This window comes from Microchirus variegatus, assembly GCF_963457635.1.
Source record: "Microchirus variegatus genome assembly, chromosome: 10".
Classification (NCBI taxonomy): Eukaryota; Metazoa; Chordata; class Actinopteri; order Pleuronectiformes; family Soleidae; genus Microchirus; species Microchirus variegatus.
In genome coordinates this window covers 3,126,505-3,185,242 of record NC_139811.1, presented here as the reverse complement: position 1 = coordinate 3,185,242, position 58,738 = coordinate 3,126,505, and the positions used below count along the sequence as shown (strand labels likewise).

Genomic DNA, 58,738 nt, shown 5'->3' with positions numbered 1-58,738 from the left:
TCTTCTTAAAAACAGCCGTTACATTCCGACACGAGTGCGTTTAAAAAACACCTCAAAACTTCAGCTTCAAAGACGTTTCCGAGAAAACGAGAAGAAACGGCGGAGCGTGAAGGTTAAATGAACGAATTAATACATAAATAAATGAAGTTCCCGCTTCTTCTTTAGTTTAAAAGTAAACAAATGTTAACTTTGTGGGGTAAAAAAAACACACCGGCGGATGTGAGCGCGAAAGGGTCCATGCGCGAGGACGTCGAGACTGAGGAGCACGAGAACCTGCTGCTCACGAGCCACTACAGCTCTGACGTCACTGCAGGATCCACGCGCGAGGAGGCGGGGCATCTCTCTCTCTCTCTCTCTCTCTCCCTCGCTTCCACTCTCTCTCTCTCTCTCTCGTACAAATCATAATAAAAGACAAAAAAGACGGACTGGCGCCCTCCAGTGGACAAACTTACACATAACACGTGAGAATATGAAATAGTATATATATATGTATATACATACATATACATATACATACATTTACACATATATATATATATATGTATATATATATATGTATATGTATATACATACATATATATATATGTACATGCATATATATACACATACATATATATACATACATACATGTATGTATATTCACATATATTTACACATATATGTGAATATATTTATTTATATATTCCTACATATTCTACAACATTCTACATTCTTGTCGAAACTGAACAAAACCTCCGCAACAGGTTTCGTCATGAAACAAGAGCTCCATCTAGTGGCAACAACATTCCATTACAAAAACACCAGGGCTGTCATTTTAATTTAAAAAAAATCAGTTTAATTCATTTAATTTAGAGAAAAGGAAAGGAATTTACATATATATGTATATACGCATGTATATACATATATATGTATATATATATATATATATACATATATATATTTAGTAAAATAATAATGACAAGTAAAATATAAATAAATAAATGAAGGTATCAGCCCTAACTCAAGTCTCAACTCAACTTTATTTAGAGACACAGTGCTGTACGTGACAATAAATAAAACATCGCACATAAAAACATGGGAGATAAAATAAAAACAACAAAAAAAAACCTTTAACCCTTAAATCAAGGACAAAATTGTATTCAAATCCAAAGCGGTTTAAAGGTGTTGGTCCTCACAAAGACACACATACAAGAACACACAGACACACACAGACACACACACACACACACACACACACACACACACACACACACACACACACACACACACACACACACGTTATATTGACTTGCATTTCCTGGAAACTTCCTCTAACTTTGCCCTTACCTACGCCTGACCACATCCTCACCACACAACACGTCTTCACCTTAAAATGTAATAATTACCATGACAGAGACTTGATTTATGTCCTAACGAGGTTCTGCCTCATTAGGACCAGGTTTAGGGCTCAGGTTTAGGACGATTGGTCCTGACAAGGTCAGAGTTTGTGATGTAAGAATGTCCTAAAGAGGAAACACAAACAAGAACACACACACACACACACACACACACACAGAGAGAGTTGTGTAGTTATTGTGTAGTTATTGTGGTGTTGTGACGGATGTGAGCTCCACCTGCAGCTGCAGCTTCTACAGAATCAGGTCAAACACTCGTCTCTCTGACTTGAGCTCAGTTTATTTACTCTTCACTGATGTTGAACTCACTCTCAGCTGATTTCTGTTTTCTGAGGTTTGTTTAAGGGAGAAAAGGAAGAAAAAACAGAGGGAAAAATTAATGAGGTTTAGTTCAGATGTGTTTTTATCTTTTACGGCCAACGATCTGTGTTTATGAAGAACTCAAAGCTGCTTTATATATATATATATTATACAGTTTTCACTCATTCACTCATTCACACATTCACACGCTACAGCACAGAGTCAAGTGTCTTTGCTCAAGGACACACACAGAAAAACAGAGCCAGGAATTGAACCTACAACTCTCTCACTCACTTTCAGACACTCTCTCACTCACTAACACTCTCACTCACTCACTTTCAGACACTCTCTCTCTCACTCACTCACTCACTTACACACTCACTCTCTCACTCACTTACACTCTCACTCACTCACTTTCAGACACTCACTCACTCACTCACTTACAATCTCTCACTCACTCACTTACACACTCACTCTCTCACTCACTTACACTCTCACTCACTCACTTTCAGACACTCTCACCCACTCACTTTCAGACACTCTCTCACTGACTTACACTCTCTCACTCACTCACTTTCAGACACTCACTCACTCACTTTCAGACACTCACTCACTCACTTTCAGACACTCTCTCACTCACTCACTTTCAGACACTCTCTCACTCACTCACTTTCAGACACTCACTCACTCACTCACTTTCAGACACTCACTCACTCACTCACTTTCAGACACTAACTCACTCACTCACTCACTCACTTTCAGACACTCTCTCACTCACTCACTTTCAGACACTCACTCTCTCACTCACTTTCAGACACTCACTCACTCACTTTCAGACACTCACTCACTCACAGACACTCTCTCACTCACTCTCACTACTTACACTCTCACTCACTCACTTTCAGACACTCACTCTCTCTCTCACTTTCAGACACTCACTCACTCACTTTCAGACACTCACTCACTCACTTTCAGACACTCACTCACTCACTTTCAGACACTCACTCACTCACTTCAGACACTCTCTCACTCACTCACTTTCAGACACTCACTCTCTCACTCACTTTCAGACACTCACTCACTCACTTTCAGACACTCACTCACTCACTCACTTTCAGACACTCACTCACTCACTCACTTTCAGACACTCACTCTCACTCACTCACTTTCAGACACTCACTCACTCACTTTCAGACACTCTCTCACTCACTCACTTTCAGACACTCACTCACTCACTCACTTTCAGACACTCACTCTCTCACTCACTTTCAGACACTCACTCACTCACTTTCAGACACTCTCACTCACTCACTTTCAGACACTCACTCACTCACTCACTCACTTTCAGACACTCACTCACTCACTCACTTTCAGACACTCACTCACTCACTTTCAGACACTCACTCACTCACTCACTTTCAGACACTCACTCTCTCACTCACTTTCAGACACTCACTCACTCACTTTCAGACACTCTCTCACTCACTCACTTTCAGACACTCACTCTCTCACTCACTTTCAGACACTCACTCACTCACTTTCAGACACTCTCTCACTCACTCCCTTTCAGACACTCACTCTCTCACTCACTTTCAGACACTCACTCACTCACTCACTTTCAGACACTCTCTCACTCACTTACACTCTCACTCACTCACTTTCAGACACTCTCTCACTCACTCACTTTCAGACACTCACTCACTCACTTACACTCTCTCACTCACTCTCTCACTCACTTACACTCTCACTCACTCACTTTCAGACACTCTCTCACTCACTCACTTTCAGACACTCACTCTCTCTCTCACACCCTGTCTCTCTCAATCACTCACTCTCTCACTCACTCACTCACTCACTTTCTGACACTCTCTCACTCACTTTCTGACACTCGCTCTCTCACTCGCTCGCTCACTCACTCACTCATTAATCAATGACTACATGAACGGTGCGATGCGTGACCTCTGAATATAAACAAATATAGCAGGGTCTGGGTTTCATGTTGCCTAGCAACAGCGCCTAACTCTGTCCGAGGTCGTAGTGTCGTGCGTCGCGTTGACAACACGTAAAGATTGTGTGCGTCACCGTTAAATGTTTGCTTAGTCAAATAACTTATTCAAAGTTAGCGTCGCGTCGCACGGCTCTGCAGCGTCGTCTCTGGACCAGTTCATTTGACTAATTGGTCCGAACTTCAGCCGCTGCACTGTCTGCAGAACCTGTTTCAGCTCAATGAGCAGAGTTAGGGTGTGTAGGTCTGTTAGTGCGAGTATTTTAGTTACAACTTAGAAAACCTGACCTGGGATTTCATCTACCACCGTCTCCTCGTCTGTCTTTTTATAAACAATGAAAAGTGGTGATTTTTCGGATTTTTGAGAAAAACAACAACAACAACAACACCAACACTCTCTGCAAATAACAAGCTGAATCTGCCAACACAGAAATCTGCCCGATTAACAGGCTGCCATTGATTTTGGAATTATAAGTAGATTTTTGGATTATAAATAGAATTTGGAAAAACAATTTTTAATTTGGAAAAACAATTTTAATTTGGAACTAGAAAAGCACTCAAAGAGCGCAGACCTCCGCCAAGGCAGCTCAGCCCCCCACAAAATAGCGATAAAAACAGTGATAGCGGCTACCGATCACGCCCTGGTCCCGTTGCGGACATTTGCTGAAAATTTCATCCAAATCCGTCCACGACTTCTCGAGTTATGTTGCGAACAGACAGACAAACAAACTCCGGCGAGAACATATAGCTTCCTGGGCGGCGGGCAAATTTAAGTAGATTTTGGGATTAGAATTAGAATTTTGAATTATAAATAGAATTTGGAATTATGAGTAGAATTGCAATTATAAATAGATTTTGGAATTATGAATAGATTTTGGAATTATAAGTAGAATTTGGAATTAGTAGAATTAGGAATTATAAGTAGATTTTGAGATTATAAATAGATTTTGAGATTATAAGTAGATTTTTGAAATTTTAAGTAGATTTTGGAATTAGTAGAATTTGGAATTATAAGTAGATTTTGAGATTATAAGTAGATTTTGGAATTATAAATAGAATTTGGAATTATAAGTAGATTTTGGAATTTTAGGTAGAATTTGGAATTATAAGTAGATTTTGGAATTTTAGGTAGAATTTGGAATTATAAGTAGATTTTGGAATTATAAATAGGTTTTAAACTCTCTGAATGAATGAATGAATGTGGTTTCATCTGAATTTTCAATCTTCTCACACGTGAGCAACAAAGGTCACATTTTCTTTTGTTTTAGAACACGGAGACTCAAACTGAAGAGTAAATGAATGAATGAATGAATGAATGAATGAATGATGTTTGCTGTTTGGTTTTATTGTGAAAAACCAGCAGGAAGTGACTCACTTCCCCCTTGTTTGAAGAGAGCTGGTTCGCTCTCTCGTCTCTTCACTGACTCTCTGAGCTTCATCATCCTCACATCGTTGATTCTGCAGTGAAAACGTGGGAGTTTAGTTTTTGCTGCTTTGTGAAACTTTGTTTGTTGTTCTCACAGAAATGTTGTTGTTGTCGTCGTTGTTGTTGTTGTTGCCGCTGCACTGCAGAGAGACAACAAGAGCTCGGCCTTAGAAGAGTCAAGGTGAGCAGGTTTCACTCCTTTCTTTATCTTTTCTTTCCTGTCTCACACGTTTACATTTTCATTCGTTGCCGTTTTAATCTTTCAATTAATAATAAAAAAAAAAGAATTAATTACATTTTTTTTTTTAAATTTAGACCAGTTTTCAAAGAGGTGTTATGTGAATTCACTCAACTGTTAAACCTGTTTTGTTTGTTGCTTCATTTTAAGGAAGTTTATTTAAACGCCGTCACTCATGCGTGAGTGTGTGTGTGCGTGTGTGTTTGTTTGTGTGTCTTTGTGAGGACCGTACAAACCTCTGAGGACATTCTCGTTTGTCTCTGCAAAAACAGCCGTTTGTGGGTTAAGACCTGGTTTTTGTCATAAACCCTGACCTTGTTGGGACCAGTAGTCCTCATGGAGACCAAAACCTGGTCCTAATGAGGCAGAACCAGCTGCTGGATGTAGAAGCTCTTTAACCCAAACTATATTTTTAATATTATAAAAATATTAATAAGAATAAAAACTATAATCAGGACATTATTATTATTTCTCGATATGAGGTCAAATTTAGAGGGTTTTTTTTCCCGCTTAAATGTTGTGTTTGTTATTTCGTAAATAAATAACAACATTTTCAGGTCTTGAAAGATTTCTAAAATATTTCTGTTATTTCTTGTTTTTCGACAGGTGCTGGAACACGTTTGTTAAAGACTGCATATGTAGAACTTTACTGGAGGATTTGGCGGAGACGTGTGAACGGGAGTTGATCATCTGCATAGAAGAGGACTCAAATACCAAAGTTCTGGTTCTTCTCGGTGAGTCCTGTTTTCTGTTATTCTGGTCCTGGTCCTGGTCCTGGTCCTGGTCCTGGTCCTGGTCCTGGTCCTGGTCTTTGGAACAGACTCCCTGAAAACCTGAGGAAATGTTCATATTATCTTTTACCTGAGATTTATTAGATTTAGTTCTTGTTTTATTTAATTCTAGGGTCCGACACAAATTCTTTCACTTTGTCCTTTAATGTCCTTTAACATTCTGACCTCACCGATTCATTTATTCACATTTAACCACTTTTGTCACTACTTGTGTTTTTAATGTCTCTTTCACGTCCAGTTTTACGAGTTCCATGATGGCGTTTCCTCTCTTTAGACTTGAGGAAATCACTGGACTGTAAATCATGATTATGTTGATAAGGGGAAAGTCCTCGTTTTGGACTTGCTCCATAATTATTATGGAGTTAATTATTAACCATAGGGAACAATTTGTACAAATAAACCAATATAAATCTGGATTTATGAATATAATATACGTGGGGGGGGGGGGGGGGGATACCTCAAGGGTCAGTTTTAGAAGCCACAAATGTTTGTTATGTTTATTAATGACATTTACAGACGATCCGATGTGTTAAAAACTCTGTTATTTGCGGACGACACCAAAATATTTTCAGTTTTCCCGTCTTTTTCACTGATCTACAGTTTCGGACATTGTTGGCTTTGATTCTTGCGTCGTACGTCACGCTCACGACACTTCCTGTGACGACACCCTCTGACCAATCAGACGCCGGCAGTCTGTCCACGTCACATTTTCGCTTTGGAACTAAAAAAAACCCAGCATTTTCTTACGATCACTGATGGAGAAGCAAAATAATTTTATTAGAGTCCTTTGGAACAAAAGTTCCATACGATGAAACTCACTCAGTTTGTCCACAGTGACGTCACGTCAGACATTAATCATTAAGACTGGAGTTAGGGATTAATCATTAGATTAGATCAACAGTCGAGCTGGAAAAACTGTCCTTGATTTGTTTTTCCCCTTCTTTAAAGCCACCGTCAGTCGATGAGATTGAGGAAGTTTTATAAATGAATCCATTATTATGAGGTTTAACCTTTCAACGGTTTATTCATTAAACTGGTCTAGTTTAGTTTCCTGTAACTTACAGTAGATCATGTTAACTAATTATATAAAAGCAGCAGATTTGTGACCGTAAATGATTAATTTTTAAATCTCTTTACTAGAAAACAGCCAGAAAATACAGGAAATGTTTACACACAGAATTCATATAACTACATACAAATACCTGTCTTTGGACAGTTATGCAATGTTTCTGTAATAGATATATAATGTATTATAGATATATATATTTATAGATAGGTAATATTGTATTTATACCTATTCTGTTACTAATGTGTACATTTTAGTCCTTAAGGCGACGAACGTAACTATTTATTTTACTCAGTGAATTATAAACCAGAGCACATGTTGAACATTTTAAACATCACAAAAATACAGACCAGTGGCTAATTTTGGTTCCTACCTGCCTGTGTTTTTTTTGGGGGGGGGGGGGGCGTATTGACGGTGACGACTGGAAATTGAGAGAAGAAAGTTGGACCTGTGTATTAGAAATATTCAGTAGAAAATGATTAATTACACTGATGTAGAATATGAGAATTCTCATCACAGAGCTGTTACCAATGTGTACATTTTATGTCCTTAAGGCGACGAATGTAACTATTTATTTTACTCAGTGTATTTTAAACCAGAGCAGATTGTTTTTTTTGTTTTTTTTCACTGTCATATTTTTCTCCATTATATTTATCATTGTTTTTACCAAGATAGAAATAATACTTTACATTAAGTGGTATTACCATAAAAACTACCTGCACATTAAAAACATGACGCCACATCATTACCTATCCTGAAATCGGGAAGTGTTAAATATGTGTAAATATGAAACTATATCATAAATAGTACAGTAATACTAATAGTTTTATCAGGAAAAAACAGGAGCACAGTTTTTTCCACCCTTCATGCACTCAAACTCAGATTAAAGTCGTCATTTTGCAGCGAACGCTGCTCGAGAGCTGCAGGAGCAGAGAGAAGTCACCACATCCGCCTGAAACCACAAACAGTCAAAGGTCTTTACATCGATGAGAAAATGATCAAGTAACAAATCCCCCCCCCCCCCCCACACACACACACACCACCACCGACACCTCCACCCACGCAAAAAAGTGTAATGAAAAGGTTCCTCTCATGTTTTATTGTCTCACGCATATACTGTAAATGAGGAAGTGGCTCGTGTGTCTTTTCCTACTTTGGAAATAGATGCTTTATTATTATTATAATTTATTTTTTTTCCAGTTCCTTTACTGTAAACAGCCTCAGAAACACTGTGTCACACTGATATGACTGTGTCACACATGACTGTGCAACTGTGTGGAAGTAAAGCTGCTTTAACATGGGTTATTCCTTTCACTGGACATTTACACTGGACACATGACTGATATATATATATGTATATATATATATATGTATATATACATATATATATATACACACATATATACATATACATATATATAAATATATATATACACACATATATGTATAAATATATATACATACATACATATATACATATATACACACATATATATACATATACAAATATATATACACACATATATATATATACATATATGTATAAATATATAAATATATATATATACACACATATGTATAAATATATATACATATATACACATATATGTATATATATATACATACATATATACATACATACATACACATATATATATACACACATACATATATATATACATATACATACATACATACGTATGCACATATACATATATACATATATACATACATAAACACATGTATACATATATATATGTATATATATATATTGTCAAGAAAATTAGTTTACAATGGGTTTTAATGGATGCCATTTATGTCCTTAAGGTGATGAATGTAACTATTTGTTTTAAACAGTGTAAAATTTCAAAATAACACAAAACTACAAACTAATGGCAAATTTTATGCGAAAAAAAATAGGATCCTCGAAGTTGCATGAAGGTTTACTTTTGTCAAATTAAGATAATAACATATATATATTTTATAATTTCTCTGCACAGAAACCGTTGGCGTGGACCTCGCCATTGCCGTCCCTGGGTTAGGGTGAGGTTTTTTTTTTTGTTTTTTTTTTTAAACCTCTGACACCGATCAGCGGATCCTGATGGAATCGAGAGGAAAGTACGACTTTACCGCGACGGCGGACGACGAGCTCAGCTTCAGAAAAGGCGACATTCTGAAGGTAGAGTGGATTTAAATCATGCTCATTATATTATATACAATATACACACACACACATATATATATTTCATTCACCACTTCTTGTTTTTCCCCTTTGTGAGCAGATCCTGAGTCCACAGGACGATTGGTTTAAAGCAGAGATGAACGGAGAAGAAGGTTTTGTGCCACAAAACTACCTGGAACTGCAGGCTCCCAGGTCAGAGGTGGTGACGTCACCAATAAGAATCTGAACTCTGATCAGTTTCAATTAACATTTAGTTTATTTTACCCTAGTTCAAATAACTTCAGCTTAAATTCTACACACGGGAACTTTGTTTTTCATAACGGATTCATGTGTCGATTGTTTTCGGTCACTTGTTCCGTCGATGAAACTTCAAAAATGGTGAAACTGTATTAGTTTTTTTATCAACAAAATTGTTCCGTGGAGCAAAGAAACCAGAAGAAAAGTCACGTTTCAGGAGCCGAAACGTCTGTTTTTAATGTTTCAAACGTCAAAATAGTTGACGGTTACCGTGGTCGTCTCTCCAGGTGGTTTCAGGAGAACGCCAGTCGCAACGACGCCGAGGATCTGCTGAGACACAAGGACGTCGGAGACTTCGTGATCCGAGGCTCGCAGAGTTCGCCGGGAGAATTCTCCATCTCTGTCAAGTGAGAAAAAACGGATTTTTATTTACTCCGTAATTTGATTTACTACTCATAGTTTTATCGTCTCGATTAAACTGGTCTATGGCTGGTTTTCACTTATTATTTTTACCATTTATGTTGCCGTTAAAGTTTGCTAAGAATGATCAAATTTCAATGAATTCTTAAAATGATGTCAAATGTCCTTTTTTTTTTGAGATGTAAACATGTTATATAAGTGAGGAGTGAATGTGTGTGAACGGGTGAAAAGTGTTGTGTGTAACGCAGCTTCGTCAACACTAGAAAAGCGCCATAGAAAAACAGACCATAATAGCAAGTCTTCTTCTTCTGATTTTATTTGGAAGTAACGAGTAATAACAAAGATAGTTAGAGCAAATGTGCTGGAGTGAAAAGCGAAAGTTGCTAGAAATATAAATAACAAAGTAAAGTACGAATACGAGAGTTGTTATTCCACGTCCTCATCAAAAAATGTAATAAATACTCATGTTATTGGCGATTTACTGAGAGATAATACCTTACTGTCCTTCCAGCAGTTACAGGAGACATTCAATATTCATAAGCACCATTTTTTGGGGGGGTATTTACAGATTCGGCACTTTGTGTCTTCACAAACCACCTCTTTCCCAACTAACATATCTTACAGTGAAGTTGAGAGATTTCTTCTCGAGCGCAAAAAAAACAGAAAACATTTTATAGCATCATTTTGCTCACTTCTTGGTTCTTCTGCCTCGTGCCATTTACCAGACATCTCTCATAAATGGGGAAAAAGACTTGAACAGTGAATATATTGAGGGTGATTGGCAGGCAACGATACGCCTTATCAAGTCCACATCTACTTGTAACCGGTTGCGAGAAACTCAGTACAAGATACTTCACAGGCTGCATATTACTCCTGTTATTCTAAACAAAATTGACCACTCCATTTCTCTCCTCTGTGTAACAAGTGCACCCTGGAAAGGGGGACACACTTCCATTACTTTTTGGGAATGTAAACTCATTTCCAGATTTTGGACATTTATTTCAAAAGTAGTCGGTGGGATATTTAAAACAAAAAATCAAGAAAGACCCTGGGGTTTTCCTCTTAGGACTTCCCTCTAGGGACTTGCATCTCACAGCATCACATTATAAGCTCTTTGAAAAACTCCTTCTAGTTGCTCGAAAATGTATACTGAAAGTCTGGATCAAAACTTTTCCACCTAGTATCACCCTTTGGTACAGGGAGGTCTTTAACATCCTCCCTCGTGAAAGGCTACAAGCTGTTGTAAAGGGTTAGGATGAGTTATTTCTAAACATTTGGACACCCTTCCTAGATTATATACCTGCAGATCTGAAAAATCTACTATTAATGGGCAGACAGTTTTCTGAGTGGGATAAGTCCTCCCCTTGTAATCCTCAAATTGAGGGACACAGATCGGCTGCTGATGACTGGTTACCCTCAACTCATGGTTACATGCTGCAGACTGGAAACAAGCTAGAACTGTACTTTTCCTTCATATGTCATTGTTCAAGATTCAAGATTCAAGATTCAAGATGCTTTATTTATCCCGAGGGAAATTATTGTGCAACAATTGGGAGGTAAAAGTGTAGATGTACAAGAGTTAAAAAGATACATTAAATAAAATAAAATAAAATAAAAATAATAATAAAAATAAAATAAAAATAAAAATAAAAATAAAACAAAAAAATAAAATAAAAATAAAAGTAAAATAAACAAATAAGACAATGCAACAAAGTGCCAAACAGAAGGAAAAACAGTAACTTACAACAGTAACTTAAATGCAACAATGCCACAAAAAAGAATCCAAAAAAGAATCACAGTCAACGTAGGTATATATAATATACAGCAGTACGCACGGAAATAAAATAAGTACAACTAAATATGGTGAGCACATGTTGAAAGTGATAAACAGTGATAAGGTGACTAATGATATCAGCATAGTGCAAACAAAGTAAAGTGATGAAGTGATATGGGTAAAGTGACATTTTGATCAGGACACAGTGTCTCCACTGTTCCTAATGCGGCCAGAAGTAGCTAAATTGTTATTATTATTATTATTATTATTATTATTATTATTATTATGGTATATGCATGTGTATAGGTATGTAGGTATGTGTATATGTGTACGTGTGTATATGCGTATGTATGTATGTATGTATATATACGGTATATATATATAATTTTATTTTTTTCTATATCTTTGTATAGCATGTGCTGTCTAGTGGGTCGGGGTGGCGGGTCTTATTTCTGTGTTTTGTATTATGTCTGTTTAAAAACAATAAATTGTGTTTAAAAAAAAAAAAAATAAAAAAAAATAATAATAATAATAAATGGGTGTAGTTCTCTACACTGGCCAGCAGAGGGCAGTCCAGCACAGGAGACAGGGAGTCCGCGGACATTCAGGGAAACCTGGTTCCGTCTCCGTCACCGATTGGACACTGAAGCCCAATTTATACTCCTGCGTAAAGTGCTCTGCGTAGCTACGCAGAGTCCTCTGCGTCGACGCAGAACCTGTCGAAGAGCCTCTGCGTCGTCTCCGGGTGTATATATATGACGGACACTTAATATTTTTTAAGTGTCCGTCACTCCGTCAAGGGACTACGGAGACGGCAAGAGCTGCGATTGGTCCTCAGGACATGCCGAGCTAAGCTGCTCTGTGCCGGCTCTCAGTGAGCGCCGAGCGCTACAGAGGGCGGAGCTGATCCCCGCCGATTTCGTCGCTGCCAAACTATAAATACGTCATATCTTAACACACACAGCACATGTTTAGACTCTAAATGACCAATTTCTCGCCTCAAATTATCTTAAAACTGCGTTGCGGGACACAGAAAAGTGAGAAACGGCCGATGTTTCAACAACAACAGTCTTTCTCCCTCGGACGCCATTGCTCACTGTAGCCAAAAGCACAAGACCTTGCGCAGCGTCCCCTACTGATCGGGCGGGAAATTGCAGCGCCTATCCGTCACCACGACGCAGAAGTATAAATGCTCGAGTGGTCTACGTGGTGACGCAGACGGATAACGCATACGCAGTCGGAGAAGTATAAAGCCCAATTTATACTTCTGCGTAAAGTGCTCTGCGTAGGCTACGTAGAGACTCTGCGTCGACGCAGAGACTGTCGAAGAGCCTCTGCGTAGTCTCCGACTGCACGAAATATTTTTTAAGTGTCCGTCACTCCGTCAAGGGACAACGGAGACGGCAAGAGCTGCGATTGGTCCTTAGGACAGGCCGAGCTAAGCTGCTCTGTGCCGGCTCTCAGTGCGCTCCGGGCGTCCTGACAGAGGCGGAGCTGATCCCCGCCGATAACGCCGCTGCCGAACTATAAATACGTCATATCTATACACACACAGCACATGTTTAGACCCGAAATGGCCAATTTCTTGCCTCAAATTATCTTAAAACTGCGTTCCGTCACACAGAAAAGTGAGAAACGGCCACTGTTTCAACAACAACAGTCTTTTTCTCTCTTTCTTTCTCGGACGCCATTGCTCACTGTAGCCAAAAGCACAACAACCTTGCGCAGCGACCCCTACTGATCGGGCGGGAAATTGCAGCGCCTATCCGTCACCACGACGCAGAAGTATAAATGCTCGAGTGGTCTACGTGGTGACGCAGACGGATAACGCATACGCAGTCGGAGAAGTATAATGTGGCCTTAACTCCGTCCTTTTTCCCCGTCCGCAGACATGAAAGTGACGTGCAGCACTTCAAAGTGCTGCGGGACAACCAGGGCCAGTACTTCCTGTGGTCAGAGAAGTTCACGTCCCTCAACAAACTGGTGGACTTCTACAAAAACACCTCCATCTCCAAGACCAGGGAGATCTACCTCCACGACGGCACGTCGGCCAACAGGAACGTCTCCATGGCTCAGGTGCTGCTGCTGACGCACGTCCCTGCTGTTTGTCCACCAGGGCCGGCCCTAGCACTTATGACGGGGGGCTCCTCCTCCTCAGCTGAATCAGGGCCCCCGTAAACCTCAGAGTAGCCGGTGCTCGATTATTATTACAAACGCAACACTATAAACTGAACTTTTTATATTATTTTAAACCAGCATCAGTTTTTACACGTTTGACCCCTTAAATGAACACAATAAATGAATTGTTTTTTTCAATATATTTCATGGGATAAAAGTGACAAACGGTTTGTTTGTTTGTTTGTTTGTTTACTGCAGGTAAAAAGGGGAAGTTTGCCTGAACAACACTCAGCTGCAGCCATCGTAGCCGGACCGCGACGAGCGTCAGACCAACCACACAGTCAGCTGGTAAATATATATATATATATACACACACATTTATTTTTATATATGTGCCTGTATATTTATATACATATATGGGTCTTTAAAGAGTATTTTCAAAATAGATGTAATGCATATTTTTGAGTCCAGAACAATGTTTTTGAACATGTCTCATATATTGAATAACTATTCTAACTGTTTTAACTCATTTTTTAACAGTATTTTTTAACTTCACAACAACAACAAAAATCAGGTGGCACAACCAAATATTTATAAAAAATATATACACATTCCTAATATTTATTTTAAAATTAATTATTTAGCAACTATCCCTTAAGGTGTCAACATTAGATAAACATTATTTTCTTTTACAGTAATTTAAGAGTTTTGCTCTCTGTTGGTCAGGTTTTAAGCTTCCTTTAAAACATCCAATTTAACATTTAAAGACAGGAAAATAATCACACAAATTCATATATTCAGTATAATAACTACAAACATTACATTTATAAACCATTTGGTCACTTTGACTTATTATTTATTGGTTTAAATTGGTTGCACCACCTGACAAATATCGGTTGCACCACCTGATCACATTAGTTATGACATGAAATATGCTGATAAAAAATGCATTTTCATTTCAAATAGTAACATGTGTTTTAGTCATCAGTTAAACCTAACCTTTACATTACATCTTTATGACGAGGATCGAGTACAGTTGGGTAGATGTTAATAAAACACGGTGACAGACTCTTAAGAGCAAAGTTCACTTTTCATTGTTGTCATTCATTGGTCTCAATCTTTGTGTAGAAGACACTTTAGCGCTGCAATTAAGGGAACAGATGCGTCAGATGAGCTGATCTCTTTCGTTAACTGCTCAAAGGGAGAGAATGTTCTCTGGTGTGAAGTGAATGTGGCAGGGAGTTCGTAATCTTCTCCGTGTGCAGCCAAGTTTCGCTTTGGCGCAAAGAGATTTTCCGTTGTTTATGGTTGGACCACCCTGACATTTAGGAAATGTAAATTGCTGGACAAAAGTTTTGCAGTTATTTTAGCAGCTTTAAAACTATTGATATCAGTGACAAAACATTACTCAAAAGACTTCAAACATAAAATAATATGTGTGCGTGCGTGTGTGTGTATCAACTGTAGTCGACTGTAGTGACGACGCGGTTCTTACCTTCTTCCAGGTGAAGAGAGCAGGTCTGGAGGAACGAGCTCACACCATCGGTCACACGGGGAGAAACAGCCCCGTCATGTCTGCGGCGAGCGTTCCACGCCGTACGTCTGAGACGATGCCTCTGCCTCAGGTCAGCCTGACGACCTCTGACCTCAGAGGGCACACAAGTGCATATACCTGATAGACACATATAGAGTTCTGAAACTATACATTTTATACCAGGAAATGACTTTTGATACTAGTAAATGTCATATACTTCAGTAATATTATGAAAACGGTGACTTCAGTCCAGGTAATATCACTAATAAGCACCTGTAAACATTGTAAACAGGGACGTTTGTTTTCCATTCTCCACAGAAAGCGTCCGCGCCGCAGGTGAAGGCGCTCTACGACTTCATCGCAGAGGAAGACGACGAACTGGGCTTCTCCTCCGGCGACGTCATCGAAGTGCTGGACCGCTCGGACGTGTCCTGGTGGAGAGGACGTCTGCGAGGGAAAACCGGCCTGTTTCCTGCAAACTACACCAGCACACAGCTGTGAGGAGAGAGGATTTAAAAAAAAAAACAACAAAAAAAAAAAAAAACACTGTCACACGCTCACTCTGCAGGTGATGAACGTGTGACTCATCCTGTTTCTGCAAACACATGACGACACATCAGCAAAGACTGCAGTGAAGTGTGTGTGTGTTTTTACACTGACATGTTTGTGTCACGCGTCGGTGAATAACATCTGTGTAACCACGTGGTTGTACACTGGTATTTATTTGAAAAATGCTCATTGGCCAATGAATGGATGAATGGTTTCTGCTCAGTGTTTTTATGTTTTTATACTGACACACACACATACATATATATATATATATATATATATATATGTATATATAAACATTAAAAATATATTTTTAAAAAATATAAAAAAAATATTTTGCAGACTGCAAATCATGTTTATGTTTTGAAATCATATTTCGTCATGTGGCGCCACCTACTGCCGTCTACCAATCATTGCAGTCAGTAGAGTCTCAGCTGCCGAGCAACCACAGGTTGCCAGTTACGTCCGAAAAAGAAACCTAAAAGACCTCAGTGTTTTGAATTTGAATGTAATAACTGTTTTTGGCCACATTCTTACATACGGCACCTTTAAACTCAACACCAGTCGAGTAAATTTACGTAACAAAAATTTATAATTGATTTATTTTATTTATAATAACACCTGTTCCAATTTGGACCACTGTGAAATAATGTCAAATTAAACTCTTTTATTTTGAAAATATCATACAAAATTTGAGGAAGATTTAAATGACAACGTCAACAAAAGTTACAGACTGCAGCTTTAAACGCTAGGGGAAAAAAAACCTGTTTTTAGCATTCGTCTTATTTTGAAAGGTGTTTCGGAGGAAGTTCTCGAACAATAAACGCAGCTTGATTTTTGAAAGGCTTTGAGGCCCCGCCCCCTTCCCCGTGTCTTCACCTGAGCGTCCGTACCTGGCGCAAGTCAGTCACAGAAGCACCGGGGCCGCTGCGGGACGTGGACACCTGTCATGGCCGAGTCTCAGCTGCTGTGCATGGACGACGAACACGTCAACGAGAAGATCCCGGAGTCCAGACCCGAGTTCTACTACAGCGAGGAGCAGCGCGCGGCTCTGGAGCAGCTCCTCCGCAACGGCGACGGCGCCTTCAAGATGCGCCTGAAGGAGGACAACGTCAAGGACTTCCTGTCCGCCCGGGAGGTGAAGACCATCCGCAAGACCTTCCACGAGTTCGACACGGACAGCGACTCCGAGGCCGGCGAGCACGACAAGTCCAAGGAGTCCTCCAGCGCGGACTCCGGGGTCCACTCCACATACTGGCCCCAGATGTCCGACACCGAGGTCCCGTCCCTGGACCTGGGCTGGTCCGGCAGCAGCGGCGTCTACAAGGGGGTGACCCGGGTCTCCGTGTACACCCACCCGCCCAAAGAACCCGGTCCACACATCAAAGAGGTGGTGAGGAGACTGATCCAGGAGTCACACAAGGTCTGGAAAACAAACACACCCCAACAATTATGACCTTGTTTATTACTTTTTAATAACAGTGTAACCTGCAGATTGTTTTCTCACGGTTTTGGTCCAGAAAGTTTTCATCACCTCAAAATAATCACCTTAATTTCAAATGACTCATTTTTGTCCACAAACCAAAATTAAAAGTTTTAATCATTTATTTGTTCCTTAATAAATACTGGAATATTCACACTTCAGAAGCTGTAAAATCAGAGAATTTGTCAAAATTCAACGTCAAAACAATAAATTCGCCATCAAAACAGTTATAAACATATATAAAAGTAGTATATACATATATATATATATACACACATATATATATATATATATATATACACATATATATATATATACACATATATATATATATACATACATAAATACATACATGTATACATATATATACATACATACATATATAGATATACATATACATACATACATATATATACACAAACACACATATATACATACATACATGTATACATACATGCATATATAGATATACATACACATACATACATACACACATACATACATATATAGATATACATACATACACATACATACATATATACATACACACATACATACATATAAAGATATACATATACATACATACATACATACATGTATACATACATACATATATAGATATACATACACACACATACATACATATACACCGTGTCCACTTCTGCCTTCCTCACAATCTTTGTCGGAATTTGGAATTAGTCCAACTTCCTCGGATTTCGGAACTCGGATTTCCAACTTGGAAACTCGGAAAAACTTTTGTCGTACACATAGTACGACCGATTTTGCTATCGACTGATTGTTTTTCTCCGACTTCCGTCTGGAACGCGGTCACTCCCAGCTCCGACTTCCGAAGTAAATGGTAAAGAAAAGCCTTGACTCGTAGGTAAAGAACTGATTAAATAAATCAACAATGTTCTCCACAGAACTCGTATGTAGGGACCGGGTGAAAATGAACGGTATGGAGGGGGAAAAAATCTGAGTTAATTGAATATTTTGTCGAAGAAAAGTTTGTTTGTTTGTTTGTTTGTTTGTTTGTTGAAATCTGGTCGACAAACGTCTCCACAGGGCGTTTTACACATTAACTCGTTCATCGTCACGCGCGGCGCTACTGTGGAGATAAAGAAGTGTCAGCGCGGTAAAGGTCGCTCCTCGTGTTGTTGACCTACTTGGCCTGAGGCCAAATGTCAGCTCTGATGTCTGGGAGACGATTGGTTCCACAGACGATCACGTGACGGCCAACACACCTGGGATTAGAAATGTGTCGCTCAGTTTTTTTTCAGCCAATTTTTTATAAAAAAAATGTTTAAATCAAAGCAATTGTCTCTTTACAGTCTCTAGGGGGCGCCACAGTGGATGAACAGCATATTTGCTTTGGCGGAGCAATTTTTATGCCAGGTGTCGTTCCTGACGCAACCGACCCATTTATTCAGGCTTGGGATCGTCACTCGGAGTAGACTGGATGTGGCCCCCTAGTGGCAGGAGTCAATTTAGAGCGTCCAATTAAATTAAATGTGGTGTCCAATTACATTAAACTTGGAGCGTCCAGTTAACAATAAATAATGGCGTTTGGAGTCGACTAGATGTTGTCCCCTAGTGGCGGGAGACTGAACTTTTCTTTGGCGTTTTAATGCAAAACGAAAGATGTTTAGAAACGGTGGTGGAATGTAACGTTGTTGATATTTAACACATTAGGCACATTATATTTTAATTAAAATGCCACAGTCTGGTTTTTTTTAGAATATAGACATTAAGAGAATTAATCATTATGCAAGTACTTTTACTTTTAATACTTAAAGTACGTTTAAAATCAGGTACTTTTTGCTTTTACTTAAGTAGGGTTGTCATTTTGGTATTTTTACTAAAGTAAATATTTCTTTGGTTATTTGTACTTTTTTTTTAAGTACTGAGATTCAGTACTTCTTCCACCACTGCTTAGAAACAAAGACACTGAATATAAATATGGTCAAATTCAGCTATCATGCAAATATTTAGGCATAAGTATTTGTTTAACCAATATATATACACACAACGCAACAGCTTTTAAAAGCAGGAAAAGTCACCGCAGATAGTTTTATCGCGATATGACGACATTAAGCCCAGATCTCGTCTCTGGTTTGAATGTCACAGACACTTGTTTATATTTTTAGAGTTTTAAATGTCTTCGGGGGCATTCTCCATCGCCTTCTCAACACAGGAGTGATTATAAAATCATTTTTCAAAGCGCTTAAGTCAAATAAAGACACGAGCGTCAAACCGTGTCCACACGTGGAGTTTCCTCACCGACGTGCCAACCGCACCCATCGGACGCCACCAAGTTTGAATTTTGAATGGAGTTTTTGAACAAGTTCGAACGAAGCCGAGTGTCATGTGACTCTGACGTGGAGCTGTTGTTAAATAGGTCAGCGGCACGTCGCGACTTGTTCTGCCTCTCGTAAAAAAAACCCACCGGCGCTGAGTCAGGGTTTGGTTCTGGACGAGACTCGTCGACTCGTTTCTGACATTTTCACTCGTTATTTGAACGCTCAGGAATGCAAAAAAAAAAAGGTTAAGCTAAAAAGAAAAAAAAACGCCACAGGTTACAACTGGAATGTGAGGAGGTTTATATATATATATATATATATATATATATATATATAAAAATATGTAGCTAATGTTTAGCCAACTTATAGATAGATAGATAGATAGATAGATAGATAGATAGATAGATAGATAGATAGATAGATAGATAGATAGATAGATAGATAGATAGATAGATAGATAGATAGATAGATAGATAAAAGTTTGCTAAATCTTAGCTAAAAGGTGACATTGTTGAATTTAGAGTTAGCTAAACGTTAGCTGGAGGCGGGCTAATGTCACAAAATCATAATAAATTAAATTATGTATACATATACATACATATATATACAAAAGTAAACGTCTAGCTAGCTAAATCTTAGCTAAAAGATGAAATTCCTATCCACCAATATCTATCGAGATAGATCATGATGATTTCATGACATTAGCCCGCCTTTAGCTAATGTTTAGCCAACTTATAGATAGATAGATAGATAGATAGATAGATAGATAGATAGATAGATAGATAGATAGATAGATAGATAGATAGATAGATAGATAGATAGATAGATAGATAGATAGATAGATAGATAAAAGTTTGCTAAATCTTAGCTAAAAGGTGACATTGTTGAATTTAGAGTTAGCTAAACGTTAGCTCGAGGCGGGCTAATGTCACAAAATCATAATAAATTAAATTATGTATACATATACATACATATATATACAAAAGTAAACGTCTAGCTAGCTAAATCTTAGCTAAAAGATGAAATTCCTATCCACCAATATCTATCGAGATAGATCATGATGATTTCATGACATTAGCCCGCCTTTAGCTAATGTTTAGCCAACTTATAGATAGATAGATAGATAGATAGATAGATAGATAGATAGATAGATAGATAGATAGATAGATAGATAGATAGATAGATAGATAGATAGATAGATAGATAGATAGATAGATAGATAGATAGATAGATAGATAAAAGTTTGCTAAATCTTAGCTAAAAGGTGACATTGTTGAATTTAGAGTTAGCTAAACGTTAGCTAGAGGCGGGCTAATGTCACAAAATCATAATAAATTAAATTATGTATACATATACATACATATATATACAAAAGTAAACGTCAAGCTAGCTAAATCTTAGCTAAAAGATGAAATTCCTATCCACCCATATCTATCGAAATAGATCATGATGATTTCATGACATTAGCCCGCCTTTAGCTAATGTTTAGCCAACTTATAGATAGATAGATAGATAGATAGATAGATAGATAGATAGATAGATAGATAGATAGATAGATAGATAGATAGATAGATAGATAGATAGATAGATAGATAGATAGATAGATAGATAGATAGATAAAAGTTTGCTAAATCTTAGCTAAAAGGTGACATTGTTGAATTTAGAGTTAGCTAAACGTTAGCTAGAGGCGGGTTAATGTCACAAAATCATAATAAATTAAATTATGTATACATATACATACATATATATACAAAAGTACACGTCTAGCTAGCTAAATCTTAGCTAAAAGATGAAATTTCTATCCACCAATATCTATCGAGATAGATCATGATGATTTCATGACATTAGCCCACCTTTAGCTAATGTTTAGCAAACTTATAGATAGATAGATAGATAGATAGATAGATAGATAGATAGATAGATAGATAGATAGATAGATAGATAGATAGATAGATAGATAGATAGATAGATAAAAGTTTGCTAAATCTTAGCTAAAAGGAGACATTGTTGAATTTAGTTAGCTAAACGTTAGCTAGAGGCGGGCTAATGTCACAAAATCATAATAAATTAAATTATGTATACATAAACATACATATATATACAAAAGTAAACGTCTAGCTAGCTAAATCTTAGCTAAAAGATGAAATTCCTATCCACCCATATCTATCGAGATAGATCATGATGATTTCATGACATTAGCCCGCCTTTAGCTAATGTTTAGCCAACTTATAGATAGATAGATAGATAGATAGATAGATAGATAGATAGATAGATAGATAGATAGATAGATAGATAGATAGATAGATAGATAGATAGATAGATAGATAAAAGTTTGCTAAATCTTAGCTAAAAGGTGACATTGTTGAATTTAGAGTTAGCTAAACATTAGCTAGAGGCGGGCTAATGTCACAAAATCATAATAAATTAAATTATGTATACATATACATACATATATATACAAAAGTAAACGTCTAGCTAGCTAAATCTTAGCTAAAAGATGAAATTCCTATCCACCCATATCTATCGAGATAGATCATGATGATTTCATGACATTAGCCCGCCTTTAGGTAATGTTTAGCCAACTTATAGATAGATAGATAGATAGATAGATAGATAGATAGATAGATAGATAGATAGATAGATAGATAGATAGATAGATAGATAGATAGATAGATAGATAGATAAAAGTTTGCTAAATCTTAGCTAAAAGGTGACATTGTTGAATTTAGAGTTAGCTAAACGTTAGCTAGAGGCGGGTTAATGTCACAAAATCATAATAAATTAAATTATGTATACATATACATACATATATATACAAAAGTAAACGTCTAGCTAGCTAAATCTTAGCTAAAAGATGAAATTCCTATCCACCAATATCTATCGAGATAGATCATGATGATTTCATGACATTAGCCCGCCTTTAGCTAATGTTTAGCCAACTTATAGATAGATAGATAGATAGATAGATAGATAGATAGATAGATAGATAGATAGATAGATAGATAGATAGATAGATAGATAGATAGATAGATAGATAGATAGATAGATAGATAGATAGATAGATAAAAGTTTGCTAAATCTTAGCTAAAAGGTGACATTGTTGAATTTAGAGTTAGCTAAACGTTAGCTCGAGGCGGGCTAATGTCACAAAATCATAATAAATTAAATTATGTATACATATACATACATATATATACAAAAGTAAACGTCTAGCTAGCTAAATCTTAGCTAAAAGATGAAATTCCTATCCACCAATATCTATCGAGATAGATCATGATGATTTCATGACATTAGCCCGCCTTTAGCTAATGTTTAGCCAACTTATAGATAGATAGATAGATAGATAGATAGATAGATAGATAGATAGATAGATAGATAGATAGATAGATAGATAGATAGATAGATAGATAAAAGTTTGCTAAATCTTAGCTAAAAGGTGACATTGTTGAATTTAGAGTTAGCTAAACGTTAGCTAGAGGCGGGTAATGTCACAAAATCATAATAAATTAAATTATGTATACATATACATACATATATATACAAAAGTAAACGTCAAGCTAGCTAAATCTTAGCTAAAAGATGAAATTCCTATCCACCCATATCTATCGAAATAGATCATGATGATTTCATGACATTAGCCCGCCTTTAGCTAATGTTTAGCCAACTTATAGATAGATAGATAGATAGATAGATAGATAGATAGATAGATAGATAGATAGATAGATAGATAGATAGATAGATAGATAGATAGATAGATAGATAGATAAAAGTTTGCTAAATCTTAGCTAAAAGGTGACATTGTTGAATTTAGAGTTAGCTAAACGTTAGCTAGAGGCGGGTTAATGTCACAAAATCATAATAAATTAAATTATGTATACATATACATACATATATATACAAAAGTACACGTCTAGCTAGCTAAATCTTAGCTAAAAGATGAAATTTCTATCCACCAATATCTATCGAGATAGATCATGATGATTTCATGACATTAGCCCACCTTTAGCTAATGTTTAGCAAACTTATAGATAGATAGATAGATAGATAGATAGATAGATAGATAGATAGATAGATAGATAGATAGATAGATAGATAGATAAAAGTTTGCTAAATCTTAGCTAAAAGGTGACATTGTTGAATTTAGTTAGCTAAACGTTAGCTAGAGGCGGGCTAATGTCACAAAATCATAATAAATTAAATTATGTATACATAAACATACATATATATACAAAAGTAAACGTCTAGCTAGCTAAATCTTAGCTAAAAGATGAAATTCCTATCCACCCATATCTATCGAGATAGATCATGATGATTTCATGACATTAGCCCGCCTTTAGCTAATGTTTAGCCAACTTATAGATAGATAGATAGATAGATAGATAGATAGATAGATAGATAGATAGATAGATAGATAGATAGATAGATAGATAGATAGATAAAAGTTTGCTAAATCTTAGCTAAAAGGTGACATTGTTGAATTTAGAGTTAGCTAAACATTAGCTAGAGGCGGGCTAATGTCACAAAATCATAATAAATTAAATTATGTATACAAATACATACATATATATACAAAAGTAAAGTCTAGCTAGCTAAATCTTAGCTAAAAGATGAAATTCCTATCCACCAATATCTATCGAGATAGATCATGATGATTTCATGACATTAGCCCGCCTTTAGCTAATGTTTAGCCAACTTATAGATAGATAGATAGATAGATAGATAGATAGATAGATAGATAGATAGATAGATAGATAGATAGATAGATAGATAGATAGATAGATAGATAGATAGATAAAAGTTTGCTAAATCTTAGCTAAAAGGTGACATTGTTGACATTTAAAGTTAGTTAAACGTTAGCTCGAGGCGGGCCTTTGTCACAAAATAATCACAAATTAACGGTCAATGAGAACAGTTTTGATTTGTATTTGTGTTACATTTGTTGTCGCGATAACTGGTGCGTTAATGGACACTGCGTCTCTTTAACTGTAGCCGTGCGTTATCTGTAAATAATTAACCGTAAAAAACACGCGTATACGAACCGTCTTTACAGGCCGTTTACAGACGCTCTCTGACTGAGTAATGTGCTGACACGGCTTCTCTTCAGGTGAAGTCAATCATCCACCGCTGGAGAGCTGCCAAGTACCTGCCAACGCGGTGTTTGTGCATGTCGGTATCCGAAAATTCAAATCATCACACACAGACACACAAGCTGGCATATTCAAACTCTGGGAGGCAGAAAATGGTTGTAAAGAAACGATCATCTCCGCTAAGGCTGCGCGATATGGCTTTATTTCTTTAAACGAAGGTGGTTTACGTGTGCTAGAAACTATGGAATTCACTATAAATGTGCTCAAATTCTGCTATAACACAAATAATTGTGCTTAAAATGAAAGAAGCGTCACTTTTTTTTTTAAATGTTGTCGATCCATGTTTAATTCATATTTAACAAGCAAGCGAGTGGAGCCATGTGCAGAGCGGTCATGTGAGTTATGGAAGTCAAATATTGGTTCATGTCAGCTGATTTCAGGCCAGGTCTGCAGAGACCACACACGCACGCACACGCACACGCACACACACACGCACACACACATATGGTTTACATCTCCACAACGACATTAAGACAAACACAACACGTGTGTGTGTGTGTGTGTGTGTGTGTGTGTGTGTGTTTTGTCTGCCAGGGAACTTGTTTGGACGCTGTTCACTAAACACTATAAAACCACACCTGCAACGAGGAAACGGACGCGTCCTCACATGACGGCTCTGAATTCACCTCGCAGATATGAAAAAAAGATCAATAAATAAATACCCGAGTGAGCGCTCCTGTACACGGTTCTTTAAGTTTAAAGCTCCCATATAAACACCAATTAACCCTGTTTTTTTTGTGTGTGTATCTGCGACATGACCTCGTTCATGAGACCATAAACAATCAGTTCAGCCACTGCTGAGAACGCTGTGTTGTATTGAAATCTCTGGCTCAGCGAGATCTCTGGGAAAAACCCGGTCCGGTTACGCAAACAGCATTTCTGGATTTCTCGTTCCAAGAGCGACGGTGTCTTCTGACTCCGGGTCAAAGGTCGTAAAAGTGACTGCGACGGGAAGTCGTGACGAAGCCATTTTTAAACATTGTTAAAACAATGTTTTGATAATGAGTGGCAGTGCATTAGGGGTGGGGGGGGGGGGGGGGGGGGGGGAGGGTGGGGGTCGATTCTGATCATCCACGATTATGAATCAATTCATAAACTTCAAAAATCTAATTTTGAAAAAAAATATTTTATTAGTTTTTATTTTGAAAAACCACACAAAAAACCCGTTTGTGTTATTTGTGTACAGTTTATTTTTGTTACTTCTGGGAGAAAAAGGCAGCTAGTCTAAGCTTTTATTCATGCAAGTTATTTATTTTGTACAGTCAGTAAGTTTTTACTTGTTTTGAATGAATAAATGTTAACTTTTGTCTTAAGTTTGCCTTTGTGTGATCACATTATCACATTATCTTATACAAACTCTATTGTTTTGATGCCATAATTTGCCTGAACACACTATGCATTGTATCAGTTTTTGAATCGAGAATCGGTTGAATCGAATCAGTTGAAACGATAATCGATTTCTAATCGAATCGTGAGCCACCCAGAGATTCACATCCCTACAGTTCATCCACCGTTCCAGAAGGGGGGGCTGTGCTTCTGAGAGCTTATGTGCTGATTACCTCACTTCCAGGCATTAGCCAATCACAACACAGTCTGTCTCCTGGGGGTGAGATTTCAGTCTGAAACAGCGCGGCTGAGGAGAGCTTCAGTGAGGAGAGATTTATATAGGCTCGTTTACAGCGACTCGGAGGTTTTTGACCATAAAAACAAGTTAATGTGTGTAAGTAGACCTCCATAACTCACATATATGTGTATATTTAAAGCTCCCACTCTATGGGAGCTTTAAATATACAGTTAAATATACAGTGTGTGAACTGTAAAAAAAAAAAATACGGCCACGTTCTTGTGTCTTGTGACCGGATTTGGTTTCTCCCGCAGGTCGTCGGACCTCGTACCGTTATCTAAGGCTCGGTAAACGCAGACTTGGCCGTTTGAATGTCAGCTCAGAGCGTCTTCACTTCTCTGTCTTCACCGACTGGAAAAACAAGTCGAAGTGAAGAGCGTGGAGCGTAACTTTCTCTGTAAATGATGATGGGCTTACATGTCCTATCAAAACAACAATCGGGTGTTATTGTCTTACAGCTTTACCGGCAGTGGGCGTGGTGCTGAACGTTTACCTAATAAAGCTGTCGGGAGTATTAATGCCAGTGTCCCAACAGGTTTGACGTGGTCACGAGGCGTAGCGTCACAGCCTTAATCTTCCCCAACATATGAAAACAAATGAATGAAAGGTGAAAGCGTCTGAATCATCGTCGTTTCCTTTTGTACTTTGTGGTTTTTCTGTCTCTACTCGCACAAACACGTGCGAGTGATCTCTTTCAAGGCAAAGTTCAGGCTTTTCCTGGTGAGAATCTGAACATTTGAGGAGCCATCGTGGCGTTCTACGACTCCCTCGGGGGGGGGGGGAAATTATCGCTTCTTCTAATATAAAAAAGGGCCGTTTACGTGAATTAAAAGGCGTTTAAACCGCCCGACAGCCACGTTTAACCCTGACAATCGTGTCGTCGCACACAGGATTTGGCGTTCTTCTTATTACCGTAACTCCGAGAGACCGTGTGTGATATCTAGAAAATTCCAAAACTATGGACTGGAGATAGAAGATGGATGTATGGATACCAGATACCGATTATTAACCGATTACTAAATTAATCGTCAACTATTTTCATAATCGATGAATCAGTTTGAAGCTTTTTTCATGATTAAAACAAGATTTCTGATTGTTTTAGCTTCTTAAATGTGAATATTTTTTATCATATCTTTGCTCCATCTACAAAGAAATCATTAAAAACTGAATCATTTTGGTTTGTGGACCAAAACAAAGACACTGATCGACGTTCTCTTTAGCGTGTTCTGACATTTTGTGGACCAAACGATGAATCGATTCATTGTAAAAATAATCGGCAGATTAATCGATTATGAAAATAATCGTCAGTTGCAGCTACTCTTCATTACGGGAGAACCTCAGGACTTCAGCGGGAACGGCCGTCCAATCACAGACGAGGTTGACCGCCGCGTCAGCAACCGTCTCAGCACCGTGATTAAATAAACGCTAGAATAACGGCCAGATAGTGAAAGTTATCTTGGAAAAAGGGTCGGAAGAACTCACTCATCGAACATTTGTTGTCACAATTCTGAATATCGTGACGGCCATAAAACGATTAAAACGAAAAATTGACGCCAGTGAACAAACGAAAAATGTTGCGTTGATTTCACGACAGAAGAGACTAAAAAAACCTGTGCAGCTGAACGCAGGGAAAACCGAATATTTCCAGGATTTGGTATCAGCCCGAACACTTTCACAACAACGTTATATATCGGATATCGGCAAAAAGACATCGTATGAATATCGGCTAATACTTTCAAACAAGTCACGAAAAAATCTGAGCTTGAACTGGTGGAGACCAAAATGGATCAACAACTTCTGTGTGCTGTGATGTAAAATCGCAGATTGTTTTGAATGGACTTTGGTGCAGGGAGTGAGCGATTTACATCTCGTGGAGAGAGAAGTGACATTTCCTCTTTGATCAACACATCCTTGTCTTCTGCAGGTCGTCGCCATCGTCATGGACCTGCTGACAGACATGCAGATCCTCCAGGACCTGCTGGACGCCTCGTCGCGACGCGGCGTGGCCGTCTACGCCGTGCTGGAGGCCCAGGGAGTGCCCTACTTCCTGGACATGTGTGCTCGTCTGCAGGTCACTGCGGTGCATCTGAGGGTGAGGACTGAGCTCGGCAAACAGCGGAGACGGCGTGACACGACGTTTACACAGCGTTTACACAGCGTTTACACAGCGTTTACACAGCACACAAAGAGCAAATCAACACGGGGATGTTTGAGGGAAAGCGCCTAAAGTGGGTCAGCGCTGCGACGGCTGCTGTAAACAACGGCAGTGACTGCGGAGAGTGTGTCGGATTTAAGAAAAATGTAGCGCCAGAGGAGGTTAGATTAGTTTGGGATTTTTAGTTAGTTTTGACATTTTAATTAGTCAGAGTGGCTTTGCTAGTTTTAATTTTGTTTGTAAATGCTTAGTTTTAATTTTGGTTTTTTTATTCAAAAAGGTAAATATAACCTATGTTTGTGTCATGAAAGCCCAGCAAAAGATGCCATTTTAAATAACGATGAACAACCATCCCATAATCAACAATAACAAGAAATTAGCCTGAAGTGCATCATAGTGCTGAGGTCGTTACAGGTTGTTGGCTAATAAGCTAAATGTAATCAAGCTAACGTTGTTATATAGCTGACGACACTCGGTCAACAGATAATCACTTGGAATGGTTGGCTAACGGCTAATTAAGCACTTAGGTTAGTTAGCATACAAATAAAAAGTTAGCGAAGCGCAAAGGAGTCACAATTGTGTTTTCAAAAACTAACTTGAATGCTAACAGATCACGTGTTAGCTATCTGCTAACGTGCAATCATCTGATTATTAGGTAGCCATCAGCTAATGAGTAACAATTTTGCTTAATGAATAGATGGTTATCAACTTATGAGTGACAAGCTAGCTAACTAATTATTTGTTAGCTAACAGCCAATGAGAAACCAGTTTTCTAACAGTTAACAATTTGCTAATAGCCTGTAAGCAATCATTTGGAGTAGTTAAGGTAAATGAGAAACCAATGAGAATCCAATGAGAAACTAATGAGAAACCAGTTTGCTAACAGATCACGTGTTAGCTATCTGCTAACGTGTAATCATCTTTGCTGATTATTAAGTAGCCGACAGCTAATGAGTAACAATTTTGCTCAAAAATGAATAGATGGCTATCAACTTATGAGTGACAAGTTAGCTAACAAATAATTAGTTGGTTAACAGCCAATGAGAAACAGTTTTCTAACAGTTAACTAGTTGCTAATAGCCTGTGAGCAACCATTTGGAGTAGTTAAGGTAAATGCCTTGATGTCAGTATTAATAATCAAGAAAAAAAAAAAAAAAGACTGTAATATTAAATGCTAAAATATTGGATATTATTTTACTATTCAAAGCTAAAAAGCTGAGTTTATTATTCTTTAAAGGGCCTAAATGAACATTTATTAATATTGCACATCCTGAGAAATGATGTAGAAGTAAATTGAACAGTAGTTCACTGTTATTCTACCTCCTCGGGGACAACAATAGCCAGCCTTATCTGCTGTATTCAGAGTTTTGTCGCCGCGGTGTCGTTGAACTGGAGCGTTTGACTGCGGCGGTGTCGGTTGATAAGTCTGTGAAAGGCCTTTTCAGAGCAGTGGGCTCCGTTACTCTTACTTCTTACAAACGGACATTCAAAGAGCCTGAGAAACAGATCCAGAGAGCGTAACTCGATGCTTCAGGGTTGACGGCGGAGGGAAGGGAAGCCTCCTCCCAGTGTGTCCATACTCACTATTTACATCCTCCTTTTCGTCCTTAAACTAAACACCTGTGGCCAACGTGTTTGTGTCTTTCCATTCCACTGTTTAGAACGTTGACTTAGCGCTGCATGGCGTGACAGTGCAGTTTGATTTGGCATTAACTCCACCATTTGTTGGTGGTGTAGCGTGGGATGTTTGGTCGCTGTGGCGGAGACCGTTTGCTCAGGCTTACCTGTGTGATTTTAACACGGACGGAAATGTGTAATCAGGCGGGTGTTTTCTCCGCAGAACCTGCGTGTGCGTATGCTGAGCGGGGCAGGGCTGGCCCTGTCCTTTGGAAAACTGCCCGGATCTTTATGCTCCAAATACATGCTGGTGGACGGGGAGAAAGTCATGTTCGGGTCGTACAGGTGAGTCACACAGCGATGCCCTGAAAGCACATGACTCATCAAAAAGCAAATTAACACAAGGTTAAGATCACCGCGGTTTATCTCACTGTTAAACCACTCACTCTCTCACACCAAAGTCCATAGAGAAAGTCATGTTCGGGTCGTACAGGTGAGTCACACAGCGATGCCCTGAAAGCACATGACTCATCTAACACAATTAATACATTTCAAGTCATTCCGAGATACTTTTTGTTTTTTTGAAGCTCACTGTCAAAGTGCATCAGGGCAAATGGATCAAAAAATCATATAAATCATTCCTTAAGAGATTTGCAAATATTTTCAACTGATCCTTGTTCAGGGCGATGCCGACTATTATGATGGTAAATTTCAAGTCATTCCGAGATACTTTTTGTTTTTTCGAAGAAACTCAGCTCACTGTCACAGAGCATCAGGCAAATGGATCATTTCCTGAATTTCAAAAATTCATATAAATTATTCCTTAAGAGATTTGCAAATATTTTCAACGGATCCTTGTTCAGGGCGATGCCGACTATTATGATGGTAAATTTCAAGTCATTCCGAGATACTTTTTGTTTTTTCGAAGAAACTCAGCTCACTGTCACAGAGCATCAGGCAAATGGATCATTTCCTGAATTTCAAAAATTCATATAAATTATTCCTTAAGAGATTTGCAAATATTTTCAACGGATCCTTGTTCAGGGCGATGCCGACTATTATGATGGTAAATTTCAAGTCATTCCGAGATACTTTTTGTTTTTTCGAAGAAACTCAGCTCACTGTCACAGAGCATCAGGCAAATGGATCATTTCCTGAATTTCAAAAATTCATATAAATTATTCCTTAAGAGATTTGCAAATATTTTCAACGGATCCTTGTTCAGGGTGATGCCGACTATTATGATGGTGAATTTCAGGTAATTCCGAGATACTTTTTATTTTTTCAAAGAAACTCAGCTCACTGTTTAAGTGCATCAGGGCAAATGGATCATTTCCTGAATTTCAAAAATTCATGAAAATTATTCCTTAAGAGGTTTGCAAATATTTTCAACTGATCCTTGTTCAGGGCGATGCCGACTATTGTGATGGGAAATTTCAAGTCATTCCGAGACACTTTTTATTTTTTCAAAGAAACTCAGTTCACTGTCAAAGTGCATCAGGGCAAATGGATCATTTCCTGAATTTCTAAAATTCATTAAAATGATTCCTTTCAGAGGTTTGCTGTGTGCTTTGATAACTGTTTTTTTCTATGAAGCCTCTCAGATCCAGACGTTACGTGACAGGCAGCCCTTCAGATTAAAAGCACCAGCCACCTCAATTATCAGTCCATCAGGTTTGATAGGAATGTTGATACGTTTCACTCGATGCACGAGTGGAATCCTTTTTGTCAGCGCTCGCTCTTCATGTACCGCTGAGACTGAATGCAAACCTTTTATCTCTCGTTGTGGATCAACTTGTCGTGTTTTTACGACCGATGTTGGCAGACGCCGCGTGTTCAACGTGGGAGAGAACGCGCCGAGCCAAGAAGCCAAGAAGCTTTCTGAAATAACAAACAAGGCTTTGGCAAACGATGAGCTCACATACATCTGTTAACACTTAACATTCACAACAAATGTACAGGAGAGAGTTGTTTGGTCAGAAAATGTCAGAAAATGTTGGGGTTTTTTTTGTCCACAAACCAGAATGATTCACTTTGATTGATTTATTTGTTTATTTTTGTTTTAAAGTTCACATTTAAGAAGCTGAAAACTCATAAACACTCAAAGTGAATGGGCGCTGCCGCAATTAACAGAATATGAATTGATGACTTAATTATTCGTCAACTATTTTGATCATCAAATTGATCTTTTTAAAAGATCCCAGTTTGGTTTAAAATTCGCTCACAAGCGGCTATATTTGGAGCCTTTAGAATTCAAATTTTCCACTTTTTACCACCGTGTTCCTCATTTGCAAACCTGTCGTTATGTTCCCGTCATCTTGATAAATTCAATAAAATTTCCATTTTCCATATCTCTCACTTCAGCAAGAGTCACGTCAGGCACTTCCCGACTGCTGACATCAATATTTTTACTCAAATGTCTGGGAGACGTTGTCAGTGTCGTCTTTAGCGAGGTTTATTTTTAACGCCACAGTTTTGGTTCGCGCTCAAGGCCACATGATACTTCTCCGATCGCGTAACCACGGAGACCCCTCGAGCCTTCATACTTCTGCGTCGTGGACGGTAACGCGCTGCAATTTCCCGCCCGATCAGTAGGGGTCGCTACGCGAGGTTGTTGTGCTTTTGGCTACAGTGAGCGTATTAGGATATGACGTATTTATAGTTTGGCAGTGACGTTGTCGGCGGTGATCAGCTCCGCCTCTGTGGACGCTCGGTGTGCACTGTGAGCCGGCACAGAGCAGCGTTAGCTCGGCCTGTCCTGAGGACCAATCGCAGCTCTTGCCGTCTCCGTTGTCCCTTGACGGAGTGACGGACACTTAAAAAATATTTCGTGCAGTCAGAGACGACGCAGAGGCTCTCCGACAGTCTCTGCGTAGAGTATAAGTTGGGCTTCACTCTCTGTTTTTTCTTTTTCCTCTTCCAGCTTCACCTGGATGTCGTCTCGCATCGACAGGAACACCGTCACCGTGATGTCGGGACAGATCGTGGACTTCTTCGATAACGACTTCAGGGAGCTGTACGCCGCGTCTGAACAGGTCGACCTCTACAGGGAGTTCAACATCACCAAGCCGCCCGTGGCCACGCCCATCAGGAAGCCAAAGGTGGAGCAGATCGTACCGCTGCCCGTCTCCACGTCTCGCTTCCAAGTGTCGGTCGGAGACGCCAAACAGATCGGCCTGAAGGTGCCGGCTCATAAATACCACAATCCTAAGTACTCTCTGGTTTTTGGGAACAGTACGGGCCTCACGGGTTCACTACAAGACCTTTCCACGTGTCCTCCGCCGGACTCTCTGGACGGACTGAAGCAGAGGAACGGCCTTCTGAGCAACTTCCCTCACGTCCACAGGGACAGCAGGGAGACGGTGGAGAGGGTTTCCCCTCAGAGTCCTGGTCCGCCCACAGAGGAGGACGACGACGGCGGCGGCAAGGGATCCTCCAAGAGGAACCTGTCGCCAGGCCTCAAAAAACAGCGCAGCTCCTTCAGGCACTTCCTGAAAGGCAAGGGAGCCCATCAGAGCACAGAGACGATCGAGGAAGGCGTGGTCACTCCTCAGAGCCCCGCCTCCACCTGGAGAGCGTCGGACGCCAACGGCACCGCGGCGGCGAGCGAGCTGGAGGACTCGTTCGAGCTCGTGGAGAAACCGGGTCCGCCGAGGTCCAAGACCAAGAAGCCCTCAAAGTTAATTCAGAGGAGCATGTCCCTGCAGACCATCAACACGGCAGACGAAGACGGTACGTGGTCACGCGTCTGTGGGTCGTCGAGATCTGAACATGTCCACGTTACGGGCATCGCGTGAGCTTTAGTGAGCGGGTACGGGAGAAGCGACGAGGACAGATTGTCTCCATTTATTTGACAATTATTTTCCAGATTTGCACTGTCATGCAATTATATACAGTATTTCCAATAGAAATATTGAATACAGTAAATGTTTAAAGGGATAGTTTGGAATTTTGGACATAAGACCTATTTTCCAATTCAGCCGGTGTGATGGAGACGTTTTTAAGAAATTTCATTCAGTTCTTCTGGTTGCCGAGTTCGCTGGTGCTATGGCTAGCGCAAGTCGGTATGAGTGTTTCTAATGCCATGCTAGCTGGTACCATTGACTTGCGCTAGCCATAGCACCAGCGAACTCGGCAACTAGAAGAACTGAATGAAATTTCTTGAAAACGTCTCCAGACGTCTCCATCACACGGGCTGAGTTGGAAAATAGGTCTTATGTCCAAAATTCCAAACTATCCCTTTAACTACATAAAACAGGTCATCAAAGCTTGGGTGTAAATTTATGACAATCTACAAAAGACAGAGAAAGTTTTACTTTCATTTTATTATTTATTCCCCTTAGATTTAAAGTGAAACGAAACACAAACAAATAAACAAGATGGCTGACCCTGATTTTGTAAACAACAGCCAAAATAGTTTTTTTTTAACTGGCTTTAAACAACGTCCCACCTTCCACATATTGTATCTTAAGAGTATGTGATCAAAATATATTTTAGGTCATAAAATATACAAACCACTCAAACACACTGGCATGAAATAATCAGCTCAGTTCTTAACAATATTAAAACATGAACATTTATGTTACATAAAATGATGAAAGTCAGTATTTAAATGTACCACGTGTTCAAAATAGACAAACATTTACTGATTTTCCTCCAACATATTCACAGTTTACAGGAGCACACACAAACATTTATGTTCTGTTATGGCAGCGTTTGACACAAAATGGCGGCCGCGCCGGAAAACGCGACTACATTTCTGTGTCTTTACGAGTAAATAAAACGCTTCAGAGCGCGTCAGACTTTATGACAACACGCCCGTTAACAAACGAGTACTTTTAAACATATTTATTTATGGCTATTGCTGCGTTTACTGACCTGCACATGGCAGACAAGAGAGGCGCAGTGGAGATACGACGCGTCCAGTTTCCTCTCATGTTTGCCTCCCGGGGAAAGCGGAAGTGAGTGCTCCGTTACAGGTCCCCGGGAACAACGAGAGTATAAACAAACTTTCCGACTCCTTCCGTCACTCAACACAAGCGCTGTGCATGACTCCACAAATTATTAAAATAATAATGACTCTTATTTAACCACATTAATGGTTGCTATGTTTTAGAGTTGTCAAGTTTAGTTCACATTATTTTGCGCCAGGGTAAATGTACTTTTTAGCAGTTGAAACAAGAATAGCTAGCTATTTATTCAGTTCAACTTATCAACTTATCAATACCAAAACAATTACTTATTTAATAATATTTAAAAACAAAACAAAATCAGAGCTGAACCAAATGCTAAAATAGAATAAGAAAAGCTGTGTCAAGGCTTTGCAATTCCCAGATTTGTTGATATAATGTATTCAGCTTAGCTGTAAAAAAAAAAGAAAGAAAAGGGGTTAGTAATTATGCTAAGCTAAACTAAATAGCTGTCGGCTGCAGTCTTATGTTGACACAGTTAATGTTACTGTGAAAAAAGAGTAAACAATCTTAACAACATTGTACAAATACTACATTACATCACTGTCATTTTTAGCAACATTAGCATCTCTTGCTATGTTGCCAGCGATGAGAGGCTGCTCTGCTAAACTCCGATAGCTAACAAAATGTGCACAAAGATGGCGGCTCTTGTTTGTGTTTAGCTACAGACTGGTTCTAGCTTTACAGTTTGAAAGGTGAAATATAGGAAGTAGGACAAAAGTAGCTGTTAGCCTAGTTAGCGGTTACGAAAGAACTCCATTCGAATGGAAAGCTATGGGAAAGCTTAGCTTTCACTTCGTACTGGACTCATAACGTCTGTGATTTTCAATGTGATGATGTAAATTATCGTCACATCGTCAGTTATCGTCCTGTGAAAAGGAGTTTTTAAATGACTAATAAACTGTTTTGTGTTTTTGAACAGGACTGAAAAGCCGCCGGCGGCATCATAAGAAGAACTGCATCCAGTCCTGAGGAGGAAACTGGAGTTTTGTCATGAGACGACGTGACGTTCAAACTGTGTCTTTACACCAGCGTCTCTGCTCGTCCTCAAATTTGTGCGAAATGTCTAAGGACAACCGAGAAAAACCTATTAACGCTGCAGCCAAAGTGCTGAAGGAGATTCCACAGCTGTTGTTTTTCTATATTTTAAATTATTTTTCAGTCAAAAGTGTTTCTTTTTTTTTATTATTATTATATGTGACATTTGTTTGTTTGAAACCTCAAAACAAAACAAAGTTGCCGCGGAGTCACCGTGGATGACATGGCTCCTCTGGTTGCTATGGAGACAGTAAAAGTGAGTCTCACCTTACAGGCGACTCGTGGAAACAGAAGAAGTGTGTGTTGTGCAGACTGAATAATGCAGCGATGACACAGTCCTGCTGTGCGTGTGTGTGTGTGTGTGCACTGTGGGATTGTGTGTGTGTGTGTTTTTTTAATCCAAGCGAAACTGAAAAATGATTAAATGTGAATCCTTGAACCTCTTGAGATGCAAATGATCAGTTTTTGTAAGAAAAATGTAGAAAATAAATAAAGGTTGTTTCTTAATTTGTTGTTTTTTTATATGAATTATGATTAATATTGTACATGAATATTAATATTACAAAATACTTCCATGTCCTAGGACACATTCACTCTTCATGTATGAAACAAACGCACATATTGTACGGTAAATATATAAACATTTCTAGGTAACATATATATACAATATTACTCCTTATAGTGACACACAGTGACAAAAATACATAAAAACATTCTCTCTGGAATATCCACCAATGGACTGGCTGCCAAATAATGTGCTATTCTACATATGTCCACCAACAGACTGACTGCTAAATAATGAGCTGTTACATATATCCACCAACTCACTGGCTGCCAAATAGTGAGCTATTCTAAATAACCTCCAACAGACTGGCTGCCAAATAATGAGCTATTCTAAATATCCACCAAGACTGGCTGCCAAATAATGAGCTATTCTAAATATCCACCAACAGACTGACTGCCAAATACTGAGGTATTCTATACCACAAGACACAAAGTATCGATTTAGTTTGGCTGACACATTTTCAACTGAAGTTACAAATAAACATTACATTTTTTGTGGATTAGGATTAAAAAAACAACAACAAAAAAACAGACATTTCAGTCCACTAGATGGCGCCAAGTGCACACCCTCACTACAGCTGTTGTGTGAGTATATTGCAGTATTTTGTGTTTTGCCAACACAAATGTACCTGCATTTAAATGTTAAATAAACACCTGTGATCGAAATAAACAAACTGACAAACAAACAAACAAACAAACAAACAAACAAACATATCCACCAACAGACCGACTGCCAAATAGTGCACCAAAAAATAGAAAAATATCTCTGGGAGAAAAGAAGACGCAGGATTTTTTAACTCAGTATTCTGTCACAAAAAAACATAAAAGTGAGAGTGTGGCGCCCTCTGCTGGAAACAACACAACAACACAACCGTCGTCACCAAAATAAAACACACTTTTATTGTCCAACAGCTTAGTTTGAATCGTTTTAAATTATAAAACCAGACATTTATACACAAACATAAATCTCACTGTACACTTTCTACTTCATGATCAGATAAATTAAGAGCTTGTTTTAAAGTTAAGTTATAAAGTTAAGGACGAGGGGAAAAAAAAAGGTTTATATTTTGTGAAGTGAGGTAAGAAAAGTGTAAAGTTTGTTTGTTTATTATCGTCTTCTGTCATTTTTGCTGTGCACGTTTGTGTCTTTTTTTGTACGGTGGCCTGGAAGTGCAAAGTAAGCATCAAAATTCTATATTAACAAAGGAAAAGAAAATAAATAAAATATAGTATAGAGTATAATCGACTGGAGGTAAGGGTTGCTCATTCGTAAAAATTTGTCCGATCAGTCCGATTTTTTCGCGACGGGTCGGCGATCACGTGAGTATGTTCCCATTCAATTTTGGTCAGAATCCGCCCACCGACAGGATTAAATCGATCAGATTATGTTATCACAGATTATGGATCTGGTGTCAGTTCTTCAGATTTAGCATGAGTATGTAACAGAAAGAAAAGAAGAAAGATTATAACGAAAGAGTCCAGTAGAGGTCGCCCTGTTCATGCATGCAAAATGGGAGCGGCCCCACCTTCAGGCTCCGCCCCCTGCAGCAGGCGCGTGTGCGTGTGTGTGTGTGTGTCAGTTTGCAGAAGTAACACAGTCACTGAACCCCGTCGGTCACAAACAGCTCACAGAAGTTTCATTTCCCAGTTTGTCGATGTTTGTGAAACAAACGTCGTCCGACTTACTGTAGTTTCTGTTTCTGTCACAAACAAAAACAGACAAAACATAACAAAAAAAACCAAACAGGAACAGGAAGTGGAGTCACGTGTTGTTGCCACTGAGGTCGGCGGGGTCAGCGTTGCAGATGACCTTCCTCTTACGCAGAGACACCAGGTCATAGAAAGGATCTTTGGTGACGCTCGCCCTGAGAAACAACAGTGAAGATTAAGATTAGCGTCTTAAATTAGCTTACCTTAGCTTAGCAAGAATAAAGTTCTGTATGGCTGTCATTTGATTTAAACCAGAGATCTTAAACTCGTGACACTTTTATTTTGAAATTCTGTGAAATATCTATCATTGCAATGCAATTATAAGATTAAATCGCCCGCTCATACTGAATGCTTGTCACTTCACTGGCCCCCTACAGGCCAGACCAGGTACTCAGTGTCTACAGTATTTTTTAACGGATCGCTCTGAAATTTTCGTGACGGGTAGGCGATCACCCGAGTGTGCTCCCATCCAATTTTCGTACGAATCTGCCCACTGATGACGTCACAAAACGTGATCAAATTTCCAAGAAATCCCACTCTCTTACAATGGGCAAAACTGAAAAAGAAACCACCGTATATCTGTCAAAACTCAACGGATTTGAATGAAATTTGGTATCTGTGTGCACGATCGGACACTCTACCATCGAGACTAATCTGATCCAGATAACAGGTACAGCTTGTTGTTCACATGTGTCCTCCCCATGTGTCCTCCAGGTACTCAGTGTCTACAGTATTTTTTAACGGATCGGTCTGAATTTTTCGTCACGGGTAGGCGATCACCCGAGTGTGCTCCCGTCCAATTTTCGTACGAATCTGCCCACTGATGACGTCACAAAACGTGATCAAATTTCCAAGAAATCCCACTCTCTTACAATGGGCAAAACTGAAAAAGAAACCACCGTATATCTGTCAAAACTCAACGGATTTGAATGAAATTTGGTATCTGTGTGCACGATCGGACACTCTACCATCGAGACTAATCTGATCCAGATTACAGGTACAGCTTGTTGTTCACATGTGTCCTCCCCATGTGTCCTCCAGGTACTCAGTGTCTACAGTATTTTTTAACGGATCGGTCTGAATTTTTCGTCACGGGTAGGCGATCACCCGAGTGTGCTCCCGTTCAATTTTCGTAAGAATCCGCCCACTGATGACGTCACAAAACGTGATTACGTTTCCAAGAAATCCCACTCTCTTACAATGGGCAAAACTGAAAAAGAAACCACCGTATATCTGTCAAAACTCAACGGATTTGAACGGAATTTGGTATCTGTGTGCACGATCGGACACTCTACCATCTAGACTAATCTGATCCAGATTACGGGTACAGCTTGTTGTTCCTCCCCCTCCACAGCGTCAGCAGCTCTCACCTGATGGCGTCCATCCAGGCGTCCCGCTCGTCTGCACTGGCGGCGCTGAGTTTATAAGACTGATGTTTGCCCTGAACCACAAGACCTTTGTTCTCCGTCTTACAGGCTTTGATCTTCTGTCCTTTAGGATTAAACAACTCCAGACAATACTGTCCACACACACACACACACACACACACACAGTGAGCACTTACTGAGGACAAATGTGTGTGTATTTGTGTGTGTGTGTGTGTGTGTGCGTGTGTGTGTGTGTGTGTGCGACACACTCACAGATTTGCTGCTCTCCTGCAGTTTCCTGACGCTCAGATTCTCCAGAGGAATTATTCCGATCGGATCTTTGTCCTGAAAGAGACGACGGAAGTTAAAGATCAGATTTTTGGTTTTATGGATTAATGAATGAATGAATGAATGATTGGTTGGTGGATTAATGATTGTTTGATGAATGAATGCTTGTTAGTGGATGGATGGATGAATGGATGAATGGTTGAATGGATGAATTAAATGAATTAATGAATTAAATAAATGAATTAATTAAATGAATGAATGAATGAATTAATGGATAAATTATGAAAGCTTGGTTTGTGAATGGTTGATTGGTTAGTGGATGGTTGGTTGGTTTGTGGGGGGATTGATGAGTAAACAGGTGCTTGGTTAGTAGACGAATGAATGAATGAATGAATGAATGAATGAATGAATGGATGGATGGTTAGTGATTGGTTGGTTGGTGGATGAATGAATGGATGGGTGCTTGATTTGTGGATGGATGGATGGATGGATGAATGAATGAATGAATGAATGAATGAATGCTTGGTTAGTGACTAGTTGATTGGTTAGTGGATGGATGGATGAATAATGAATGAATGAATGAATGCTTGGTTCATGAATCATTGATTGGTCTGTGCATAAATGAATGCTTGTTTGTGGATGGATGATTGGTTGGTGGGCGGGTGGATTGATGTATGAATGAATAAATGAATGAATTAATGTTTGGTTCAGGAATGGGTGATTGGTTAGTGGATGGATGAATGAATGAATAGCTGGTTGGTTGGAGAATATGTGGTCAGATGGACAGACAGAATGATGGAGAGATGGTTGTTTGGAGATAAAAGAGCGATATATTAACTGATTGATTGATCACTGATCAGTGATCAGAACTCACTGTGGTGTATTTAAAGTAGTAGAGGCAGCTGTCCGTCAAAATAAACCACCTCCTCTTCCAGGTTTTCACTCGTCCACCTTCAACACAGACAAACATCAGACTTAAACTTGTGTTTATGTCACAACAGACGTTTTAGCCCCAAAATAATAATAACCCTCTCACCCATCTTCAGAAGCCAGCCTTCTCTGTCCGGGTTAAAGAAGGTCAGCGTCAGGTCGTGGCCGTCGTCCTCCGGGATTTTAAAGGGTTCGCTGCGGATGCTAGTGTAAAGTTTCTGTAGGAAAGAGAAGAGCGAGAAGGTCACGGAGCTGCACGATGTTTCAGGAGTTTGTCAGGTGTTCGTCAGGAGTTTGTCAGGTGTACTTCAGGAGTTCTTCAGGTGTTTGTCAGGAGTTCGTCAGGAGTTCGTCAGGAGTTTGTCAGTTCTTCAGGAGTTCTTCAGGTGTTCGTCAGGTGTTCGTCAGGTGTTCGTCAGGTGTTCGTCAGGAGTTCATCGGGAGTTCGTCAGGTGTTCGTCGGGAGTTCGTCAGGTGTTCGTCGGGAGTTCGTCAGGAGTTCGTCGGGAGTTCGTCAGGAGTTCATCTGGTGTTTGTCAGGTGTACTTCAGGAGTTTTTCAGGTGTTTGTCAGGAGTTCGTCAGGAGTTCGTCAGGAGTTTGTCAGGAGTTTGTCAAGAGTGTGGCAGGAGTTTGTCAGTTCTTCAGGAGTTCTTCAGTTGTTCGTCAGGTGTTCGTCAGGTGTTCGTCAGGTGTTTGTCGGGAGTTCGTCGGGAGTTCGTCAGGTGTTCGTCAGGTGTTCGTCAGGTGTTCGTCAGGTGTTCGTCAGGTGTTCGTCGGGAGTTTGTCGGGAGTTTGTCGGGAGTTCGTCAGGAGTTCGTCAGGTGTTCGTCAGGTGTTCGTCAGGAGTTCGTCAGGAGCTTGTCAGGAGTCCGTTAGGTGTTCATCGGGTGTTTGTCAGGTGTACTTCAGGAGTTCTTCAGGTGTTTGTCAGGAGTTCGTCAGGAGTTTATCAGGAGTTTGTCAGGAGTTTGTCAGGAGTTTTTCAGTTCTTCAGGAGTTCTTCAGGTGTTCGTCAGGTGTTCGTCAGGTTTTTGTCAGGAGTTCGTCTGGAGTTCGTCAGGAATTTGTCGGGAGTTCGTCGGGTGTTCGTCAGGTGTTCGTCAGGTGTTCGTCAGGTGTTCGTCGGGAGTTCGTCGGGAGTTGGTTGGGAGTTTGTCGGGTGTTCGTCAGGTGTTCGTCAGGTGTTCGTCAGGTGTTCGTCAGGAGTTCGTCGGGAGTTCGTCGGGAGTTTGTCGGGAGTTTGTCGGGAGTTTGTCGGGAGTTCGTCAGGAGTTTGTCAGGTGTTCGTCAGGTGTTCGTCAGGAGTTCGTCAGGAGTTTGTCAGGAGTTCGTTAGGTGTTTGTCAGGTGTTCTTTAGGTGTTCGTCAGGTGTTTGTCAGGAGTTCGTTGGGAGTTCGTTGTGTATTCGTCAGGAGTTCGTCAGGTGTTCTTCAGGTGTTCTTCAGGTGTATGTCAGGAGTTTGTCAGGAGTTCATCAGGAGTTTGTCAGGTGTTCGTCAGGAGTTCGTCAGGAGTTCGTCACATATTCGTCAGGAGTTCTTCAGGTGTTTGTCAGGAGTTCGTCAGGTGTTTGCCAGGAGTTGGTTGGGAGTTTGTGGGGTGTTCTTCAGGTGTTCTTCAGGTGTTCTTCAGGTGTATGTCAGGAGTTTGTTGGGAGTTCGTCGGGTATTCGTCAGGTATTCATCAGGAGTTCGTCACGTGTTCATCAAGAGTTTGTCAGGAGTTTGTCAGTTGTTCGTCAGGAGTTCTTCATGAGTTCGTCAGGTGTTCGTCATGTGAGTAAAAATAAAAGACTGACCGCGAGCAGCTCGGTGGACAGGTCGTCCCCGTTGTTGATGCCTCTGTTCATGGAGACAAAGCGCTGCAGACTGGGTTTGTCTTTCACGTTCACGTTGTGGAGGCTGGTGTTGAGCATGATGATGGAGAAGGACAGGATGTAGCACGTGTCTGTGTCACACGAGAGAGAAAACACAGAGACGCGATGATTTGTTTCCTGTCATCGTCTGTTCGAGTCATCATAGCAAATAGGATTTGTTAGGATTTGTTACCTGTGGACTGAAAGACTCCAGGATTACAGTCACAGTAACGAGTTGCAAACGCTTCCATCATCCTGTCGATCTTCTGAGCTTCTCCAGGCAAACGAAAGCTCCACAGAAACTGTCTGAAAGAAAGAGAAGAGCCAGGGAACTGAAGTGTGTGTGTGTGTGTGTGTGTGTGTGTGTGTGTGTGTGTGTGTGTGTGTGTGTGTGTGTGTGTGTGTGTGTGTGTGTGTGTGTGTGTGTGTGTGTGTGTGTGTGTGTGTGTGTGTGTGTGTGCGTGTGATACAAACCTCAGAGCCTGCACCAGATTCAGGTCAGAGAATTCATGTAAACTCACAAAGGCCTTCAGTGTCTCCAGATGCATGTCCTCCCTGTGAGAGGATGTCATGAGTCAACATTCATTTCAAAATAAAAGCATCAAACTGATAATCAAGACACACTTTATACCAGGGGTCTCTAACCCGCGGCCCAACACGTAAATGATAATGAAAACTGGCCCAAACTCTGCAAAATTAGCATGAATTCTCAGATTAAAGTTGTAATTCTCAGATTAAATTTAAAGTCAGAATTCTGAGAATAAAGTCAGATTCCTGAGATTAAAGACAGAATTCTCAGATTAAATTTTCAAATCAGAATCCTGAGAATAAAAGATTCCTGAGATTAAAGTTGGAATTCTCAGATTAAAGTTGGAATTCTCAGATTAAAATTGGAATTCTCAGATTAAAAGTTTAAGTCAGAATTCTGAGAATAAAGTCAGATTCCTGAGAAATAAAGTTGGAATTCTCAGATTAAAGTTCAAATTAGAATTCTGAGAATAAAGTCAGATTCCTGAGATTAAAGACAGGATTCTCAGATTAAAGTTGGAATTCTCAGATTAAAAGTTCAAATTAGAATTCTGAGAATAAAGTCAGATTCCTGAGATTAAAGACAGGATTCTCAGATTAAAGTTGGAATTCTCAGATTAAAAGTTAAAGTCAGAATTCTGAGAATAAAGTCAGATTCCTGAGATTAAAGTTGGTATTCTCAGATTAAAGTTAGTCAGAATTCTGAGAATAAAGTCAGAATTCTCAGATTAATGTCAGAACTATCACTTTAAAGTCTCATAATTCCAACTTTCTCAATGTTTTTCCTCTTTTCTTTAATCTCAGAATTCTTTTATTTTTTACTTTATTTATTTTTTTACATGTGACCCTAATACTCTTCCATAAAGCTGTCATTACAAGTGACTAAATGTAATATGTCGTCTGTTTTTGTTATTTACAGATTCATTTTAAATCAAAGCCAACACTTTTACTTTGAAATGCTGATACAATATCATCCTAAATATGTTTAATTGTAACATCATGATGGATTATCGGGATTATCATTTGAATTTCTACTGTGACTAAACAGTTAAACGACTTAACGTGATCACACACACGTGTGACGTCTGTACCTGTCTCCGAGGAAGTTTCCGATGGCGGTCTTGTTAAGCCCCTCCTCCTTGAACAGAAACTCGGCCACGGACTCTGCTCGCCACTCCAGCAGCGCGTTAGTAACCAGGTAATTAAAACCCTGCAGGAGAAAACCCATCAAATCTTTTTTTGTTATCACTTTAACAGTTTAAATGAGCAGTGTGCGCCCCCCGCTGGTCCCTGTGCCAGACTGCACTAACTTTACAAAATGACTGCTGTTTTTTTGACTCTCCCACACCAAACCCCATAGAGAAAATCAATGATTCCAGCTCACAGGAGCTGCTGCTCTACTGCTGCCTCGTGTGGTCACGTTGTGTCACTGCGGTGAATCTGAACAAAGGATTTCAAACACTGGAGTCATGAAATAAGACGTTTGAACTCAGCGATGGAGGCAGCAGTGGAATCAACGACTCCTGTGTGCTGTGATGTAACATTGATGCTTTTCTCTGTGGGGTTTGGTGAAGGAGTTCAGGGACTCAGTGTTTCTCGAGATGGAGGTCGCTGTGGTGAAGTGGTGCTTCTGCTCTACTTCAGGGAACAGGATGTGGTGTTTCTCGCAAAGGTTTGACATCCGCGCAGCGCACACCCCCCCCCCCCCCCCCCCCACACACACACACACATTCTTGTACTTGCTGCATACTGAGGACCAGCATTTCCACTTTTTAAATCAACACAATTACAAATATCTACTTCATGAATGACATCTACAAAGAACTAATGGTTGCAGTACCATACAATGTCTGCAGATGGAGCCCCAGAGCAAAAAGGGACCAAAAATTTTTTGGTCCTAAATTTGACAAAAACGTCATACTATACTATATCGTCCAAAATTTGAAAAAAAAATGTACCCAAAATTTTTGGTCCAAAATTTGACAAAAAAAAGGTCATACTATACTATATGGTCCACAAAATCTGAAAAAAAATTGACCCAAAATTTTTGGTCCTAAATTTGACAAAAACGTCATACTATACTATATCGTCCAAAATTTGAAAAAAATGTTGGACAAAAAATGTTTGGTCCAAATATGAAAAAAAAACGTCATACTATACTATGTCGTCCAAAATTTGAAAAAAAAATGTACCCAAAATTTTTGGTCCAAAATTTGACAAAAATGTCATACTATATCGTCCAAAATTTGAAAAAAAATTGGACCAAAAATGTTTGGCCCAAAATGTGACAAAAACGTCATACTTTGCTATGTCGTCCAAAATTTGAAAAAAAAATGTACCCAAAATTTTTGGTCCAAAATTTGACAAAAACGTCATACTATACTATGTCGACCAGAAAAAAAAAAAATTCGACCAAAATATTCGGTTCAAAATTTGACAAAAATCTTTGAGAAAATTTTTTTGGTCCTAAATTTGACAAAAACGTCATACTATACTATATCGTCCAAAATTTGAAAAAAAAATGTACCCAAAATTTTTGGTCCAAAATTTGACAAAAAAAAGGTCATACTATACTATATCGTCCACAAAATCTGAAAAAAAATTGACCCAAAATTTTTGGTCCAAAATTTGACAAAAACGTCATACTATACTATATCGTCCAAAATTTGAAAAAAATGTTGGACAAAAAATGTTTGGTCCAAAATTTAAAAAAAACGTCATACTATACTATGTCGTCCAAAATTTGAAAAAAAAATGTACCCAAAATGTTTGGTCCAAAATTTGACAAAAATGTCATACTATATTGTCCAAAATTTGAAAAAAAATTGGACCAAAAATGTTTGGCCCAAAATGTGACAAAAACCTCATACTTTACTATGTCGTCCAAAATTTGAAAAAAAAATGTACCCAAAATGTTTGGTCCAAAATTTGACAAAAACGTCATACTATACTATGTCGACCAAAAAAAAAAAAAAATTCGACCAAAATATTCGGTTTAAAATTTGACAAAAATCTTTGACAAAAAATGTTTGGTCCTAAATTTGACAAAAACGTCATACTATACTATGTCGTCCAAAATTTGAAAAAAAAATGTACCCAACATTTTTGGTCCAAAATTTGACAAAAACGTCATACTATACTATATCGTCCAAAATTTGAAAAAAAAATTGACCCAACATTTTGGGTCCAAAATTTGAAAAAAATCTTTGACAAAAAATGTTTGGTCCAAAATTTAAAAAAAAACGTCATACTATAATATATTGTCCAACATTTTTTTTTTTTTTTTTTTTTTTTACAAATTGAGTATAGCATGTTTACAACCTAAGGAAGTGATTTCAATGAAAACAAAGTGAGGACCGGCCAAAATGTCCTCAATCCGTAAAAATGACCTCACTTTGTTGGTTAAAAACCCTCACTGGTCCTCAGTATGCTGCAAGTACAAGAACACACACACACACACGCACGCACACACATCTGCTTTCATCTCACCGTTGACCTTCACATCAAGAGGAGCTGCAGTCAGTGAAAGTGTAACGACGTGTATGTGCTGAACCTCCACACGCAGACCATAATAATAACACACTGTTGTGTGAAACTCTTTATCTGATCGAACAACAAACAAACACACAACGACAACCCAGTCGTGCAGAGCGTGAAATCGTGTGAATAATCACATCAACACTCACTGTTTTTGGGTCCATGTTGAACTTCTTCTTCCCGCGTAAGAATCTTCGGTTCCTCACAACATTTTTACTGCAATAAAAACGTGGAAAAACGTCAAAAATGTGCAGGTGTAAAAAGTTACGAATAAGTTAATGTGTCACATTGTAAACTGTAAACACTCTCACACCAAACCCCATGGAGAAAATCAGTGATTTCACATCACAGGGACACAGGACTTTGTTGATCTGCTGCCTCCTTCAGTAAAGTCCAAATATGTTATTTTGTGACTTCAGCATTTGAAAACCGTCGTTCAGATTGACCTCAGTGACACAAAGTGACCACACAAGGCAGCAGTGGACCAGCAGCTCCTGTGTCCCCGCGAGCTAAAATCACTGATTTTCTCTATGGGGTGTTGGTGTGGGAGAGTGAGTGGTGAACAAACGTCATTTTCAAGTCGATATAGTTTGTCTAACTGCAAAATAAAGAGACAAACATGATCTTATGATATTGTAGAGTTAAGGGAGAATTCCAATTCCTCTCTTAACCCTCAAGCTCAACCCTTAATCTTAACTGGTCCTCAAAACCAAGTGTTGAGGGTTATTTTGTCACTTAGAAATGGGACACCCCTTAAATGCAGATACGTCTTCAGACTGTAGGGGGCAGAATAATGCGAAAGATGCATCCAGTCTGTCAACTCCAAAAAAGAAGAAGAAGAAGAAGAACACATTTACGTCATCCGTACTTGTCGCTTCCGTACTTGACCGGCCGACTACTGACAAAAGATCGTAAAATAAAAATAAATGTTACGCAACAATGACGTCAGTAATCCATAATATGGGCCTAAACTAAGATAATACAATGGTTTTCATCATTTTTATATCTCTATTAACAAAGAAAATACTTCATTTGTAGCGTACTCGTTTTGCTGCTTTGTTCTGTCAAAACACGCAATGCATTCTGGGTATAAACCTCAATTTAGGGTGTATTCCAATTCCTATCTTAACCCTCAATCTCAAAAATGCTCTCCCTCTAGTGCAAGTGCTGTCCCGATTCTCAGAAAAATTAAGTTGAGGGGCGAGTTTAAGGGCTGTATTGCCCTCAATATTGAGATTTTCCAAGACCACCCTTGGGAGCAAGGGCTACCCAGAATGCATTGCGTGTTTTGACATAACAAAGATGGCGCCGAAAGCAGCGAAACGAGTACGCTACAAATGAAGTATTTTCTTTGTTAATAGAGATATAAAAATTATGAAAACCATTGTATTATCTTAGTTTAGGCCCATATTATGAATTACTGACGTCATTGTTGCGTAACATTTATTTTTATTTTACGATCTTTTGTCAATAGTCGGCCGGTGCGGACAAGCGATGGTTTGCTATGGTTTACTTTTCAATAAGCCGTGGTGTGTGGTAACTGTCAGCTGAATATTTGTATGAGTATCATCTTATAACTAACTGACAACCTAATAACTTGACTGACAAACGGATCGTAATAAATAATCCTGACGTAAATGTCTTCTTCTTCTTCTTCTTTTTTGGAGTTGACAGACTGGACGCGGCTTTGGCGTTATTCTGCCCCCTACAGTCTGAAGACGTATCTGCATTTAAGGGGTGTCCCATTTCTAAGTGACAAAATAACCCTCAACACTTGAGTGTGTTTCGTGAGCTGAGGCTTAAATCTGTTTTTCTTCTGCACCTGAAATCGAGGCATAAATGTATTCGAGTATTTTGCTGATTTTCTCATTCGGGACATTTTTTAACTCTCAGTGCTGCAATCGCATGACTTCAGCGTTTCCTGTGTCGTGGGCGTCCAACGCGCTGCATCACGGCGTCGCTTCATTAAGGGGGAAGCGGTCGGCGTGACTCACTTCTGCTCCTCGACTTCACGTCTGTGGATCCGCGGCTCGGCGGCTTCGATCTGCGGCCTCAGATTCTGTGACAAACGAGAGCGAGTGAAGTTAGTGCGAGGCTGTGACGCACACTGTGATACGGTACACACACACACACACACACACACACACACACACACACACACTGAGATGAAGTGACAAAACCTATAGATTTTCTATTTTTGGTTTTGCTGTAGAGCAGCATCAGTGTGGTGCAGCAGCAGCAGCAGGAAGGAGAATAACGAGGAGGGTTTTTTTTTTTTTTTTTTTTTTTTAAATGCGAGACAGAGATGTTTCCACCACCTGAACGTCATCCAGCAGCTCAGACTTAATGGTTTCACCCGACCTGCTCTCTGTTACTGTTAGACCGGGACGAGCTGTGGAGGCAGAAGAAGAAGAAGAAGAAGAAGAAGAAGAAACCATGAGTTCGGCCTCAGTGGACGACTTTATAGAGAGGAGGTCAACTCCTCTTCCTCTTTTCTTTAATGTTGAACGAGGCTAAATTTAAAAATAAATAGCTCAAGTCCACACCTGCTGCTTTACGCGTACGATATCTTTAAGGACATTGTGAACTGCGTGCTCTCCCACACCAAACCCCATAGAGAAAATCAGCAATTTAACACCACAGCACACAGGAGCTGTAACATCCACTGCTGCCTCCATCAGCAACTTCACGTTGTTATTTTAGGACTTTTGGTGTCTGAAATTCTTTGTTCAAGTTGACCGCAGTGACACAAAGTGACCACGCGGGGCAGCAGTTAGACCAGCAGCTCCTGCGTCCCCTGTGAGATAAAATCGCTGGTTTTCTCCATGGGGTTTGGTGTGGGAGAGTGAGTGTCGTTTACGTCTGTCTAACGTGTTCTTAAAGATGTTCTAGATTTAAACTGGTGTACATCTCATATGGTGAGAACTTAAAAAAAACACGCAAACTAACCCTTTACGTGCATCAACGTTTTTTTTCCCCATGACAAAGAATAATATCTGCAACACTAGATGAATAAAAGTTTTGTTCTGCACCTTTAACACACGTCTTGGTTTAGTTTAGGTATTTAAACATGATAAAAACAACAAAACAACACATATAATCTGCTGAATAAGAGCAAATAATCTTTAAATGAGCTACAATTGTAACCATTGAGTTGTCAACTTCAAAGGATAATAGAAGAAAACGGCATTTTAATGTTAGTTCTTCTTCAAAAATTCACAAAATCATCTCACAACAATCTTTTTAACAGTATAATAACAATAATACTGCTAATAATAATGATAATGATGATGAGGATGATAAAAAAGAGCGTACCTCTCCCCCACAGAAAGCTGTCTTTCCTGCGTATGGCCATGTTTGTGATGGTGCAGAGTGACTGAACGACTCGACAGGAAACAAGTGGAGTGTCACTCAAAGCTGTGACACGCACACACACACACACACACACACACACACTCTGCATACTGAGGACCAGGTATAAGTGCTGATAAAGTGAGGACCAGCGTTTCCACTTTATAAATCAACACAATTACAAATATCTACTTCATGAATGACATCTATATAAAAAATCTACTGGGTGCAGTACCATAAAATGTCTACAGGTGGAGCCCCAGAGCGAAAAGTGTGTGAAACACCAGGGCTGCAAAACGGGTATTTGTACCAAATTGTACCAAAAATCAGAGAATAGAATGTTAACAACCTAAGGAAGTGATTTCATTGAAAACAAAGTGAGGACAGGCCAAAATGTCCTCACTTTGTAAAAATGACCTCACTTTGTTGGTTAAAAACCATCACTGGTCCTCAGTATGCCGCAAGTACAAGAACACACACACACACACACACACACACACACACACACACACACACACACACACACACACACACACACACATACACACACACGTGTAAAATGTCAACATGAGTGAGGACATTTCATTCATGCTCTGATCTTGCAAAAAGAACAAAATGACATCACACGCTTTAGAAATTACACATTTACAATTAAACATGGACAGAACTGAACTGATGAGGCCCCACCTAGTGGACACCTCGTGCAATATTCGCACCGGCCCATGCTTATATAGTCATTATTATTATTATTTACAGGAATAATAAACACTGTTAGATGTGAAAAGTATTACCTTTTGTAAACTGCTCACTCTCTAAGCTTAGTCGGACTAACATACCTGGTTAGTGATTCATAGTCCGATTACGCCTGCGTGTATATGCTTAAGCCCAATTTATACTTCTGCGTAAAGTGCTCTGCGTAGGCTACGTAGAGACTCTGCGTCGACGCAGAACCTGTCGAAGAGCCTCTGCGTAGTCTCCGTCTGCACGAAATATTTTTTAAGTGTCCGTCACTCCGTCAAGGGACAACGGAGACGGCAAGAGCTGCGATTGGTCCTCAGGACAGGCCGAGCTAAGCTGCTCTGTGCCGGCTCTCAGTGCGCTCCGGGCGTCCTGAGAGAGGCGGAGCTGATCCCCGCCGATAACGCCGCTGCCGAACTATAAATACGTCATATCTTAACACACACAGCACATGTTTAGACTCTAAATGGCCAATTTCTCGCCTCAAATTATCTAAAAACTGCGTTCCGTCACACGGAAAAGTGAGAAACGGCCACTGTTTCAACAACAACAGACTTTCTCTCTCTTTCTTTCTCGGACGCCATTGCTCACTGTAGCCAGAAGCACAACAACCTTGCACAGCGACCCCTACTGATCGGGCGGGAAATTGCAGCGAGTGTCCGTCACCACGACGCAGAAGTATAAATGCTCGAGGCGTCTCCGTGGTGACGCAGACGGATAACGCATACGCAGTCGGAGAAGTATAATGTGGCCTTAACATGTGAAGTGTGGTGAGGTTAAGGTTATGGTTAATGCTTTGTTTCGCGTTGTACTAAAGCCCAATTTATACTTCTGCGTAAAGTGCTCTGCGTAGGCTACGTAGAGACTCTGCGTCGACGCAGAACCTGTCGAAGAGCCTCTGCGTCGTCTCCGGGTGCACGAAATATTTTTTAAGTGTCCGTCACTCCGTCAAGGGACTACGGAGACGGCAAGAGCTGCGATTGGTCCTCAGGACAGGCCGAGCTAAGCTGCTCTGTGCCGGCTCTCAGTGCGCTCCGGGCGTCCTGACAGAGGCGGAGCTGATCCCCGCCGATAACGCCGCTGCCGAACTATAAATACGTCATATCTTAACACACACAACACATGTTTAGACTCTAAATGGCCAATTTCTCGCCTCAAATTATCTAAAAACTGCGTTCCGTCACACGGAAAAGTGAGAAACGGCCACTGTTTCAACAACAACAGACTTTCTCTCTCTTTCTTTCTCGGACGCCATTGCTCACTGTAGCCAGAAGCACAACAACCTTGCACAGCGACCCCTACTGATCGGGCGGGAAATTGCAGCGAGTGTCCGTCACCACGACGCAGAAGTATAAATGCTCGAGGCGTCTCCGTGGTGACGCAGACGGATAACGCATACGCAGTCGGAGAAGTATAATGTGGCCTTTAGTCGGACTAACGTACCTGGATAATTTGATTCATAGTCCGATTACTCCTGCATGTATACACTTAGTTGGACTAACGTACCTGGATAACGTGATTCATAGTCCCATTACTACTGCGTGAATACACTTAGTCGGACTAACGTGATCCATAGTCCCATTACTACTGCGCGTATACGCTAAATTGGACTAACGTACCTGGATAATGTGATTCATAGTCCGATTACTACTGCATGTATACGCTCAGTCGGATTAACGTACCTGGATAATGTGATTTATAGTCCCGTAATAACTGTGTGTATAAGCTTAGTCGGACTAATGTACCTAGATAATGTGATTCATAGTGTGATAACTACTGCATGCATACGCTTAGTCGGACTAATGTACCTGGATAATGTGATTCATAGTCCGATTACTCCTGCATGTATAGTCGGACTAATGTACCTGGATAATGTGATTCATAGTCCGATTACTCCTGCATGTATAGTCGGACTAATGTGCCTGGATATTGCGATTCATTGTCCGATTACTTCTACATGTCAAGTCGGACTAACCTACCTGGATAATGTGATTCATAGTCCAATAACTACTGCGTGTATACGCTTAGTCGGACTAAAGTACCTGGATAATGTGATTCATAGTCCAATAACTACTGCGTGTATACGCTTAGTCGGACTAAAGTACCTGGATAATGTGATTCATAGTCCAATAACTACTGCGTGTATACGCTTAGTCGGACTAACGTGATCCATAGTCCCATTACTACTGCGCGTATACGCTAAATTGGACTAACGTACCTGGATAATGTGATTCATAGTCCGATTACTACTGCATGTATACGCTCAGTCGGATTAACGTACCTGGATAATGTGATTTATAGTCCCGTAATAACTGTGTGTATAAGCTTAGTCGGACTAATGTACCTAGATAATGTGATTCATAGTGTGATAACTACTGCATGCATATGCTTAGTCGGACTAATGTACCTGGATAATGTGATTCATAGTCCGATTACTCCTGCATGTATAGTCGGACTAATGTACCTGGACAATGTGATTCATAGTCCGATTACTCCTGCATGTATAGTCGGACTAATGTGCCTGGATATTGCGATTCATTGTCCGATTACTTCTACATGTCAAGTCGGACTAACCTACCTGGATAATGTGATTCATAGTCCAATAACTACTGTGTGTATACGCTTAGTCGGACTAAAGTAATATTTATGTTTCCTCAAATGTGTGAAGGTATTTGACTCAATGGATCTTTTCAAATGTTGCAGACGAAGCAGCACAAATCAGCTCGACGCTGAGTTTCACAGCTTCATTTCTCCGCGCTCACGCTCCTCAGATTAGCTTCATCTCCTCGGCTGTCGCTCACCACGGCTGTTTCTCAGAAGGCGAGGAAACCTCGCAGCTGCCGCGCAGCATTGATGCTTCTGTAATTGCTTCTGTCGTCGCTGTTCTTTTGTCCGACGTGAAGACTGCCCTGTTGTCATACGTCTATATATAGCAGCGCTGTCCGCCACACAATGACTCACTGGACAGGACGAGTGGTCGCAGGGTCAGAGGTCACGGAGGCCGGCCGGGTTATGAAGTGAAGACGTTAAAAGGAGCAGGAAAGACTTCAAACGGCGGCAAAGAGACAGAAAATTCAGCATTTTGGGCTACATTAATCAGACTATGATTCACATTAACCAGGTATGTTAGTCCGACTATAGATGCAGGAGTAATCGGACTATGAATCACATTATCCAGGTAAGTGAGTCCGACTAAGCGTATACACGCAGGAGTAATTGGCCTATGAATCACATTATCCAGGTACGTTAGTCTGAATATACATGTAGGAGTAATCTGACTAAGAATCGCAATATCCAGGCACATTAGTCCGACTATACATGCAGGAGTAATCGGACTATGAATCACATTATCCAGGTATGTTAGTCCAACTAAGCATATACATGTAGGAGTAATCGGACTATGGATCACAATATCCAGGTTCATTAGTCTGACTATACATGCAGGAGTAATTGGACTATGAATCACATTATCCAGGTACGTTAGTCCGACTAAGCATATACATGCAGGAGTAATCGGACTATGAATCACAATATCAAGGTACATTAGTCTGACTATACATGCAGGAGTAAATGGACTATGAATCATATTATCCAGGTACATTAGTCCGACTAAGTGTATACATGCAGGAGTAATCGGACTATGAATCACAATATCAAGGTACATTAGTCTGACTATACATGCAGGAGTAATCGGACTATGAATCACATTATCCAGGTATGTTAGTCCGACTAAGCGTATACATGTAGGAGTAATCGGACTATGGATCACAATATCCAGGTTCATTAGTCTGACTATACATGCAGGAGTAATTGGACTATGAATCACATTATCCAGGTACGTTAGTCCGACTAAGCATATACATGCAGGAGTAATCGGACTATGAATCACAATATCCAGGTACGTTAGTCCGACTAAGCATATACATGCCGTAGTAATCGGACTATGAATCACATTATCCAGGTATGTTAGTCCGACTAAGCATATACATGCAGGAGTAATCGGACTATGAATCCCAATATCAAGGTACATTAGTCTGACTATACATGCAGGAGTAAATGGACTATGAATCATATTATCCAGGTACATTAGTCCGACTAAGTGTATACATGCAGGAGTAATCGGACTATGAATCACAATATCAAGGTACATTAGTCTGACTATACATGCAGGAGTAATCGGACTATGACTCACGTTATCCAGGTACGTTATTCCGACTATGCATATACATGCAGGAGTAATTGGACTATGAATCACAATATCCATGTTCATTAGTCTGAATATACATGCAGGAGTAATTGGACTATGAATCACATTATCCAGGTACGTTAGTCCGACTAAGCATATACACTTAGTAGTAATCGGACTATGAATCATATTATCCATATTATTGTCTTAGTCTTTAATGCTCAGCACTGCTCTCTGACTCGTCACCCGGCAGGTCGCCAGTTCAAGGGCTGTGGTGCCCAGGAGCAAGGCACCCAATCACCCCCAATGATCCCATGATGGGATCAAATTCACTCTGACTAACTCTAACTAGTCTGTGTGGACGTCACAGGTGCACAGTGAGACGCAGGCGAGGGGGAAAATTGTCCTGCTATAATTGAAATGTTATTCATCCAACTTTCCTCTTGTGAAACTTTGGTTTGTTATTTTGTTTTTCATTCTTCCGTTTCAAGGCTCCGGTGTTTTATCCCGTTTCCATAGTAACCTGATATTAATAATGCCACCTTGACAGATTAGAGATGTGCAGGTGTTGGATGCAGATAGATTTTCTGACAGTGAATGCAGGCGTAGAAGTGACAGGATTCATGTGTACACACTTCATCATGTCACACTGTAGTGTACATTATTTTAATCATGGATTTATCTGTAGTCGTTTGGTCCATAAAAGTCAGAAAATATTGAAAAATGTTGATGTGTTCTGTCTCTCTGGTGTCTCTCTGGTGTCTCTGGTGTGTCTGGTGTCTCACTGGTGTCTCTGGTGTCTCACTTGTGTCTCTGGTGTCTCACTTGTGTCTCTGGTGTCTCACCTGTGTCTCTGGTGTGTCTCTGGTGTGTCTCTGGTGTCTCACTTGTGTCTCTGGTGTCTCACTTGTGTCTCTGGTGTCTCACTTGTGTCTCTGGTGTCTCACTTGTGTCTCACTGGTGTCTCTGGTGTCTCACTTGTGTCTCTGGTGTCTCACTGGTGTCTCTGGTGTCTCACTTGTGTCTCTGGTGTCTCACTTGTGTCTCTGGTGTCTCACTGGTGTCTCTGGTGTCTCACTTGTGTCTCTGGTGTCTCACTTGTGTCTCTGGTGTCTCACTTGTGTCTCTGGTGTCTCACTTGTGTCTCTGGTGTGTCTCACCGGTGTCTCTGGTTTCTCACTTGTGTCTCTGGTGTCTCACTGGTGTCTCTGGTGTCTCACTTGTGTCTCTGGTGTCTCACTTGTGTCTCTGGTGTGTCTCTGGTGTGTCTCTGGTGTCTCACTGGTGTCTCTGGTGTCTCACTTGTGTCTCTGGTGTGTCTCTGGTGTCTCACTGGTGTCTCTGGTGTCTCACTTGTGTCTCTGGTGTCTCACTGGTGTCTCTGGTGTCTCACTTGTGTCTCTGGTGTCTCACTGGTGTCTCTGGTGTCTCACTTGTGTCTCTGGTGTCTCACTGGTGTCTCTGGTGTCTCTGGTGTCTCACTTGTGTCTCTGGTGTCTCACTTGTGTCTCTGGTGTCTCACTGGTGTCTCTGGTGTCTCACTTGTGTCTCTGGTGTCTCACTTGTGTCTCTGGTGTCTCACTTGTGTCTCTGGTGTGTCTCACCGGTGTCTCTGGTGTCTCACTTGTGTCTCTGGTGTCTCACTGGTGTCTCTGGTGTCTCACTTGTGTCTCTGGTGTCTCACTTGTGTCTCTGGTGTCTCACTGGTGTCTCTGGTGTCTCACTTGTGTCTCTGGTGTCTCACTTGTGTCTCTGGTGTCTCACTTGTGTCTCTGGTGTCTCACTGGTGTCTCTGGTGTCTCACTTGTGTCTCTGGTGTCTCACTTGTGTCTCTGGTGTCTCACTTGTGTCTCTGGTGTGTCTCACCGGTGTCTCTGGTGTCTCACTTGTGTCTCTGGTGTCTCACTGGTGTCTCTGGTGTCTCACTTGTGTCTCTGGTGTCTCACTTGTGTCTCTGGTGTCTCACTGGTGTCTCTGGTGTCTCACTTGTGTCTCTGGTGTCTCACTTGTGTCTCTGGTGTCTCTCTGGTGTGTCTCTGGTGCCTCACTGGTATCTCTGGTGTGTCTCTGGTGTCTCTGGTGTGTCTCTGGTGTCTCTGGTGTGTCTCTGGTGTCTCTGGTGTGTCTCTGGTGTCTCTGGTGTGTCTCTGGTGTGTCTCTGGTGTGTCTCTGGTGTGTCTCTGGTGTCTCTGGTGTGTCTCTGGTGTCTCTGGTTTCTCTCTGGTGTATCTCTGGTGTATCTCTGGTGTGTCTCTGGTGTCTCTGGTGTGTCTCTGGTGTCTCTGGTGTGTCTCTGGTGTCTCTGGTGTGTCTCTGGTGTCTCTGGTGTGTCTCTGGTGTGTCTCTGGTGTGTCTCTGGTGTGTCTCTGGTCTCTCACGTCTCTCTCGTGTCTCTGGTGTGTCTCTGGTGTCTCACTGGTGTCTCTGGGGTGTCTCTGGTGTGTCTCTGGTGTGTCTCTGGTGTGTCTCTGGTGTCTCACGTCTCTCTGGTGTCTCTGGTGTGTCTCTGGTGTCTCACTGGTGTCTCTCTGGTGTGTCTCTGGTGTCTCACGTCTCTCTGGTGTCTCTGGTGTCTCACTGGTGTCTCACTGGTGTGTCTCTGGTGTCTCACGTCTCACCGGTGTCTCTGGTGTGTCTCTTGTGTCTCACTGGTGTCCCTTGTGTCTCTGGTGTCTCTGCTTGGACAAAGGCAGTGGTCTCTGGGGAGAGTTCACAGCAGGTGGACGGAGGCGAAAGAGACGATGATGGACAGAGTCAGGCTGTGATTGGACGAGGTGACGCTTGGCGACAGACTTATGAGAGAAGCAGCAGCATTAGGACTCGCTCACTGTCCCTAGAGGACACTTGTGTTTGCTCCACAGTGGGAGAACAATAATGACCTTAAAGGTCAATTCAGTGATTTTTTTAGTAGCTATAAGACATTGCTGATCTATCTATGTGCATACAGCTTGCTATCTTGTAAATGTACACAGCATATAGGCTGTATTGTTGCTACTTTTGCTGAACTGGAAATGTGTGTGAATAAATCAATTAAATTCAGCTATACACAAATTGACAATGTCACCTTTTAGCTAATTCTTGGCTCATAGCTAGCTATACACACGTCAGCAATGTTGTTTTAGCTAACGTTTGACTCACTTTAAGCCGAATCATTCAGACATTAGCTATAAGACGACATTGCTGATCTATCTATGTGTAAAAAGCTTGCTAGCTTGTATATGTACACTGCATATGTGCTGTATTTTGCTATTTTTTGCTAATGCTGAAGTGGAAAATATCTATCTATCAAAATACAGAATACAGCTAGCTAGTCA

At 40.1% G+C, this 58,738-nt stretch overlaps 3 protein-coding genes across 3 annotated transcripts; 2 read left to right on the top strand and 1 right to left on the bottom strand.

The window, feature by feature from the left end:
• Positions 1-9,321: 9,321 nt before the first annotated feature.
• On the top strand, positions 9,322-15,986 carry grap2a (GRB2 related adaptor protein 2a; the record flags this gene model as incomplete). The annotated part of the gene is made up of 7 exons (XM_083896212.1): positions 9,322-9,399; positions 9,503-9,594; positions 9,927-10,046; positions 13,723-13,909; positions 14,210-14,299; positions 15,457-15,576; positions 15,804-15,986. 7 exons carry the CDS (start codon positions 9,322-9,324, stop codon positions 15,984-15,986), a joined length of 870 nt encoding a protein of 289 aa, XP_083752338.1.
• Positions 15,987-16,983: 997 nt separating this feature from the next.
• fam83fa (family with sequence similarity 83 member Fa) lies at positions 16,984-36,302 on the top strand (the record flags this gene model as incomplete). Its single annotated transcript, XM_083896204.1, has 5 exons — positions 16,984-17,457; positions 28,513-28,680; positions 30,584-30,705; positions 33,284-34,092; positions 36,253-36,302. 5 exons carry the CDS (start codon positions 16,984-16,986, stop codon positions 36,300-36,302), a joined length of 1,623 nt encoding a protein of 540 aa, XP_083752330.1.
• A 2,392-nt stretch (positions 36,303-38,694) lies between these two features.
• Positions 38,695-47,328, bottom strand: LOC310933059 (cytohesin-4-like; the record flags this gene model as incomplete). The annotated part of the gene is made up of 10 exons (XM_083896481.1): positions 47,299-47,328; positions 44,704-44,822; positions 43,555-43,639; positions 43,278-43,386; positions 43,028-43,176; positions 41,334-41,445; positions 41,172-41,248; positions 40,283-40,354; positions 40,013-40,161; positions 38,695-38,797 (listed from the first exon to the last, which is right to left on the bottom strand). Exons 1-10 carry the CDS (start codon positions 47,311-47,313, stop codon positions 38,695-38,697), a joined length of 990 nt encoding a protein of 329 aa, XP_083752607.1. The 5' UTR covers positions 47,314-47,328.
• Between the last annotated feature and the right edge of the window lie 11,410 nt (positions 47,329-58,738).